Source organism: Engystomops pustulosus, chromosome 4, assembly GCF_040894005.1.
Source record: "Engystomops pustulosus chromosome 4, aEngPut4.maternal, whole genome shotgun sequence".
Taxonomy (NCBI): Eukaryota; Metazoa; Chordata; class Amphibia; order Anura; family Leptodactylidae; genus Engystomops; species Engystomops pustulosus.
Window position 1 is genome coordinate 197370845 of NC_092414.1, and position 72089 is coordinate 197442933.

General features: G+C 43.4%; 1 protein-coding gene across 1 annotated transcript; it reads left to right on the top strand.

Moving 5' to 3' along the window:
- Positions 1-18030: 18030 nt before the first annotated feature.
- GFRA2 (GDNF family receptor alpha 2) lies at positions 18031-51977 on the top strand. Its single transcript, XM_072149379.1, has 9 exons — positions 18031-18369; positions 42805-43098; positions 45557-45640; positions 45736-46075; positions 46450-46559; positions 46634-46774; positions 49700-49875; positions 49996-50043; positions 51346-51977. Exons 1-9 carry the CDS (start codon positions 18327-18329, stop codon positions 51466-51468), a joined length of 1359 nt encoding a protein of 452 aa, XP_072005480.1. The 5' UTR covers positions 18031-18326; the 3' UTR covers positions 51469-51977.
- Positions 51978-72089: the final 20112 nt, after the last annotated feature.

Consider the following 72089-nt stretch of genomic DNA (forward strand, 5'->3'; position numbering starts at 1 on the left):
AATGGACCGGGTAAGTAAATCTGCCCCATTGTATTATGGAGGGGGGTATCCATTTGTAACCCTCTCATAACTCAGAAGAGTCTCTCTTCCTTTGGTGGAACCTGCATTACACATTGATTGATTAACATTACAAATGTATATTAGGGCACCTACTAGGTGTCAAAGTTGTGTGTGACTTGCTGAAGAGAATTCCTGAGGAGAGGATGAGGGAGCTGATTTTTCTTCAGCGGGTCCCACACAGCACACGTCTCTCTCATTCCTGAGGGAGAGGTGTATGAGGTAGTAGAGCCTTGTTGACTCCTTTGTCAGGAGTCATGAAGCTGGAGGGGTAGCTGAGCTAGAAGAATATGAATATGGTTGATAGATGGCGAGTCAACCTTATGAACAGACCGTGGAACCTTACAGGTATGGGGAGGAACAATATAGGGATAGTTGTACTGCTGGATAATAGCAGTTTTCAATGATATGTTTAGTTACTGTAGGTTAGTTTAATGCACAGGGTTCCTTTAAGCAGCTCCTCTGACCAATATCATACTGATAGCAGCTATAATATTTCTCATGGCGGCCGCTGTGATAATATGATGATCATATCCACATGTTGTTCGAGATTCATAACAGATGCACCGCAGATACAAACAGATAGCAGAAAGTTCAAGCTTGTGTTTTATAGAGAGCTGTCAACAAGGTGTGAGATGTAATCTTCAATCGCCTCTATTGTAACATCGCGGGGCGGCACCGCGCTAAGGATGTATTGGGGTATTGTGCATCTGTTATCTCCAATACAGATTTTATATTGGGGCCAAGGAACTTTAAAGGGGTTGGTCACTAATACAACCCTTTACCGGGGTAAATATAAGGCCCTAATAGGGTCACCCATATTATACTTATCCCGATAATATTTCCACATGACGGCAGTAAGATTTCCTATGACGTACAATGTCCTGGTGGCTCCTGGATGAATTACTATATACACACCCCCTCCATGATAACCACTCCCGTATCAATGATTGGAGGGTCGTACAGAGCTCCTTCCGCCACCCCTCCAATCACCGATATGGTGGTTATCATTGAGTGGGTGTGCATATAGTAATAACTGCACTACCATCTCCATCCACCGGAAGCCTGCAGGACACAGGATATCACCGGAAGTCCTGAGTCCTGCTACCAGCGAGTCATGTGACCCACAGCTAGCCACAAACTTTATTAGAGTAAGTATAATATGGGTCGGTCTATTAGGGTCTTATACTCCTTACTAGGGTAAAGTCTTGTCTTAGTGGCCCTTTATGTCACACCCATGATTACAGTAATGGATTATAATAAAGGCAGTTTGGGCGGTAGTCGCAGACCCAACCTTCTGGGGGTCCCATGGCCACCCAAACCACCCACCATATAATGATAAGGACCTTTGCCCATCATATCCTCCTATATCTGATCCCGCTCTCAAATGAAGAATCCAAGGAAGCAGCGCTCCAATGAAGTATAAATGGTTTATTATTAACAAAAGAGAGAAACATACAACGTTTCAGCCCCTCCATGGAGCCATTTTTTGCATGTTTCTCACTGTTGGTGAATAAAACATTTATAATACATTGGGATTCTTCATTGGTGACTTACACACACCTGGGTGCCAGGTTCGTTTGAGGCGTGCGCACTATATCTGGACAAAGATCCATTGTCACAGTGCTGCTCTTTTCCTAAAATTGTTCCTGCTCTCAAAGTCCTCCAAAGGTCCTGAAACAGCAGATTGAAAGCAGGTAGAAGGGATGCTTCCTTCATTCCCTAATAGGCTTGATTCTAGTACCACATGTAGGAAGTGACTCCAGACTTTTAGGGGCTATAATATTCATACAGCCCAGGACCCATGGCAGTCATAATCCAATCCTGAAAGATTATAAGGCAAGAACCATCTCATGGTTGTATAACAACAGCAGCCATTATTTTATTCAAGATACGAATTTGCTCAAATAGTTTAGGGACAGGACCTTCACTTAATAATAATAATAATTCCTTTATTTATAAAGCGCACACAGATTATGCAGCGCTGCACAAAGCTTGTCAGATCAGTCCCTGTCCCCAATGGGGCTCATGATCTAATCAACCTACCAGTATGTTTTGGAGTGTGGGAGGAAACCGGAGGACCCAGAGGAAACCCACGCAAACACAGAGAGAACATACAAAACTTAATCAAAAAATGCCAAAAAAGACATAACAACCCCCCCAGAAATTCTAATCATTAAACCACCACATGTGTAAAAATCGCAAAAAATGTCTTTTAGGAACACTTGGGATGTTAGGACATTAAAATAAGAGATGGATCTACCCTTATGGTGATGCCACACATGACATTTTGTTCCCGTTTTTGGTCCGTTTTTACGCAGTCCATTTTTTGAAAATGCATCAGTTTTTGACCAGTTTTACCAATTATCTTAATTAAAACTGGTCAAAAACGGATGCGTTTTCAAAAAACGGACTGCGTAAAAACGGACCAAAAACTGATTCAAAATGTCACGTGTGGCATCACCCTTAGGCACATGCTATCGGCTACATTAATATTGAGATCTTCAACTAAACATTTAACAAACTTGGAGTGAGCCTTTTAATCCAATACATATGTTCACAATCGCTCCCATTGTTATAGTTGCCCCGACACCCGCGTTTCAGATCGGTATCTATGTTACGATGGCTGCAGTGGTATAACAAGCCCTCGGAGAGGTAATCATTTACATGTCTCTACCCATCATCCCTTGCTGCTGCCGTGCGGATGGACTGATCTTGGCGCACATGATCGTCCGTAAACAAAACTGTAATTATTTATAAAAAACGCAGAATTTGGCAACCAAAGAAATTGACATCCAGTTATTGTAGAATATAACGAAGTCTGTGGGTGGGAAGTTATAAATGGGGGAATTGTACTGTCCGGGATGTAACACGGAAATTATACTGCAAATTAAAGCCAAAGATGGTCTATGGGAGAACGTCTCACATGGAGAGTGTCTCATGGGTGTTATTATATTGGTGAAACGTCTCGGTCTGGTGATACTGTGGAACATATTGAAATGTACTTTTGGTTCTGTAGGTTAAAGAGACTGTGGGAGACATAGAAGTAAGGAACATGACTCAATAATCAGACTACACAAGGTCTGTGTGTAGTCTGTAACCATGGAGACAACAGAACACTTTCTAATCATACTACATTTGCCACGGCTATCTCTAGTTTTTGGAGTCAGTCAGAAAGAAGAGGTTGGACCAAGACTGGAACTTGGGGAAGGCCGACATGACACAGCCTGGGAGGGAACAAGTAGTCAATGGGCACAGCAACGTAAGAGTGGGAGTAGCTAAGGCCGTATTCACACGACTGTAGGGGGACGTACTTAAGACCATAGACCGGCAATGGCCGCACAGAGCAATGCCGCACCGTACACAGGAAAAAGATAGGACATGCACTATCTTTCCCCATGTTATGGGCCGTGCTCTCTGGATGGCTATAGAGAGGGCATACGAGGGCATCACGGCTGATGTATATGCCCACTGGGCCGTAGCCGAGCGGACATACGGTAGTGTGAATGTAGCCTTAGAAATAGTAGCTAGCTACTAAGCCAGTGGCATTGCGATCATTTGCCCTTTTACGCCACCTCCACGCCACGTGGGCGTGAAAGGGGCCATCCACCTGCGCCCCTGCTATATGTTAAATATAATGCCAAATGATACATTTCCCCCAATAACTGGGACAAACATTTCAGAAGTTGCTGCAGAATTTTCCATTATGGATATTCCAAAATAGAATTGGTTGTAGAATTACAAAGATTGAATCCAGCACAAGAATATTCAGAACTGAATACTCCTTCTTCTCATCTGTTATCCTACTACCTTCAATCAATTCCAAGTCCCGAGTCCCCAGCCGAAACTTTATTTTTTTTTAAAAAACCAAGTGGCCAAAAAATAGCTACAACTTGATCAGAGCCCAAAGCTATAACAAGTGTCAGGACTGACGGGTATAAAGGTAAAGGTCCTCACAGAGACACTAGGGCTGTGCCGAAATATTAATGACAGAGGTATGCCGTGTTACACAAAGAAAAACATCACTAAAAAGCCCAAAATAAAAATGAAATAAAAAAATACACTTCACTTTACAACAATAATCATTTGGGGTAAATTTAATTTTTTACACGCCACTTTAGAAATAATGAAAATAGCAAAACGACTTAAAATGAGAGAAAAGTTCTGGAATATTGTAAAAGAAATCAAGAAAAAAAATTGAGACATTAGAGAGGACCTGTTAGGTCGTTTTTGGACACTTAAGCAACTATAGGTTGTTATAAAACTGCGGTTTAAGGTTTTCAATTGGGGTGTGTGAGGGCTTTATGTGGTGGAAACAGACAAAAACTAAGGCCCCTTCCACACTAGCGTTTTTCACGCGCGAGTTCTGCGCGTGCTCTACTTTTGCGTTTCACGCGCGTTTTTCCCGCCCCATTCAAGTCTATGGAGACGCATCAAAAATGCATTGCATTCGCAAGCATTGCAAGTGCAATGCGAGTGCAATGCGTTTTAAATGGATGGGTTGCTAGGTGACATGAATAATTTCCCTGCTCGAGATCGAGCATTTAATTAAAAAAACACAGTGAAGAACAGTGAAGAATACAATAAAAACAGTGAACACAGGATCATTTAAGTGAAAAACACAGTAAAGAACACAGTGAAGAATAGATTACAGATGTTCGGCACATCTGCTTACTTGTCGGGAGATACGCGCGGAACGGTGCGAACAAAATAGCATGTGAAGAACAATATATATGTGTGAAGAAGACATTGCAGATGTATGGAAACATCTGCAATTTGTTCTTCACACACATATATTTTGTTCTTCACATACTATTTTGTTCGCACCGTTCCGCGCGTATCTCCCGACAAGTAAGCAGATGTGCCGAACATCTGCAATCTATTCTTCACTGTGTTTTTTACTCCGTTTTTCACTTAAATGATCCTGTGTTCACTGTTTTTATTCTATTCTTCACTGTTCTTCACATCTGCTAACTTGTCGGGACATAATATACACGGGGAACAGTGAAGAATAGATTGCAGATGTTTGCATACATCTGCTAACTTATCAGAAGACGTTCTTTTTCAATTAAATAACACATTTTATTCCCGAACCATGGTCCCTTTGAAAAATGCTCCCATTGACTTAAAAAACGCGCGTGAAAAACGCACCGAAAACGCAAAAAACGCGAACAACACGTGCGTGAAAAACGCTAGTGTGGAAGGGGCCTAACTTTTACACTTACCAAGAGGTGAGTTTGATGAGACAGATCAGACTCACATCTCAAGATCCCAGGCCGGCGCCTCCTCTTGCCGTGAGGCAAGTGAAACACGGATTGTATCCAAACTTCACTGCGCATGCGCTGTACCTCTGGTGATTGCTATGTGAGGCCAGGTTGTACCACACGGGTTACACCAGCTGCAACGCACAGGTGCTGAACGAACAAGGAAGGAGGTGAGTATAAAATATGGTTTATTTTAGACAAACACAAAATCATGCAAGGCAATTTGGAACACTAAACCACTGATTAAGTGTCCTAAATTACCCTGACAAGTTCCCTTTCCTGGAAATTATGGAAGTAAAATCAGGTCATACTATCACCACCACCTGCTTCATATCCAGGAGCTGGAGTCCTCCGGGGTCCAGGGATGTGTATATGGTGTTGTTAAGTAGTAATAGTAAATGTCATCATAAGTTTCATGGGTTACACAACATGAATCATGTGCCACGTTCTACTGTCCTACATGTAAGTAATAGCGCATGTGTCTATGTATAGGTAGAGCCACATGCATTATATATCCGTACAGAGGGAACGGGGGAGCGGACTATGCAGAAATCCGGATGTTACACGGAGACATAAAATATTTATTACTCAGAAACAAACAGTTCAATAGACAGATGAATATTGTACATTATCCTCCGGGGAGGCAGCGAGGGTAGAGATGAAGGCAATGCCCGGCAGCGGTGTGGTGGGGGCACTATATAACAGGTTGCCACACTGGAGGAATTATTCAGCATTGACCTCTCCCATAATCCCTCACCTGTCAGATAGCGAGTACTGAGCAGCGACTTCATCTCTGCAGCACATCGCTCTAGTCAGGAGGAACTGTGGAAATGTGGAAAGATATGTAAAAATTGGCGGTTCTTAAAATTCCCATTTTGCATGGTTTGCACAAGCTTAGTTTCATTTTGGGCAGGGAGAAGATACATTTGCTTGGAGTTTTACTGAGAATTCTGGAACTGTTGGTAAAAAAGACAACTGCCCGCTGGCCAAAGGATCGACCATAGTGCAGAGGACAGGACTCCGTGCATCATAGAAATATTCAGTTTGGCACTGCTGTTCTGCAGGTAAGCAGGGACTCCTTGTATCATATATCACCTTTGCAGTGTCCTCGTTCCTGTGGTCAATTCATAAAATTGGTAGATGCTACTGCTGGCGATGAGCGGACCCATCAGTAATCCGAACACCCTACCAAGTACCATTGGCGAGTGTTAACACTTTAAATTGGTCTACTCACCCACTGGTAACACCTGAGAGCGGTCTTAGCACCCATCGCAGGTGTTATTCTTTACATGCCAAGAGCATTCCTAGTGGTGGAGTGGCACCACAGTGCAATTCTGTGTAGCACTATTCAACGGTGCGTCCATCCGCTGGCTGTCCATGTCTATCCTTTCCTTGTCCATCTTATTGTCCATTCTTAAACAGCATCAATTTTACATGTTATGTGTCTTACAGCTGGATCTATCATATCATTCCCTTTATAGGTTCTATCATAGAGCTCCCTGTATTGGTTCTCCCATAGTGTTCCCTCTATATGACCTCCCATAGCATTCCCTGTATTAGGAATATATATATATGGAAATACTTTCCCCCTCATTCCTCTGTACTCTGCCTTTGGACCTGAAGAAGGTAGTGATCTGCCCCAGCAATGCATTGTCCACTAATAAAGAAAAGTTTAATTCCAATATCTTGGATGTTGGATGTTCTTTGGCAGCGAATCAAAACTCAAAACCTGTGATTTTTCTCCAAAAACTTTCTTTGATCTGAGGCATCACTAGAGGGGATTTTCTTTCAGTGTCTAATAATTGAGTTCAATGGGAGGACATTTATCAAACCAAATCTGGTTTCAGGCCACGGGTATCCAGGAGGTCCCGGGCACTAGCCGTATTTATCATGTGTTATGTCAGAAGGTGACCATAATCGGCGCTGTCCCCTCTGCTGCCGTAGAAGGTCTTAGACCCGCTGAGACCCTGCAAGTCATCAAATTTGCAAATGTTGAGGTTGTGCCAGTACTGGAAGTGTCAAGGCCACCAACAAAATGTTCAAAAACTTTGTTGCTTATTCTATGATTTTCCAAAATGAAGGTACCTGGCATAATGGGGGACTCTGTGCCGGCAAAGTGTGGGCCCGTGGAGATCAAGGTGGCCCCATAAAGTTATGTCACAAAGTTCCTTCTGGATATATAATAAAAAAAAAGTTGGTATGGAAAACTGGGAGGAGCTTGTTTTATACTGTATCAGCATCTTTAGGACCTCACCGCACCGACCATCAGGAACTGGATGGACGTGACATAGGACTGCCCAGCGGTACAACCCCCACTAGAGGCCGAAGTCTACTGATAGATCCGGTGGGTGCCAGGGGGTGGGGATCATATGTTGGCACACCATGCCCCCATTATTCTTCAAAAATATGTTGTTGATTTCCCATAGATATATTTTGTTCTGGTTTTTATGACTTTTTTGTCCCCCATATACAATAACATTGCCTACAAATGGTGGGGGATGGAGTAGTTTTGCAGTATTCTTTTTCTACTTTTTAGGCACAAAACTTTACATCTGGAGCCAAACACTTGACAGAAATTAGGAGCAAATCTGGTTTTCCAATGAATCTAACCACTTCTACATTCGTAGGAAAAAGTCACAAAAAATCCCCCCCCCCATTTTATTACCAAACCAAGGTCTGATTTTTACCATAGCAAAAGACAAACTAAATCTATGTTGTTTAATCTTGGAGTCATATAATCTTCTAGGACAGTGGTGGCGAACCTATGGCACGGGTGCCAGAGGTGGCACTCGGAGCCCTTTCTGTGGGCACCCAGCACAGAATTTACTAGATAGGACTCAAAGCTTCCTCCTGCAGTCCAAGACAGCCCAGGGCACGCCACACTCAGTGCCAGGACTCTAGGAGGAGCGAGAAGGTGTGGACAGAGATGGATTGTCATTGGAGCTCCTGCTCTGGGTCCCTTGATTCTTCCTCTTCAGGGGGCCCTGGAGGGAAGCTACAATCCAAATGTCTCCTGGTTTCTATTGTATTGGTGTCCTCAGGATACCAATATGATTGAAACTTGTGATACAGCAGAGATCAATAAGTTACTGCTTAAATTGTCATGTTGGCACTTTGCGACATATACGTGGGTTTTGGTTGTATTTTGGGCACTCTGTATCTGAAAGGTTCACCATCGCTGATCGAGGATAAAATCTAAGATAGATGGAATTGGGAATGACTTCTGGATCAGACTACAGGTGTTTTTTTTGTTGTCTGTTACTATGGAGACACATAGATCTGCATAGGAGCTGCATACAGAAGTGAATAGGAAATTGAAAATAAATCCCCTGCAGAATGGCAGTCCACCAGCGTGGCAATACCCACGTAGCTCAGTGAAACCTGTGCTTCATTGTAGGATTTTTTTTTAACTTTTCCACAAGACTAGAGCTTCCTATACTTGTCCAAACTAATATTACCCACCCCTGTCATCTTTTTGATGGAGAGCTGAGTACCCTCCTTTCCTGGCACCATATAGACCATTTAACATACATTTTTCCCAGACTCCCAGAGGTGTCTGTCTGGTTCCTATATACATCTGACATGGCAGCAGTGTATAGGATGGGGGGATTTTAGTGCTCTGTGGTGTTTGTGGTCTTGTGTTATAACTTAATATGTGTTTCTGGATGACTGCCAAGAGGAACGCTCGGATAAAAACCAAAGCGCCGGAGCTTACTTATCTTATAACGAGTTTCCATAATTTATTTATTTTAAGCCGGTGTTAAGCCATGAGTCTTCCTAGCTGTGATCTGCCACATTCAGACCTAGTTCACACATGTCATTGGTAACGCGGCTCATCAGACAATTAATCCTGGGAATTTTGAGACAGAGGACCTATCATCACCTACTGTAGCTCTTTGCTTCCTTTAATAGTCATCACTGTCTCCATAAATTTGGCGCAGTTGGAATTTTTTCTCTAGGGAACGGGGGTGAACCGATGGTAGACAGAGCCCTCTATGTTGGCACACCTGGCGCCCCAACCTCTGAGCTCCTTCTCCAGGCTTCAAAACCTATAAGGGGGGCAAATCATATGTAGGGGTAGAAAAATATGAGATGATCACAAAACATATGAGAGGGCACTGAAACTGGGGGTGACATTCGGAGGAATGACAGAACCTGGGGGTGGAGCAAGATGTACTTCAGATGGGGCAAAGTTGGTCTCTGGATATTCTGTCAGATGGGCAGAAATCTTAATTGTCACATTGGGTGCCAAAAATAATAGCATATGAAATGAAAGAATTGCAGTTCATGGTGAAAGGTCCTTTTTAAAGGGGTTTTCCCAAGAATAAAACGAGGGCAAAAGTGTGTTGGTAGGAAAAACCCCTTTAAAATATTCTTATCTTCACAACCTCATGTTTTTATAATATTTACTATGGAGTATGAATAAAGTTATTTACAAATGAAAAGACTCAAACTATACATGTGTTTACAGCTGAAACCTACCAAACAAGAACCACACCATAACGGGAGTATCATAGGGACTACAAAATGGATCTCCGTGTGATGAGCAGCACCTGGTTTTCTCCACCGCTTAGAATTAACTCCAAAAAGTAAAATCTTGGTCTCATCAGACCAGAAAATCTTATTTCTCATAGTCTGGGATCCTTCATGTGTTTTGCACACTGTATGCGGCTTTCATATGTCTTACACTGAGGAGAGGCTGTTATCAGCAGAGTCTGCCAAAAACCCCTGACTGCTGGAGGCCGTTGTGGAACTTTCTCCCATCTCCCTATTGCATCTCTAGAGCTCTGCCACAGTGATCTTGGGGTTCTTCCTTTCCTCTCTCACTAAGGCTCCTCTCTCATGATTACTTACTTTGGCTGGACAGCCAGGTCGAGGAATAGTTGTGGTCGTCCCAAACTTCTTCCATTTAAGGCTTATGGAGGTCCCTCTGTTCTTAGGAACCTTGAGTGCTGCAGAAATTCTTTTGTAGCCTTGGCCAGATCTGTGTCGTGCCACAATTCTGTGTCTGAACTCCTTGGGCAGTTCCTTAGACCTCATGATTCTTATGTGCTCTGACATGCACTGTGAGCTGTGAGGTCATATATAGACAGGTGTGAGCCTTTCCATACAGGTGTGAGCTTAAACATTAAACACTTAAACATTAAAGCTTGACTCCAATGAACGAGTAGAACCATCTCAAAGAGGATCAGAAGGAAATGGACAGCACATAAGTTAAGTTAAATATGACTGTCAAATCAAAGGTTCTGAATACTTATGACCATGTGATATTTCAGTTTTTCTTGTTTAATACATTAGCAAAAATATCTACATTTCAGTTTTTTCTGTCTGGATGGGGGCAGAGTGCACATTAATGAGTGAAAAAAAGAAATTTTTTGATGTTACCAATTGGCTGCAATGAAACAAAGAGTGAAAATTTTAAGGGATCTGAATACTTTTTGTATGTCATGAAACCACCATCCTTCTATCCCACCAGTGCTGTGGAGCATTGTGGCCAGTTAGCGGCACCACATAACTCAAAGATAAAAGGAGACTAAAACTATTCAAAGAAAGCATAACAACAAAATTTCCAAGCTCTTAATCTCCCTCATTTGGATGATTACCAATATACGCTGATATAGAGTGTGGTACAGATTGTGGTCGGTGTTGGGCGAGTGTCAATACCACGATGAGTTGGCACGGGGTTCATTCCTTTAGTAATTAGAGGTCGTTAACTTTTGGGGATTGAGCAGTAACAGGACCACATGTGGAGTCCTGAACTTCTTGGCTTCCGACAGAATAATCCAAAAAGCCTCAAGGCAAAGCTGTAGTTCTCTGATAAAAACCAAAGTGTCAGGTGAAAGGTCAAGATGTAGGACACTTTGGATACTCTTAAAGGGGCAATCCAGTAAAATTTGATTTATGGCAAATGAGGTCCCGAGGCAACGAGCGAAGGATGTAGTGTGGTCTCCAATGTGCCGGGATTGCTCCGGTCAAAAAAATGTACAAATTTCATCATGGAGATTCAGAAGGAAGTTTTGTTATTCTCATTCCTATAACTTGGGACTGTTCCTTTAAATCTGGGGTCGTAAATGGATATAATAAAGTCAACGTATAGAATGGAAGGAGGGATCCGACATTGACTGAAGTGCTAAGCTTATTATGAAATGGCCGTTTTATGTGAGTAATTGCTTTCTCTCATTCATTAGAGTCACCGGCAGGTTCGCAGAAATTCCGCACACTAAGTGACTAAATAAATCTGCTATATCTGTGTTAATTAAGGTCCCCGTGTGAGTCACAATAAGACACACGGAGGTCAATTTCATGTATGGAAGGAAAACAAACCTTCAGTAACCTTTGGAGAGATAGAAAACATTTAAGCATAAAATTATGAAAAGAAAAATTCCAATGTGTATCAAACAGATGACCGGCAGACCCTTTAATATTAAAATCTATGTTCAACTGTGCATATAACATTTTACTGGTTGAAGCAACTTTTCAAATTATTTTCATAAAAAAAATGTCCTACCGTTTTGTGTCTACAGCTTCTATTGGTTTGAGCTTCTATGTAGAGCTGTGTATCTCCTTGGTAACGGACTACAAACAAACCATGCGTAGTCTGATCCTGCAGTCATACTGGGGGAGATTTATCAAACACTGGCGCATTGTGTGCTAGCGGTTTATATTCCTCCTGCTCCTTTGGTACTGCCGGCTCTGGCACTTGATATATCCAATACCCAACTACTTGGCGGGACAATTCTAAACCAAGTCCTGTCTGACAAGTTATAGATACTGGGCCTTCGTGTATCATCTCCGTCCAACATCGACCCCTCCGTGGCCCGGCCTTGCCCAACTCAACATCCCGCCACACCAAGTTGGCAGGTTCTGGCCCTGTATCCGGCACCCGAATGTCTGGTTGGGAAATTCTACACCAGGCCCTGTCTGGCATAGTACTGCCGTAGCCTACACCGGGTGTGGGTGCAGGTTATACCAAGTGTTATAACATGCTGGCTGTCCAGGTCTGTCCCACTCAACAACCCTCCATCCCCATATGGGTGTAAATGGCTTAAAGGGTGAAATCCCCCTCCCCCACTGTGTTTGTAGTCTGTTGTCATGGGGATGCATTGGTTTGTACAGGAGCTGTGGACACAACATGTAATGGTATATCTAGTAAAGCTCTTTCATGGATTATCTTGGATGTGCTATAGAGGAAATGGTACCATTTTAAGATGCAGAGCTGTGGCCCTCGGAGCTATGGACAGATGAGAACCATATTATACATAGTTTTTGCTAAAATATATGGTATTTTATATAAAATGGGACAAATTCATATAAAAACATACCCCAATCCTTGTTGACTATGATAATGTGAGGAGCAGGTGACACGTCCACTTAGTGGTGGAGAATAGGTCACCGACTGACACTTGTAGGGTGACAAAAGGTCAGGCCTAGACACAGAGCGGTGACACAGGTCTTACTCAGACAGAAGAAGCCGTGTTTGTCTGCAGATCATTCCTCCTCCTTCTTCTTCCATCTCACAGGAAGATGCGGATCAGTCAAACCACAGAGTACCATGGAGCCGGCTGTGATTCACTATGGGATGTCAATGAGCCCTTTGTGTCACTTGTCCCCAGAGAGGCGGCTATCCTGCTATCTTGGACACAATTCACTTCCCCCGGCATGTCAGATTCTTTCAAACACAATACATACCCACAACCCAGATACACGTCTCAACTGATGTGTTGGATCCCAACTTTAATATAGTCATACAATGACACAGACTGTGATGAAGTCTATTAAAGGGAACCTGTCACCAGCTTTTACCCCATTAGCCTACTAGTCCCCTCAGGTAGGGGATGAAATGTACTTCCTAGAATTACCACTTTTATATACAAATTTCTCAGAGAAGAGTTATATTTTACCTTATTTTACCTCAGATGAGTCAAGTTTAGATACTGCAGGGCGAGTGTCCATTCAGACGCCTCTATCTTCAGTTCTATAGTATCTAGATACATGTTCATGGTGTCATATTGAAAATAAGAATCTCATCTTTCACATCACGTAAGGTTTTCGGTTCTGGGATTTGCAGAACCGGAGATACAGACAGTTAAAAAAAAGGCGGGAATTGGATTTTGCTCTGTGGTTCACACTCCCATCTACAGGCAGTCCAAGATGTACAAGATAGGGTCCATAGGTTTGTTCGTAAGTTCAATTTGTATGTAAGTCGAAACTGTATATTTTGTAATTGTAGTTTTTTTTTTTTGTCCCAGTGATAATTGGAGTTTCTAAATTGTTTGCTGTAATGGGACCAAGGATTATCAATAAAGCTTCATTACAGACACCTTACAGCTGATCATTGCAGTCTGGGACTATAGTAAAGCATCCTGAGAGCTTCACCAGAGGTCACAGTGGGCAGAGGGGTCCGTCTGTAACTAGGGGCCGTCTGTAAGTCGGGTGTCCTTAAGTAGGGGACCACCTTTTAACAGTTTCTCATTGACCAAACTAATAATTGACTCAGTAGCGGTGTCACTGACTTCATTATTTACTATGGGCCCGACAGATTTCTAACTTGCATCTTGTAATAATTGTGTAACATTGTTGCCCAAATTTCTCCACTCCAAGTGTTTGAACTTTTTCATTTATTTTCTGCAAAATTCAGTGGGGAACATGTATCAGGTCCGTTGTGATAACAGCACAAAACTTTCCTCTACCCCAACCAAAAAGAAAAAGGCAGGGAACCTGTCAACAGCATTTTCAGTAGTAAGCTAACAGCACCTTCAAGTGCAGGAGGGAATAACATATGTACAATACAATACAATACAATACAAAACTAATTATTACCTAAACAATGTCCTCAACCAATTAGATACAGGCAGTCCCCGGGTTACGAACAAGATAGGTTCTGTAGGTTTGTTCTTAAGTTGAATTTGTAAGTCGATACTGTATAGTTTATCATTGTAACCCCAGCCAAATGTTTTGTCTCTGCGACAATTTAAAAAATGTTGGGTTGTCATAAGAAAATTAACAATAAAGATGAATTACAGACACCTTTTATAACTCATACAGCTGATTATTGTAGCCTGGGGCTAAAGTACAGTTTTAACTAAGAGTCGTCTGTAAGTCCGGTGTTCTTAAGTAAGGAACCGTCTGTATATTAAATGAATGTGGTATTTGTATTGCCTTCACACTGAATTACTATATACCGAGCTTTCACCATATTAATATTAGCATGTAGACCCTGTCTGTACCGAAAATATGTACAGTGAGTGACTTCAATGAATCAATTATAATTGCTTAGTACATAAATACAGCAACAGAACCAAGCTTAATATATAGTTACAGTACCAGACCCAAGCTCCGTATCTAAATACAGTGCTAGAACCCAGCTCAGATTTAGAAAAAAGCAACAGAACCAGGCTCTGTATAGAAATCAGGCACCAGAACAATGCACAATACACATGTATACAATGTGCATATACAAATAAATTTACATATACACACTGCCCCACATATAGAGTGTCTCAATGGAATTTATCATGTCAACAGTGCTACTTTCATATGTATATTTGTATTACATGTGTACAGTATACACAGTGCCCCCATGATTTTTTTGTAATAACAGTGCCCCTCCTCTCTATAAGGAGCTGACATTTATGCAGTGCCCAACCTCCATAGTTAATTGCCATACATAAAGTACCCCCTCTGTAGTAGAATAAAACCACTTGGGACCTGTGCTCCCATGGCATCCTCCTGCTGCTGTCATTTTAAAGATGAGAATCTCAACTTTAAAAGGACACCAGAACCACAGCCTTCTGTGATGAAGAACTACATGTGTGACTGTCTTTATCTCTTATTTTACAGAACAGCAATACTATAAATGCTGGTGGCAGGTTCCCTTTAAGTTTTTAACTCCCTGATGAGGCCCCCCATGCAAATTAGTGTGAGGATTACTGAAGTCTTGCAATGCCTATTTGAGGTTGACAGCCAAAGGGCTCTGTCATGTTGTAGGGCAGTGATGGCAAACCTTTTAGCGACCGAATGCCCAAACTGCAACCCCAAACCCCCCTTATTTATCATGAGGTACCAACCAAAAATGAAAGCAGTAACTTATTGCTCCCCGTTCTTCAACAACATTCAATCATACTGGCCTCCTGAGGACACCAACACAGTAGATAGGAGGAAAAAATTGCATCATTGTAACTAATTCCAGTGTCCCTCTGTACACAGAGAATCGTGGGGCAGGCAGGAGGTCCTCCAAAGATAATTAGGGCCCTGCCTACATATTCCCCTCTTCCTACAGTCCCATGTAGCCAAGCAAGTATCACTGAAAGCAGCATCTTTTAAGTTGCTTGGAACTGCAGGAAGATTCTTCGAGTCCTGTCTGGTGAGCTTCATGCTGGGGCGATGGCCCGGGTGCCCACACAAAGGGCACGGAGTGCCGTCTCTGGCACCCGTGCCATAGGTTCGCCACCACTGTTGTAGGGGATACCGTCAAACATTTCTAGTTCACTTTCATGGAACAGCTTCATGCCCTGCATGATCCATGTATATAATATGCCCCCTATAGGGTTAAATGTCACATTACTTATGTTTGTGCATTGCCTACACTAACCACTAGGAACAGATCCCTGAATGTGACGTTACATATGAATGTATGCTGCTAGTGCTCCCCCTAGTGGAGGCTGGAGATGAAAACTATTTTATCACATGTCCTATAAAATAACATGTATCACTTATCCAGGTGCTCCATTCATGATAACTGAGGGTCCGACCACTGGGAGCAGAAGTCCTGTGTTACCTGGTTCCATCAAGTCCATAGACTTTGCATGTACCGGCAGCACATGTGTGACCCAATATAACTGAGCCAACCACAGAAGCAGAAGATCCTCCAGTGGCCCCAGGCAATATCCCAATACTGGGTCTCAGAGATACAGCAGAAGACAACTCAATTTTGGAGGCTACCAAAATCTAAAGGAGATTGCGGATGGATCCCAGAATCATTTTTTTCTCTCGATACAAGCACTTAAAGACAACAGTGCAACCACTGAGCCACCATTAGCCATGACCTCAGAGATGCAGACCGACTGGGGTAGTCACTGAGCCACCATGGGATTCAGCAACGAAAGGCACTAAGCATTAGAACAGCTCTAGCCACTGAGCCACTAAGGTTTAGGACACCAGGGAAGCAAGGCAAAAGTACTAAACACTGAGCCACAAAGATGACAGACCTGAGGGCTGCAAGACCACAGTCCTAACCACTGAACCACTAATACTCAGGACCCCAGAAATAGACTCAGACCTCTGGGTCCCAGATAACAATGCTAACCAGAAGCCACCAAGCACTATTACAAGACAGCCATGCTAACCACTGAGCCAGTACAACCAATGACCCCAGAGTTGCAAGACAACCATGCTAACCATTGATCCACCAAAACCCGTGACTCTAGGGCTGCAGGATAACCGTGCTAACTCCTGAACCACTAAGACTCTAGACCCTAGAGCTATAAGACAACAGTGCTAACCACTGGACCACCATGACTCAGGACCACAGGGCTACAAGACAGCTGTGGTCGCCACTGAACCACCATGACTCAGGACCACAGGGCTGCAGAACAGCAGTGCTAACCACTGAACCACCATGACTGAGGACCACGGGGCTGCAGGACAGCAGTGCTAACCACTGAACCACCATGACTCAGGACCACAGGGCTGCAGGACAGCAGTGCTAACCACTGAACCACCGTGACTCAGGACCACAGGGCTGCAGAACAGCAGTGCTAACCACTGAACCACCATGACTGAGGACCACGGGGCTGCAGGACAGCAGTGCTAACCACTGAACCACCATGACTCAGGACCACAGGGCTTCAGGACAGCAGTGCTAACCACTGAACCACCGTGACTCAGGACCACAGGGCTGCAGAACAGCAGTGCTAACCACTGAGCCACCATGACTCAGGACCAAAGGGCTGCAGGACAGCAGTGCTAACCACTGAACCACCGTGACTCAGGAACACAGGGCTGCAGAACAGCAGTGCTAACCACTGAACCACCATGACTCAGGACCACAGGGCTGCAGGACTGCAGTGCTAACCACCGAACCACTGTGACTCAGGACCACAGGGCTGCAGGACAGCAGTGCTAACCACTCAATCACCATGACTCAGGACCACAGGGCTGCAGGACTGCAGTGCTAACCACTGAACCACCATGACTCAGGACCACAGCGCTGCAGGACAGCAGTGCTAACCACTGAGCCAGCATATTTATGAAACATCCTCAATTATTTGACCATAAAAATTGAAAAATTTTCAGATGTAGCTGTACTCAGCCTGTTGTTGGCATATTTGGGACTGCGCTGTCTGTCTATTATAATAACTTTCAAGAAGCTTGTACAATATAACCCTCTGTAAATCAATAATGGGCGAATTTTAACCTTTGTCATATGTATAAGTGCTGAGTGTGTCTTTCTAAGGGGATTTCCATCAAAATTAAAATTCTTTTAAAAATATCTGGGCCAAACCCTATCACAGAACCCCATCTGTACCCCACAGATCCCCATTATAACTTAGGATCCCAGCAGTTGTTCCCCCAGTGATCAGACCCCTATCCCATATCCTATGCAGTTGCATCATTATAAGAAGTGAGTATCAGTAACCTTACACAAAGCCATAGTGATAGGACATGGCACATGACATACTCAGCTCTGCTGCACTGTAGCCTGTGCTCTGTGTATGGGGTCTCCTCTGCCTTTTATAACCTCTTCCCTCCTCTGCCTCCCCTCTTTCCCCACCTCTTGGACTCCCCCCATCACACAAACTCTTCCCCTGTTCCTCTCCTTCTTCTTTCAGGAGCTAAATCCCTGCACTCAGCATCTCTCCCTCTCCTGGATTTCCTGCCATCAGCTTTTTTACCCTGTAAAGGATGTCAGGAGCAGGATCCAGCACATAGAAGGGGCTCTGCAGAGGAGCTGGAGGAGCACTGGGATTAGGGAGATCAGGGTCCCCTCTCTAGGGTCTGCTGAAGATGCTGCTCAACACTCACCTCCCATATGGTCTCCTCTTCCTGGGTGAGTGACTACAGGATATGGAAGTTTAGGATGGATATCATATGGAACTTAGATGGGACTTCTCTATCTATCTATCTATCTATCTATCTATCTATCTATCTCATATCTATCTATCTATCTATCTATCTATCTCATATCTATCTATCTATCTCATATCTATCTATCTATCTATCTCATATCTATCTATCTCATATCTATCTATCTATCTCATATCTATCTATCTCATATCTATCTATCTATCTATCTCATATCTATCTATCTCATATCTATCTATCTATCTATCTCATATCTATCTATCTATCTATCTATCTCATATCTATCTATCTATCTCCTATCTATCTATCTATCTATCTATCTATCTATCTATCTCATATCTATCTATCTATCTATCTATCTATCTCATATCTATCTATCTATCTATCAATCTACCTCATATCTATCTCATATCTATCTATCATATATCTCTCATGTATATCATACATCTTTCTCTCTCTCAGCCATATCAATAGTAAATTACTTCTATCTACCTATTTCATATCAATCGCTCTATTTTATATTATGATGTATTTATTTATTACTATGTATCTGTCTTCTTGTTATGTATCTTTAACGTTTATACCTGTCTAATCTACTACCCTCACGATAGTGAACAATTGTATCTATCTATCTATCTATCTATCTATCTATCTATCTATCTATCTATCTATCTATCATCTATCTATCTATCTATCTATCTATCTATCTATCTATCTATCATATCCATCTACCTCCCTATACCCTATCCATCTGTTATCTATCTCTCTACAATCTATCTGTTTCATATCTATCTATCTATCTATCTATCTATCTATCTATCTGTCTAATATCTGGTTATGCATCTATACATGTCATATCTATCTACTGTATATCTAATCTACGTAATGGAATTAATTTGTGACTGATAGCAAGTAATTCTATCTATATCTATAAATCATCAGTCATCTCTGTCAATCTATCCATCACATCTATCTATCTATCTATCTATCTATCTCATATCTATCTATCTATCTATCTATCTATCTATCTATCTATCTACCTATCTCTTTATTATCTTTAGTAAAATAGAGGCACTTTTAGGCTCTTCGCACTGAGCCTTCTTTGATCATATCTAGCAATAACCATCAGTGATATGTGTATCCATGTAATCCTCTAGAACTTATATATGGAGCATGTAGAACTTTACACTTGGGGTGTAGATCATACTGTATTATTGTACCCCACAGTGTGTCCTTTGTACAATTGTGAGAGAGCCAACAACTTCAGCACTTATCCCCAGGGAGGATGATAGGACTAGTCTGGGAGGGGGCCGCCGAATGTACAGGATGCTATACTCCAATAGATCTAGATAGAATTTGGGAGAAATAAAATTCTCATTGTAACCAGTCCATTATCATGTGTGATTAGTGTAAACTATTACCAACTGTCTCCTGAGGCTGCGGTGTATGAGGTGTAGTACTTAGGTAGGTGTGTGTATTACATCTCTGTGTGATGAACCTACATAGTTATATATTACTTCATCATCTATTTTTGAAAATAATAGTTAGAATAGTTAATCTACTCAGCTAAACAAATTCTATCATATATTACCTACCTAACTTTCCATTATCTCTATCTATGTGTTATCTATTTCTCTAGGATTTATCTACTTATCTATATATCTTCTATTTATTATCTCTTATCTATCTAATTAGCTATATATTATCTTCTATTTATTATATATGTATCTACTTACTGTTATTATACATCTGTTTCTCTATCATCTATCTATTTATCTATTATTTATCTACTTATTATCTATCTTCTCTCTATTATCTATATAATATATCTATCTGTATCTATCTATCTCATATCCACCTATTACTTATCTATCTTTCTATCTATCTATCATCTATGTACTCTCTATTTTATATATATATTTCTCTCTAATCTATCATCTATGTATCCATCTATTTTTAATTTCTATCTATTAAAATAAAAAAGCAGTAGCGGAAAGAAAAGAAATAGAAAAAACTGAAAGAAATAAAAATTGGCGGTTTCTAAAGGAAATGTTTTTTTATTCTTATTTATTTGTGTATTGATTTAAAGTTGACCCATAGCCTTGGCTCTGAGAATTACACCTTCTGATTTGGCTGGTTTATCCTAATCGGGGTAATGCTCTATCTATTTATCTATCTTTCTATCTCATATCTATCTATCTCATATCTATCTATCTATCTATCTATCTCATATCTATCTATCTATCTATCTCATATCTATCTATCTCCTATCTATCTATCTATCTATCTATCTCATATCTATCTATCTCCTATCTATCTATCTATCTATCTAATATCTAATATCTATCTATCTATCTATCTATCTAATATCTATCTATCTATCTATCTATCTATCTATCTATCGCTATCTCATATCTATCTATCTAGCTATCTATCTCCTATCTATCTATCTATCTATCTATCTAACTCATATCTATCTCATATCTATCTATCTAGCTATCTATCTCCTATCTATCTATCTATCTATCTATCTATCTCTATCTCATATCTATCTATCTAGCTATCTATCTCCTATCTATCTATCTATCTATCTATCTATCTATCTATCTATCTAGCTAGCTACCTATCTTATATCTATCTATCTATCTATCTCATATCTATCTATCTACCTCATATCTATCTATCTATCTATCTATCTATCTACCTATCTCATATCTATCTATCTATCTATCTATCTATCTATCTATCTATCTATCTCATATCTATCTATCTACCTCATATCTATTTATCTATCTATCTCTTATCTATCTTCTATCCATCTATCTATTAAGCTGTATACTACTATAATCTATCTCTATCATCTATCTTTTTCTATAAGCTATCTCTCATATCATAACTATCTATCTATTGATTTGTCAATCTACATCTCAAATTATCTCATAAAATCAGAGGTGTGTAATCCTGGACCTCTAATCCTCACCATCCCATAGGCAGTGATGTTTCCTTGGCTCATGATGTAATATTTCCCACGGTGTTGTCCATTGGTGTAAGGTGTAATGTATTCATCCCCGCTAGAGTCCAGGGATAAATTATTCATCTCTGTGCTGATTTTATGTCTTTTTATGAGCGGTGTACTGTATATATGATTGTAATATCCTTTCTGTAGGTCTGCGGTGGATGTAATCTCTGCTCCCTGTATAATATAGGGTCTCTTACTTCTTCTATTATTCCATCCTGGGAGGCCCATTTTACTTGATAATGCGTCTCTATCGTGTATTGTGGTTAAAGTGCCTCTCTGCTTTGCTTTTGGTTTATTATTATGTTCTAATTTTAATATAACTTTAAAGTAACTTTTACACAACTCCAAATCCCTTGCATACATAAAGAATTTAAAAAATTATGTTGTGACTACCTTTAGCCACCACCAGATGGAGATAAGGAGTGGACTGCATACTGTTCATGTTTATACACAGTTCTTCAGCTCCCTCTAGTGGTGGCTGCAGGCAGATTTTCATTCAATTAAAGGACATCTACCAGGATGAAGGATTGTAAACCAAGAACACTTACATTCTGGTCTATGTCCCCTCTGACAGGATCTGCTTTTCTTTCAGCTTCTATTGCTATTGTTTTTGCAAAATAAGGCTTTAAAAAATTATGCAAATAAGCCTAAGGTGCTCCTGGCTACATAGCTGCCCCTCAGGCTCATTTGCATAATTGTTAAAGCCTTATTTTTAAAAAACAATGATATTAGAAGCTAAAAGAAAAGCTGATCCTGCCAGAGGGAGCACACACCAGCATGTAAGTGTACTTGATTTACAATTGATGATTCTGGTGGTAGATTTCCTTTGAGATCCTTTGGCTTCAAAATCTGCAAAAAAATCCTTACCATGTGTGTACTAATCTTAAAGATCTTTCTTAGATCATTTATTTAAGCACCCTAAGACATACTATAGGCCATTGTAGTCCAATTGGTGGTGCTCTGACTACATGGCCAATGTTTCAGGACACTTTAGAAGGGAGATACAAAAAGACTGAGGTTAGCGAACTAAGGTAATTGCTCCTATCTGCAAAGTTTGGAATTTTTTAACTCAATATTTTCCAGAGCACACAGCGGACAAGGTTAATTGTGGTATCTAGATCCACCGCTATTACTACATTGTCCTGATTGGCTTGCAGCTCAGAGGTCAGACCCCTGGCTATCCAACAGTGATTACCTATCCAGATTTTGGGAACCTCTTTAGGTCAGTGGGTCAATTAACCCCTCTACTTATTTAGTTGCTTATTTAGTCGCAATTCCCAGCACAGAGCAGGGAATTATGACTTCTCTGTCCTATACACTGGCTATTGGGGGAGGGAGTCATGATGGGACGTGCAGTGGGCCAAAGTGGGGTGTTCATGCCCTGGGGTGGGGTGTTCATGCCCTGCACAGGTGTTCATGCCCTGGGGTGGGGTGTTCATGACTTGCACCTTTTCAAGCTAGAGCACAATTCTATGCCAGGTCAGCGTATCACGGCTGCCAACCCGCATTTACCAGGAGGCCACAGCCTCCTGATAGATCCGCTGTGTGCCAGGGGGCCGGGTACTACAAGCGTATAATAAATGCGCCCCTAAAAGTATGGCAGCACCCTTCAAATATATACTTTCTACTATAAATGTATGGTTTTGGAGAATATTATATGCAATGCATTCTGGGAAACAGTATGCAAATTTACTGTCAAACAAATTTACTGTCAAACAACCCCTGCAGGCTCTAGAGATTTCGAGAAGCTCCGACCTCATGATAGATTTGGTGTACGACTGTGCTGCCAGGCAATTCTACAGCACGTCTGGCCTGGCATCGGCTATAACTACTGTACAGAAACGCCCTTGACCCACCCCAGTCCGCGGCTGGCCCACTACACACCCCATCACTCCCACTTGGCGTGGAGGTGTCCAAGGGGGAAATACTGGCGAACTTTTACCTCAGAAAACTGGTGTACAAGCGCAGATTAATCCCCCATAAGTAGGTAGAAGTAGGGGGATGTGGAGAAAGCTACCCAGAAAAGCCTAAGATGGTCCGTAAGGTATCTCTTCCCTATATGAAGAGACAAGGATTATAAATAATACAGTATAGTATGGTACAGATTTTGAATTGAGTGACAGCTGTGGTCAATGTCCGACCCATTGAAAAGCCTTGAAATTTGACGTGAAGAGATTACATTGGAGTATTTATGTCTTCCCTGTATATGGCGGCCTAGACACTGGAGACTGAATTTCCCTATATCTTTCACACTGTATTATCAGAAAGCCCCCAGTAATAAAGTGATAAAGTTATCAGACAATTGTAAGATGTCAGTCCTATAGATTGTATGGAAATCCAAGTAATTAAATGAAGAATCTGAATTGCACAGTATATGGAGTATTCACTGAATCCGCTATGGCTCTAACCTCACTAATGGCTCTGACCCTGTGACCTGTTATTTGTCTACATAAAGCTAATAATGAGCCTAATGTGGACCCTAAAGAACGGGGGGGACAAAGACAAGAGCTGTCTGTGAGATGAGGAGAGGAGAATAAAAGCCCTGAGAGAAATGGACTTGTCTGTAGACACTGGCATAATATATGACGGGTCGTGTATGTTGTGTTAGGGGCCATTAGACTGGATGACTAAGTATGTAGACATGATTATCGTGCTTATGATAATAAAGATAATACATTCAAGGGGTTTTCCTGACTGTAGGATGGGTCATACTGTACTGTAACTACCATATTAGTGGGAGACACACTTCTAGTCCGACCAAGTACTAACATGATAGGTCCATTGTCAGACCCGTCACATGTGATATTGATGACCTATCTTATGAATGTGAAATTAGTATCTATAAGGTGGGAAATCCCTGATAAGAAAAATGAAAGAGAGCATCACTGTGTCTTGCACCGCCCCCTTAAAGGGGTTTTCCAGAGACAACAAGTTAACCGATCGGTGGAGGTCTCATTGATGGATGGATAGTTAGTTGTACCCCTGTTGTACCCCAGATGAACAGAGCAGCCAGTCACGCATGCGCCTTACTACTCCATTCATTTTTTTAGCCCTCTTGGCTATCTGTGTCAGTTTCATAGACAGTGAATTGACTGGAGGCTTCTACAAGGGTACAATGGACCCCCATTCTTGTGATCCATGAGGGTCCCATCAAGGAGACCAGGGGCGGATTAAGGGTGGTGGAGGTCCGCACAATTTTTTTCAATAAAGTAAATCTTGCTAGTATTGAATATATACAGCCCCCCAGTAATACATATATACAGCCTCCAGTAAAATAACAAAATAATAAAATGTCTGGCGCAGGTGTCGTAGTATGTAACGTCATTCAGCTGCCTGCCTCAAGAGACTGATGTCCCATGCGCTCCTCAGTCTGTGGCAGAACAGGGAGCGTATTGTTCACTTGCTCTACCATAGACAAAGATATGGGAGGGGAGGAAACCGGGTCTGCCTTAGGCTACCGCCCAGTTCATGAAATTCTTAAATATACTGAGGATAACAAAATAACTCATTCTATAATTCAATGTTATTAACAAAAATACAGCATTTCACAGATATAATTCCAACTGGTCTCTATCAGTCCTGGTGTACACAATTTTGGCTGCCCAGGGATCCGACCGTTATTCTTCTGACTTTAGGGTCGGGAAGACATATTGTTCTCCTGTCTAAAGTTGCACTGAGCTCCTCTCTGCCTCCAGCCCCCACCCTTGCATTCTATGAGGAGCACACACACAGACTTCCTACCGGCAAACAACACATCAACACATCATGAGGAGAGTAAAGCTACAAGTTACAGAAAGATCAGGACTTTATCCAAGGGATGGAGGCAGAACAAAGGTGACAGTGTATGTAGCAGAGCTGGCCAATGTAATTGTGTGTTATATCCATCTAATGGATCTCATCATCTCTCATTTCTGATCTGTCTCGTCTCTCTTTCTATGTGTCAGATACTAGTGAATGTTCAGAAGCTAAATTAAAGTGTAGATAAACCTGGACCCTGATAATCTAAGCATATTGTCATCACACAGCATCTCACAGCACTAGAGGAATCATGAGATGAAATTTGAGAATTTTCTTTCATGGGCAAACCATTTAATCCCATTGTAAGGCAACAATGAGGGGCTGTATTTTAGGATCATAAAATTGTATCACAAAAGATGTGAGACGGAACCCAAATGTAGCAGTAAGAGAGCCACTGAAGACTCTACAACCTGTACATATAGAATTGCTGTTGACCTGAAGAGGACGCTGCACACAAGGCATCCCAGAAATATTAATAAACTGAAACAGGTCTGCAGGAAGCAACGGTGCTAATTTTTCTCCTCGCCGTTGTGCAAATCTAATATTCAGCTAATGAAATGTTTGGTGACACCAGTAGATCTCCAGGTTGTGAGATTCAATGGGTTTACTCCATTAGACATGGGCGTGACACAAGTGATCAGTGCAGAAATCCAAGTCATTACAAAGGGTTCACTTATTTTTTTCTTAGGATTGTATAACACAAAGGATCAGCTTTGCCTGGAGTATTTCTGTAGTTTAATCTTGCAGCTGGAGCATGGAATACCACATACAGTTTTCTTGGCAGATTTTATGCATTTCTTGAGCCAAAGCAGAAGTGGATTCAAATAAAAAGGGGATATAAAGATAGAATTTATACTTCTCTTTCCTGTTGGATCTACTTTTTGCTTGGTCTTAAAAAATAGAATATAAAACTATCTTTTCAGCCTTAAAGGGGTTATCTCACGGATATTAATCACATGTCCACAGAAGAGAAGATCAATGTCCGGTAACTAGGATTCACCTTCTGGAATCTCAAAACTCTATTTATACTCACTACATGGAACGGTGGCGAACTCTACCACTTTGTTTAGCGTCCATCAGGTTAATTTGAGCAGCCAAATAATATTTTTTGCCATTTTTGTCTGTATTATACTTGTTGAATGTAGCAGAAGAGATGATTCTTGACAGATACTCCATTTAGACTCCTCCTCCTGTAGTCATGTAGTCAGGACGGCCCCTCAGTACTCCCATTCTAGCGATTGCTGAGGCCTCCTGTGATCAGCCATATATCACTATGTTGATAAATGTCTTTTATGGGAAAGCGACCCCCTACTGCAGGATCACCGTTGTATGAAACCTGCGCCCTATTACGGGCTCCCATTGATGTGAAGAATTTGTCTGGAGCAGGTGAACCCCATGTAATGGCTTATCTGAACTATGACCTTATTGTAGACTGTAGTACAGTATTCATAGTGTCTTAAGTATTTAGAATATCATCCCCAATCATCCGCTCATCAGCAATAAGCATAATGTACTAATTATCAATAACCTAAATCTTTTAGCTAGACTCCATCCTAATGTGTCTAAATCCCATAGAGCTCCCTTTTCCGTGCTAATTGAACCAGATTAGTTACAAGTTTCTTCTTAAATATTAGTCTATAAGAGGTTTATTATATATTGTATAATGCCCCAAGAATTTTATGTAAGGTAGAATGGAAATAAGGGGTCCAAAACCCTGTTAGCTGTGGTCGAGGGGTGAAATCTAACCTGAAGAAGGTGCCTTAGAGATTACAACTATCTCATCTAGTCCTAACATGGTTGATCGGAAAATGGTGACTGGACATGAGATCTAGTGATGAGTTTTCACCTACTATAATAAGTTGGTGAATGGGGGCCAAGATGATCCCATTTGCCAGGGGAAGAGAAGATGGTGACTAGAAAACAGAATTCACCCAAAATGATAAAATGGGTTAGGCAAAGGAAGGTTTATGCAGGGTACAAGCCGATATCCTCTACCAGGGATAGGAAATTTTTAACATGGAACCAAGATGGTTTAATCTAACAGTGAGAGGAACAAGGTAACCAGGTGCCAAGATGTGTCCATCTGTTGAGCAGAGGTAGTGTAACTACTCTCCAAGTTTTCATTTTGGCTCAAGAAGGGAGCGTCGACCAGTTACCACCTATCGTGTAGGTCAGCAAGTAGGTAGGGACAGCTCGATTGGTCTAGCTTAGGATTGTCCTTCCCTTTTCCATATTTTTGTCCCTTTCCAAACAGCAGCATTACAAGTAGATGATGACCCCAGCACTTGTCAGTCCCATCTACTTAGGAAAAAGAATATTCTGTACAAAGACAATTCTAGTACCATTTGTCAAGGAGAGGGAAATCAGGGTGAATAGGGACCAAGATGTGTCCATCTGTTATAAAGAAGAAGATGTTGCCCCGGAAACAAGTCATTCTTATTTCCTGAGACAAAGAAAGATTCTGTACAGGGACCTAGCTGTTTCCATTTGCCAGGGGGAGTGAAACGGTGAACAGGGACTAAGAAATTCTCACTTTCCAGTTGCAAAAAAATGGTGAATGTTTTCTCCAGGTTCAACATTAATGGCGTAAATCATGTCCCACCAGTACTTATGGGATCATCTACTACAGGAAAGTCAAACTAAACTCGAATGAGGGCAGTCCAGAAGTTGCCATTACACGTGATGTTTCCTTTAAACTATTCTACTCTCTTCAAGGACCTTCACCCAACCCATCTGGAGATGTTAGAACATCACGTGACGTTTGTGTGCTATGGCCATTGCAGGTCCTCAAGCTGGAGCTCCAATGAAAATCCAGTCATGGCTGATGTGGTACTAAATTTAAAGCTGAAGCAGGTTTTCACCCCTGCTGGCCTAGAGGACCACATGAAGATGGTTCCATATGACAGGGAAAGCAAAATGTGGACCAAGGAGCAAATACAGTCCCATCTGATGGAAGAAAGGAAGAGTTTGTAGCCAAGGGACAGGGACCAAGTTAAGGGCATCTGTTAATGAAACAAAGATAAGGACAGGGAGCAAGATGGCGCCAAAAGAATTAGATGGTCCCATCGTCTGGGAAGAAGGAGACTTTATATAGAGACCTAGCTCGTCCCACAAGGGAATGGAAGATGCTAACCCAAGACCAATCAGAAGACGGTGGTGATGAAAGATCCAGGTAGTACTTTACTCTAGTAACAAGCCAAATCCCTAATAATATTGCTACCTACCTACTAAGCAGAAAGATCAGTCCTCAAATAGGAGTACTTGCTGTTTTTTACATGTTGGTCAGAGGCTCGGTCTCTGCTCATCTGTCGTTAAAATGTCTGAAAAGAGCTTGTAATTAAGTCCAATCTCTCAGTAAGTGAAGGATTAATATAAGGATTAGGCCTATAGGGAATACAGAGCAGTCACACTGGGACTCTTGTGCCTTGGAGGGTCAGATGTCCCTCTGCACCTTATGAAAATATCAATAATATAATGTCACTAGGGCCCTGGTGCTTGAAGTTAGGAGTCTGGATATGAAATGAAATTTATATAGTGTATTATTCATACAAGTGGCTACCAAAGTGCGATCAGACCGGTTGTTTTCTTTTGTTGGGCCATTGTCAGCTGCGGTATAAGACATTGGGGGTCATTTACTAAGGGCCCGAATCGGGTTTTTTCCGTCAGGTTTCCCAAATTTTTCTGTTTTGCACCGATTTTCCAGAATTGCCCCGGGATTTTGGTGCACGAGATCGGATTGTGGCGCATCGGCGCCAGCATGCACGCAACGGAAATCGGGGTCGTGGCCGTCGGAAAACCCGACGGATTCGGAAAAACCACGGAATTTTTAAAAAATTCCGCGCTTACCTGCACCCAGCAACGGATGGTGAACTCCAGTGAACTCCAACGGACTTCAGCGTAGCAGCGACACCTGGTGGACATCGGGCGCACTACCTTAGTGAATCGCCGGAAGACCCGAATCCTCGGATCGCGCCAGGACCGGGTAAGTAAATGTGCCCCATTGAATTCAAGTAATCATCACTCCCTGGTCGGGAGTTTCATCTGACATGTTGATTGGGTATGGGGGGTCCATAATACAAGAAATTGTACGGATGATGATAAATCTGTAAAATACTTATAAGGCTACATTCACACGACCACATGGGGAACGTACATACGGCCGAAGTATATACGCCATATATACCTTCACCATAGACAGCAATGGGCGCAAGGAGCTGTACGGTGCAGCACATGTGGGTCCTATCTTTCCCCGTAATACGGCGCCGTGCACCATACACCGCACCGTGCACCTCCTCTCCCGGGCACCGACGTGTGCCCACCGAGCTACAGTACGGCAGGGACACTGTTGTGTGAATGCAGCCTAAGATATATTACAAATGTATATTTGTAAGTGAAAAAGTGTGTCCACCTGTCAGGCTCTTTTAAACCTTCCTCTCACTGAAACTAATATTGATGCCTTTGCTGAATCTGTCTCGGTCTCCCAAGACAAACTGCGAGCTCACTGAAATATCAGATGCTCACATAGTAGTCTATGAAAAAGGGAGGGGGACGAGGAACCAAATGAGAGAGAAGCAAAGACCCTAACTAAGACTGCTGCTGATCAAAGTAAGTGTTCTTTCCAATTTACATCAATACAGCTCAGTACTATAATGTTCTATATAGTGCTGCTTTGCATTGTAGGATAAAGAGAACTATGAAGCAGATTTGTCCTCTACCTTCTGTGCATTGAGTGTGTTCTAGCAGCTTGTCTCTAGCCACCAACTTTGAGACAACACAGAATAAGAAATAGGGCCTACAAAGTGAGCTCCACACACACACACGCGGCAACTTTTTTTGGATCCTTTCTTGCCATTGGTGAATTCAGGCGCCCCAGAGATATAGAAAGTTCTCAGGTCTCGAGTACTGATCTAGTAATACCATGAAAATCCATCTACTTATCATCTCCGTAGGACTATACTTAATTGTATACATTATACTAAATGTATTTACCCCTTCTTGGAATTTTGCCATAGACTGAATATTCTAAGCAGCGGCTTCATATTCACAATGCTGCCCCTGGGAAGACTTGTCCCTGTCTATATCTTTACTTACTATTCATTAAGGATAAATATGAACAGTGGCATAGCTCCAAGGGCTGCAGAGGTTACAATTACCACCGGGCCCCGGTGCCTGGGGGAGCCCATAGGCCCTTCTGTAACATGAAAGATCAGCAGAGCTATGAATAGTAATTAACTGTTTGGGGTCTTGGGTGTTTGGCAAGTCCCAGGAGCTTTACCTTAAAATCACAGACACACACAAAAATAGAAACTCAACTTTTTGTTTCAATTTACATAAAATAGCTGCTATATAGAATTCACTGTCAGATCCCAACCAATCTCATATACTATAGATGGGTCATCAATATCTAAAAGGTGAAAATAGTAGCTCATAGATAGAAAGATGGACACGTCCTTAGTCTCGTAGAGGTCCCAAGCTTACCAGCTGCTACCATTCATATTATAGGATATGCAGTGGCGTAACTAGAAGCTGATGGGCCCCAGTGCAAAGTCTGTGCCAGGCCCCCGACTATAATGTATGGTATATAGTAATAGTCTTCTCATATGGGAAAGTGACACCATAAGGGCCCCCTAAACCTCTTGGGCCCGGGTGCAACCGCAACCTCTGCACCCCCTCAAGTTACGCCCCTGAGGATATGTGACCAAAGGCATTAAATCCAGACATGAGAGATTATTGGCATATGATATGGGAATTGTACGGTTCTCGAGCTGACACAAGGGATAAACTTGTTGACTTGCAAATCACTACACATCCACCAAAATCCACCCGAATCCTTGCGCCTGGCAGAGGCCCGAGTACACGATATCGGCTGAGTAGTAAACTTCATTTTATTAGATTAACCCCTAGGGATAGTTCACATTGCTCCCAAATTTTAGGATGTTGTAAGAGGGACATAATAGTCCCATCCCTAATGTTCTCACAATGTATAATACCCTCACTTAGGCTCCTACACTATACAATATCCCCTTAATGTCCCCACATAGTATAATGCACCCTTCATGTAGCCCCCTACTTATAATACACTCATGTCTCTGGCCCCCTCACAAACAAATCCCCTCTCCCCTTTCCGTATCCCCTATCATCTCCTGGTTGGCAGGCGCCCCCTATGTTTTGAGTTTATGCCTGAACCCACCGGAAGGTCTTCTAACTCTTAGATTGGCCAATCTGACACCAAGTAATTTTGGACAAAAGCATAGGGAATGCCTGTAAAAAGTCTGACCTGTAAATTATTCCCCTCTTTTTATAATTTTCCACATAATATTATAATAAATATGATAATAATAAATTATACAGATAAACAAAGTTGGTGATATCAGAGTAAGGTTCTTGAATTACCAATAAATCTACAACCAAATTTTCAAAGAAAACCCAGCCAACATCTAGCGTAGCTCAAGGAACAGTGAATTGATCAGTGCCAGCCTGAACTGATTCTACAGTAGATCTGTCATTACTTACGTGGTCTTTCTTTTAGAAACAGTGCCCCCTTCTCCTTTCCCACTGCTCAACATGTTGGGGCTTATTTACTAAGGGGCCAAATCGCACACTTTTGCAGGGTTTCCCCACGATTTCCGGTATGCGCCAAAATGCCCCGGGATTTTGGCGCACGGGATGGGATTTTGACGTATCAGAGCTGGCTTTCACGGGACAGAAATGGGGGGGGGGGGGGGCGTGGCCGCCGGACAACCCGACGGATTCGGAGAAAACGCGGAATTTAAAAAAGAATTTGTGTCGCAAGATCAGCACTCACATGCACCGGGACAAAGAAGGTGAACTCCGGCGGACCTCGGCGCAGCAGCGACACCTGGTGGATATCGGGCGCATGGACAGTGGTGAATGCCTGCAAACCTCGTCAGACAACGCGCTGCAGCATTGCTACTGGACCGGGTAAGTAAATGTGCCCCGTTATGTCCGGTATCACAGTTCAGCAAGAAAATGTTCTAGAACTGCAATATCAGACTGTCGACATGTGTGGTGCTGTTCCTAGTGGTTCTATCCTAACAATTTTCACTGTATTATTTGTGATTACTGGAATACCCCTTTAGCCTTACCATGTTCCCACTCTGTGATGTACAGCACTATGCTACCTACATCAGCTCACCTATGTGGTAGGGTGCTGGGAAAGGGTTGGGCACAGCACCCCTACAGATACAGCATTTTGCTGTGAGCTCCATCTAGGGGCAGCTACGTATAAGCAGAATTTTATAATTCAGTTTCAACCCATAAGAAGATTTCACCATTTCTCGTATTAAAAAACGATGTATTGCAGCTCAGCTCCATTGAACTTTAAGGGATATTCCAGGGTACTTTTCTGCCATAGCCCGGGACACCACCGCTACTCTGGTTACTCCCTGCCCAGCAGGAAATATCTTTTAATGATACTGAACTTCAAAGTCCTGTCCAACTGTTCTGTGTACTAATGAGAAATCTATTTTTCCAATATCGTGGACTCCATCCAGGCTGTCACTGTAACGTCTGCTTTGCATTCATATACGCTGCAGATTTTGGCCAGGTTTTCTGAATATCTTCCAAAATTCGGTTGTTTATTTATTAGTCAGACAATTTATTAGCAATTACATCCTATCCACAGTATAGTGACTGGTGCCAAGGGAACAGCTGAACAGTACGAGGAACATATACTGAGATAGGTCATTTATCAATGTTAAAAATGAATGGGAGTGGCCGGAAAACCCCTTTAATAACCTAATCTAAGGATTCATCAACAAAAGTTTTGTCCTGGAAAACCCCTTCAAAAACATGGGTTCTCAAAATATAAACCTTTCCAATATAACCTTTTATATCCTTACTGTTTCATATTTGATTTAGATATGAAGGCTCTGTCCGTGTGTACATTTTATAGTTCCTCAGAGAAACCTGTTTCTGGATTATCAACAAATATGGCTGCCAATACCATCCATCCTCAGGGTGTTGGTAGGGGGCGCTGGTGAGGTTCCTAGTGATACCCTCACTTAGTTTTCTAGACTATTAAAAGTGTGGAAATATCTACGATGTGGGGAATGGATTGTATATATAAAACAATTTTACAGGAACTGTGGTGGCGGCCATATTGGTTTTCAACCAGTTTTATTAGCAGAAAAGTTTGTGACGTAGGTTGTTTCAAAGACCCTTTGTATATATATTTGTCTAGATGTAGATGTAGCAGTGCTGAAATTGTCCTTCAATTGTGCATCTCTCTAAGTAAAGAGGAGCAATAAATCCTGAGCTGTCTCCTGCGTGTGGCAGACGAGATTTCGGTCCAGGCGATAGTTAGTGAAAGTCACCTCTAAAGTCTGATCGTCTCTTCCCCATCCAATCCCATGGACTGTCCCACATCTGTCCAGACACTGCCCTCATTCTCTCTATCAGAGCTTCCAGCCCCCATAGGACTTCATTAGAGGCAGCGCAGAGCACAGGGGCCACGCTCTGCGTAGCATTAATGAGAGGATTGTGTGCTCTGCAGGGAGGTGCAATGTTCTGCAAGAGCGAGAAGGGGATAAACAATGACTGACAAAATTCATGGAAATGAGCCACAATAGTCTGCTGACCAGTGAAGGGTAGACAGAGGAGACACGTCTACAAAATTTAACCTTCTCCCAACACGTCTCCCAATTTAACACATCTCCCAATTGCTTCCCTGGTCACAGACCGGGGCCATGACTACAATTCAAAGGGGCCCAAATCCAAGTCTGATACACATAGGTCCCTACAACCTATTGGATAGATATGGGCCCCTACAACCTATGTGATACACATAGGTCCCTACAACCCATTAGATAGATATGGGTCCCTACAACCAATTCAATAAATATGGGACCCTTACAACCTATGTGTTAGATAGGGGACCCCTACAAACTATGTGATAGATATGGGCCCCTACAACCTATTTGTTAGATATGGGCCCCTACAACCTACCGTATCTTTCGGACTATAAGGCGCACCGGATTGTAAGACGCACCATCAATAAATGCCTGCTAAAACGTCTAGGTTCATATATAAGGTGCACTGCACTATAAGGCGCACCTTTGATTTCTGAGAAAATCAAAGGATTTTTTGTGTGCCTTATAGTCCGAAAAATATGGCATGTGTTAGATATTGGCCCCTACAACCTTTTCAATAGATATGGGACCTTAAAACCCCTTCAATGGATATGAGCCCCTATAGACTATTTGATAGATACGGACCACTACAAGCTACCATATTTTTCGGACTATAAGGCACACCGGATTGTAAGGGCCCTACAGGCTATAACATGAGAAAATGGATGCAGAAGGCATCTACCAGGCTCTGAAGATGTGTAGACTCATTTTGGACTACAAATTGTTTTCCTTTTTTGTGGTAGCTTCAAAACAGAAAAGTAATTCCAAAATCCAATATAAAATCTGCTTTTTATTAGAGTTATTATTTTTTTATTAGAGTAATTCTTTTAGATTTATTTGCTGTATTATTTAGTGGTTGCAGGTTAAGATGAGAGAATATGATGTCTGGGTTTGGCGTTAGGGTTCGGAGTATAAGCCAACTCAAGTATAAGCCAAGACCCCTAATTTTGCCACCAAAAACTGGGAAAACCTATTGATTTGAGTATAAGCCGAGGGTGGGAAATGCATTGGTCACAGCCTCCCAGTATATAGCCAGCAACTCCCCTGTATAGCCAGCCCCCAGTAGTATATTGCCAGACAGCCCCCAGTAGTATATTGTCAGACAGCCCCCAGTAGTATATAGCCCGCCCCCAGTAGTATGTAGCCAGCCAGCCCCCAGTAGTATGTTGCCAGCCCCCGTAGTATATAGCCATCCACCCCCCATTAGTATATAGCCAGCCCCCAGTAGTATATAGCCATCCAGCCCCCATTAGTATATAGCCAGCCCCCAGTAGTATACAGCCAGCCAGTCCCCAGTGGTATACAGCCAGCCCCCATGTAGTATACAGCTAGCCCTCAGTAGTATACAGCCAGCCTGCCCCATGTAGTATACAGCCAGCAATCAGTAGTATACAGCCAGCCAGCCTGCACATAAAAAAAAACAAAGTTACATACTCACCTTCGGTCCCAATGCCCTGCGCAGCTCCCCGATGTTCCGGTCCCCGCGGCTCCTCTTCCTTCTTCTCCTTGCTGAATTAGCCGGCAGAGACGTGTCCACGTGATCTGCTGGCCGGTGAACACTATGACGTCATCAGCCACGACACTGCTGCATCACAGTGTGCGCCAGAAGGCAGGTCGAGTGGACGAGTCTTTGCCAGCTTGTAAAGCAAGGAGAAGAAAGAAAAGGAGCCGCGCCAAGCATCGGGGACGCCGGAGGGTGAGTATGTAAGTTTATTTTTTATAATTGCCCCGTTTATAGGCCAAGGTCAGGTTTTCCAGCACATTTTCTGAGCTGAAAAACTCGGCTTATACACAAGTATAAATGGTACTTAATGGCATTTACTTTCTTCATATGGTACTAACATCAGGCAACGTTCAGTTCTGCAGTTTTAAGGACCTTTGGGGGGAGGACCCTTATATGCCTATGTGTTGAGGGCTTGAGGATTTCATGGCTGGAAGTCTTTCTCCTTATTATCTTATGTTTGACAGTATCAAATTTAATGATTGGTTCAGGTGGTCATGGGCCCTCTAGAAGCCTTGGGCCCCAAACCGACTATATTATAATCCACTACTCATTGGTTGTGTTGTTAGGGAATTAGATTTTCATGTTTTAGTAATTAGTAGGGTCCTAGTTCCCCTCATTTCTATATTAATTTATGAATACATGATTAAGGGAGAAATATCAGAAGTGTCTCAGTTAAAATTGTCCTAGTTGCCCCTGGAAACCAATCAGAGCTCAGCTTTCATTTTATAAACAGCTGTGGAAAAATTAAAGCTGAACTCTTGCCACGGGCAAGTAGAACAGTTTTGCTCTCAGACACTTGTGATAAAACTCCCCCATGGTCTATATTGTAGCCCTGGGTTAGGAGAACCCTGGTGACCATCACTTCTGGGAGAAGGAAGGGAAGTGACAACCGCTTGAAGCCCACTTCTTGCTCAGAGCTATGGTTGTCATTTCCAGGTCATCACCCCGAGGTCCTGCCCTACAGTTCACAATCCTGTATCCTCCAGGCCTTAACCAGCTTGTCTACGAGCGTGAAAATCAAAGTCACATCCCCACGCGTTTCATAGACTCTGATATTTCCCAACGTGAGCGCGTTCCCCCCTCTCCTCCCTCCTACTATCTGATGCTGCACAACTCTACCTCTCCATGGGACGCTTCCCCCCTCCCTGGGTAACTGATAAAGCACTTTCTTAAATGCTGGATTAGCAAAGTTATCAAATTGAATTTTGTCCCTTCGGTGACTAAGTAGCGAAAAAACGCCACCTCCACCAGGGGAAATCTACAAAAGGCGGAAAGTCGCAGGCATTAAGGAAAGGAAAACTGCAACAAAGGAGAAAGGGAATAGAGGGAAAGATTAAAGGATGACGATGGGCAGGGAAGAGGGAATTCTGATCCGTACTGGAAGGTGCAGCAATTACCTTGTATCTGTCTGCTGAGGAGCCGGCCATAGACGCAAATACAATCATCAACAACCCATGCGTAAACAATAATCCGTAATGATGATAATTACGTCCGTGGCTTCACTACCATTGGTTCCCACTGATGGAACAAGGAGCCGACCTACTTCAAAATGTTACTAATTAACCCCTTAATGGCCAACAAATGCACATTTGTCTTTGTAAGGATTTTATCCCGCAGTGCCGTAAAAACAATGGTGCAGAATAGCGTCCGCATACAGGGTCATCCCACCGCAGAAGGAGATACTAATAGTGTAGAAAATGAATCCAAATGAAGTTATAGTATGGAGAGTACACAGTATATACACAATACTGAATGTCAATGTAATTCTGAAAAAAGGTTTCTCACACCAAGAGCATGAAAGGATGGCAGGAGAGGAGCCGAGATCTGCAATATATAGCTGTGTGTGATTTGGAAGAGGAAAAGCAATAAATTCTGACTGGACTCCTAGAAGAGTCACTGAGTGGAGGCGGAGTAAACAGGACTCTCACTGTCAATCACTGTGACTCCTGTTTACCCCGCCCACACACAGTGATTGGCAGTGAGAGGCCTGATTACCCCACCCACACACAGTGATTGGCAGTGAGAGCCCTGATTACCCCACCCACACACAGTGATTGGCAGTGAGTGCCCTGATTACCCCGCCCACACACAGTGATTGGCAGTGAGAGTCCTGATTACTCCACCCACACACAGTGATTGGCAGTGAGTGCCCTGATTACACCGCCCACACACAGTGATTGGTAGTGAGAGTCCTGATTACTCCACCCACACACAGTGATTGACAGTGCGAGTCCTGATTACCCCCCTCCCCACACACACAGTGATTGGCAGTGAGAGTCCTGATTACTCCACCCACACACAGTGATTGACAGTGAGAGTCCTGATTACCCCGCCCACACACAGTGATTGACAGTGAGAGTCCTGATTACTCCACCCACACACAGTGATTGACAGTGAGAGTCCTGATTACCCCACCCACACACAGTGATTGGCAGTGAGAGTCCTGATTACTCCACCCACACACAGTGATTGGCAGTGAGTGCCCTGATTACCCCGCCCACACACAGTGATTGGCAGTGAGAGTCCTGATTACTCCACCCACACACAGTGATTGGCAGTGAGTGCCCTGATTACACCGCCCACACACAGTGATTGGTAGTGAGAGTCCTGATTACTCCACCCACACACAGTGATTGACAGTGCGAGTCCTGATTACCCCCCTCCCCACACACACAGTGATTGGCAGTGAGAGTCCTGATTACTCCACCCACACACAGTGATTGACAGTGAGAGTCCTGATTACCCCGCCCACACACAGTGATTGACAGTGAGAGTCCTGATTACTCCACCCACACACAGTGATTGACAGTGAGAGTCCTGATTACCCCGCCCACACACAGTGATTGGCAGTGAGAGTCCTGATTACCCCGCCCACACACAGTGATTGACAGTGAGAGTCCTAATTACCCCGCCCACACACAGTGATTGGCAGTGAGAGTCCTGATTACCCCGCCCACACACAGTGATTGACAGTGAGAGTCCTGATTACTCCGCCCACACACAGTGATTGACAGTGAGAGTCCTGATTACCCCGCCCACACACAGTGATTGACAGTGAGAGTCCTGATTACCCCGCCCACACATAGTGATTGACAGTGAGAGTCCTGATTACTCCGCCCACACACAGTGATTGACAGTGAGAGTCCTGATTACCCCGCCCACACACAGTGATTGACAGTGAGAGTCCTGATTACTCCGCCCTTTATACTCAGAAATTAACATTTATATTTTTTACATTTTGCAACAAAACCCACAGATAAAAAAAAACTCAATAATTTTAGTTGTAGATACTTAATTAGCACAGATGAAAAATTGTAAGTAATGTGGTATGAATGGGTCTGTCATCTGGTGGATGTGGTAGTGCATAAACATACGATACTACAGTGGAAACAATTGTACCCACGGAAAATCCTCTCCATCATCCTCTCCACCGCTGACAGTATGTTCCTTTAATGGGGTTGTTTGGTTTAGAAAAACCCATTCTCAAATTCCCTATTAGGATAAGTTAATAGAGAGTAGGGGATTGTGCGGCTCAGGATCCTCATCTATTATCCAGATACTTAGAGGGTCTCTGTCTCTGATGGACTCAGCATTCAGCATTACACAGACAGATCATTGATTGATTGTAATGGTAACAGTGTAATGTTTCCTATTACCAGAGGTGGCGCTAAAGGGGGATTAAACACTAACTGGCAGGATCATCTTTAGACTCCGGATTGATAATGGACTCCGTTTATTCCCTGAGAAAAGAGGATTTCCAAAGCTAAAATCCCCTTTAAACCACATCAGTCAAAGTATGGGGGAACTCTTAAAGGGTATTTTTCAAGATTTTAGATATTGCTGATCTATCCTTAGGATAAGTCATGGATATCAATTTGTTGCCACTTATCACCTGCACTGTTCAGCCCCTCGCAATAAGAAACCTGAAAGACACTACTGTTTAATTTCCCTACAGTGCCCCCACAGGTGCATTTAGGTATTACACAGTTCCTATTGAAATCTCAACACCCAGACCGACATCTCTGACATGACACTATCCGGTCGGAAATTTAAATTAAAATAAAATGTATACCCTTAAATGGGAATTCGTGTTAAACTAACCCCTCAAGTAGGGTATGAAATGTTTATACATATAAAATCTCCAACAAAGTTTTGTGATTTGTAAAGCACTACAGAATATGAGGGTGCTATATAAACAAAGATTATTATTATTGTTATTATGTGAAAAGGAACAGAGAAGAGTCATATTTTAACGGAGAGGAGTCACTTTAAGAGGCTGCATGGGGGGTGTCACTTCAGACAAACCTATCATCTGTTCTATAATACCTTTTTGTGCCTTTTTGTGTCATATTAAAGATAAGAATCTCATCTTTTAGATTGCTTCAGGTTCAGGGTTCTGTGATTTACAGAACGGGAGACACAGACCTAGCCGGACATGTGAGCTGAAGATAAAAATTGAGTTCCCGTCTATATCTTTATGTGTCTGTATCTCCAATTCTGAAAGATCTTTAATATGACACCATTATCATGTTTCTAGGTCCTACAGAACCAAAGATAGGGGCGTCTGAAGTGACACTACCATTGCAGCCTCTAAAAGTGACCCATCTCAGGCAAAATATGACTTTTCTCAACTCATTTTCAGATGACATTGGAAGACATTTTCTATAGGTCAACGTTCAAGATTTCACTTGAAAGAGGGAATTCTAGAAAGGACATCTTCCCCCACTAGCTGAGAGGTTGTTAGTGGGGTAAAATGTGCTGACAGGTTCCCTATAACTCCATGTCCTTACAGTATGAAATGGGATTTATTTCCAGATGTCCCCCATAACTCCAGCAATGAAACCCCCAAGGTTATGAGTTGTATTGAAGTGGAAATTCTGCAACTGAATGTAGTCCTAGCAAATAACCATTAATATTAATATAAGGAACCGGACAGAAATATACTGCATCAGTTCCCATGGATAGTGGAAAATAAAGTGGATTGTGTAAGAAAACTAAGGAGAATAATATTCTTCAAAATATCTCATAAATCATCTCCATAATCCAGGCCTCCTGTGCTCGTATCCATGTCGTCTTATCTTTGATATTGGATTATTGGGTCGAATCATCCTGGGATAAGCTGTGGATGTGTGATGGACTATAACATCCATATGTATCCACAGCTGACCTGCACATCAGGGCTGCTTACACGTGATTGCCATGCAGATAGATGGCATTTTAATAGTTAAACTAGTCATGGGGACAGTGTCTGACAGGCCCACCGGAGAAGCAGAGGATCCTCTGGTGGGTTCTCAACTCAATACTGGACTCCATAGATACAGTGGAAGACAACTTGATTTGGAGGTGTGTAGGGTCTTTTGCCTGATGAAGGGTGGGCCCCCAAAATAATTTTAGCGGGTGGCTGAAGGAACACCATTCTCACACTGCAGAGTGGATTAACCTGTCCAACCCAATCATGGTAGCTTTAAAGGGAACCTGTCAGCAGAATACCATTTTCCAGATCATGCTTCATTCAAGGACCAGAGGGGTGACATTATACAGAAAATCAACTTTGATGTGAGATGTAAACTAGTGGTATAAAGTCATGAAGGAGCGGAGTTGAGCACTGAAGTCAAGCTCTCCCCCCTCGTTGCCACTGTTTTGATTTACGTAATAGACAAGAAAACAGGAGATCCTGTTATTGATGTCCATGGACGCAGGGATGTCAATTACAGCGGAGGGGGCTTTTTTTAGGCGAGGAGAGCTTGACTTCAGTGCTAAACTCTCCACCTCTATGATCTTATACAACCAATTTACACCTCACTTCAAAGTTGATTGTCTGGTTGATGCCTCCACCCTGGGCCATGAAGGGACATAAACTGGAAGGTGTTTACCCGTTTTTACAAAATACTGGTCATGGTTTATTAGGTAAATTGCTGACAGGTTCCCTTTAAAGGAACTCGACTCTAGGGTTGGGGCCATTCAACAAACAGGAATAGGATGGCATTTGAAACCTGCCCATATAAAAACCATAAATATGCAATAAATTAACATAAAACTCGGCCAGGACTCATCTTGAGGGAACTGAGGCGCATGCGCATTACGCAGAGGATTCCAGAATATGAGAACTTCCTTTACTACCCATGTACTACACACCGGACCTACATGCCATACAGTGAGGTGTAGGAAGGTACCAGATGTGTGGTACATAATAATATTAATAATCTTTATTTACATAGAGCCATCATATTCCCTACATGCACAGTAAATGGAATGTACCATCATTGGCATCATCTGGGCACCCCGCATGTGCGCAGTGTTATCAAGGATGCTCTATACATTGCAGACAAGCATTGACAATGAGTTTTGGGTGGTTGTCTATTTTTTTTTAAGCATTTTTTCCATACCTACCTAAAAGTCTTTTGGTTTGGTGGCCCCAAAGCTAGTCAAAGTTCCCCTTTAAAGGTGCTGTCCCATAAACCTAGCTTACCCCCTATCCAAAGGGTTCTAAAATAACTTACAGATCACTTGGGTTCTGACCACAACAGGAAAGAGACGGAACAAAACTCCTAGGTTAAGTACCAGTATGAATGAATGACTCCCAACAATCTCAGAGTCCACAGGACAGACACAGATTTCGTAGTCGTAGTCTGGGAGGTGGGTGACATGTCCCTGAAACAACTCTGACCTTTGTCCTCTTGTGTTGGGTCACATTAGGGGGTATTATATACAGGGCCATATACAGTTTGTTGGTTGGCCTCAAGATAGGAGGCACTATACACTGGGGACCACAGGAAGGTGAGCATTATACAGGGTGAGGGGCATTTTAAAGTGCTGGCGGGTCACAGGATTATCAGAGGTGGAACCTCCCTTAAACATTATATAATTACTTGGTCCAGGTGGATTTTTAAGCCCCAAACCCTTAGACCACCCAACTAGCCCCCACCATGAAACCCACTTTGGGGTGGGACTTCCTTAAACCTGTGACATTTCCCGATTGTCTCCACAAAATTGGGATTCTACAACATTGGTAAATGCTGCACTATACATGGCAATAAGTTTCTTTCCATCAGGACACAGATCTAATGTGAGTCCCTTCTTATAGCGGCTCGTTGACTAATAGGGCAGCCATAAAAGTGGCATTAGATAAGTGGCCTGGGGCTAGGCTGCCATAGGAAGGCACTGAATCGCACATTGCGTGTAGCCCTGTGTGGCCATGACATGATGTCTAGCGAAGGCTGCAGTCAGTATCCGCTGCCGCCGAGCGCCTCACTATGATAGGAGCCGACAGTCGTACAAGTCTATTGGATGTACAATGGTTCTCGAGAAAAAGTCCTCCACAAGTTGTATTATAGACAGTGGTCCTACGCCAACCAATACGGTGGTCCTAAGCCGCCCCATGATACGTGGCATGAGGATAGACTGATATGTTGTCTTCTCTCTCCCCAGCTCACACCAGCCTCACTATCTCCGGCTCTACGATATCCTCCTGGCCCCATACAGACTGCATCCGCGCCAATGAGCAATGCATCGCTGACCAGTCCTGCAGCTCCAGACTCCGCACCCTGCGCCAATGTCTGGCAGGACGAGACCGGGATGTCCTACTATCCAGCCAGGAGTGTAAGACCGCCCTCGAGGTTCTTCAGGAGAGCGCCCTCTATATGTGCCGCTGTCGTAAAGGGATGAAGAAGGAACTTCAATGTCTACAAGTCTACTGGGGCATACATGCCGGCCTGACAGACGGTGAGAATTATCATATCTACAAACATTGCTCTATAACATGCCGGCCTGACAGACGGTGAGAATTATCATATCTACAAACATTGCTCTACATGCCGGCCTGACAGACGGTGAGAATTGTCATATCTACATACATTGCTCTATAACATGCCGGCCTGACAGACGGTGAGAATTGTCATATCTACATACATTGCTCTATAACATGCCGGCCTGGCAGACGGTGAGAATTGTCATATCTACATACATTGCTCTATAACATGCTGCCTGCAGATAGGACACTGTGGGCCACATTTATCACTTGTTTTTTCTGTTGTTTTTGCGCCTTTTCGTTTAGGCGCACCGTTTTTGCGATTAAACGTCAAATTAGCCGCGCAGCTAAAATAACCACCTTTCCCTCATCTATCATTCAATTCCAGATGTTTTGCTGCGCCTAATGATATTCATCACGTGCGACTTTTGCATTTAGGCGCAAAAACGGGCGCAAAAACACTCCAGCCCGAAGGTGGCGTTATCTGAGAAGAAAGCACTGAGCCCCTTTGCAGAAGAGCTCATTTCTAGCAGCAGAGCTCAGCCAGACACTGGAACATATAATAGATACATGAGATACTCTGCAGACACTGGAACATATAATAGATACAATAGATACTCTGCAGACACTGGAACATATAATAGATACAATAGATACTCTGCAGACACTGGAACATATAATAGATACATTAGATACATTACAGACACTGGAACATATGATAGATACATTAGATACATTGCAGACAGGAGCTGCAGACTCTATTTACAGTTCATCACCTTCTATTTACAAAATATTCTGCAAAACGCTGAGCTCACAGCAAGAGCAAGAGAAGTTTGCAGACGTTTGCAGATACTACAAACAAGTGTCCCCCATGTAATTCTGCACAGTGTCTGAGGGGGATACTGTGCAGAATTACAGGGGTGCAGCAGGAGACCAGCACTGGGGGATCCCCTCCAGGAGAAGCCACTGCTGAGGAGGTCACTGGGTGCTGGATGTCACACACCTGGGTGCTGCTGAGGAGGTCACTGGGTGCTGGGTGTCACACACCTGGGTGCTGCTGAGGAGGTCACTGGGTGCAGGGTGTCACACACCTGGGTGCTGCTGTGAGTGTTATCTTCATTCTGAGCTGTGGGAGAAGCAGAGAGGAGCTTGTAGCAGGATGACATGTAAGTGCCCGAATCTAACATTGCGCCTAAACTGCGCCTAAACTGCGCCTAAACTGTGTTAAAGTAAAGTGATTAATAAGAGAAAATATACTTATCACAGATGGTTGTAGCTTGTGATAATTCTAGCAAAACAGTGCGCCCGAATTTAGGCGCAACTACTACACTTAGGCGCACAGAAGTGATAAATGTGGCCCTGTGTATAATCTTCTCAGCTTCTCCTGCTCTATAAAATGCTGCCTGCATATGGACACTATGTACAATATACCCTGGTCCTCCTGCTCTATAACATTCTGCCTGCAGATAGGACGCTATGTACAATCTGCCCAAATCCTCCTGCTTTATAACATGCTGCCTGCAGATAGGGCGCTATGTACAAACTGCTCATCTCCTGCAGCTCTATAACATGCTGCCTGCAGATAGGACACAGGGGCAGATTTACTTACCCGGCCCATTCGCGATCCAGCGGGGCGTTCTATGCGGTGGATTCGGGTCTTCCGGCGATTCACTAAGGCAGTTCCTCCGACGTCCACCAGGTGTCGCTGCTGCGCTGAAGTCCGCCGAGGTCCGCCGGAGTGCACGATCCTATACTTGGTGAAGGTAAGTGCGTGTCCCGCGACACTTTTTTTTAAAAAATGCGGCGGTTTCTCAGAATCCGTCGGGTTTTCGTTCGGCCACGCCCCCCGATTTCCTTCGCGTGCGCCAAAAACCCGGGGCAATACAGGGAAAATCGGAGCAAATCGGAAATATTTGGGTAACACGTCGGGAAAATGCAAATCGGGCCCTTAGTAAATGACCCCCAATATGTACAATCTGCTCAGCTCCTCCTGCTCTATAACATGCTGCCTGCAGATAGGACACTATGTACAATCTGCTCAGCTCCTCCTGCTCTATTACATGCTGCCTGCAGATAGGACACTATGTACAATGTGCTCCGCTCCTCCTGCTATATAACATGCTGCCTGCAGATAGGAGACTATGTACAATCTGCTCAGCACCTCCTGCTCTATAACATGCTGCCTGCAGATAGGACACTATGTACAAACTGCTCAGCTCCTCCTGCTCTATAACATGCCGTCTGCAGATGGGACACAATGTACAATCTGATCGGCTCCTCTTGCTCCATAACATGCTGCTTTAAAATACATTTTCATGGTGTTCCCTTCCCTGGAATATTTGGTAATGTGCAGAGACTGCAGAGATTATGTCACTTATCATACATAGGACTTTCTGAGCTCTTGTAAACAATAATTGGGATCTGTCTCCCCAGGGGACGAGTTTTATGAGTCGTCTCCATATGAACCAGTGACCTCCCGTTTATCGGACATCTTTCGCCTGGCATCTATCAACTCTGGTGAGTGACATTATAGGGGCCACATTATATCTCAAAGGAACAATGACCTTAAAGGGCATGGGATCACATTTATAATAACATATCTTATCCCTCAGGGACGGATGGGACGATCACGAGGCAAAACGCCTGCTTGGACGCGGCAAAGTTCTGCAACGTGAACGACTTGTGCAAGAGATTGCGCTCCGCCTTCATCTCTGTCTGTAACACGGTGGACGGCGTGCCATGCTTACGACGCAAGTGCCACAAGAACCTGCGCAACTTCATAGAGCGCATCCCCTCCAACCTGACCTTCCCTCTTCTCTTCTGTCCCTGTTCGGACAAGCCGTGCGCAGAGAGACGGCGCCAAACTACAGTGCCCAGCTGCTCTTTCAGCCGTCCTGAGGTCCCTAACTGCTTGGAGGTGTGGGCCACCTGTAGGCAGGACCCAATTTGCAGGTATCTTGTTCATGAGTTTGTGTAGAGAGTGTGTGAAGCAACAGGACTGTGTCCTCACACTGCTTTGCTCTGTGTGCTGAGCTTCACAGCTTCTCTGCTCAACGTGAAAGGCCACAGCAATCACTCAGAGCAATGGAGAGGAGCTTTATTGTGGTTTTAAGCAGAGATCTCACCGAAAAGCAGTGTGAGGACATCAGTCCAGCTACAATCCTGGAATATAAATCCATATTTCACAGTACTGCTGCTGCTAGTTTGATTATACATCTCTGCACTGTTATAGAGTACAAGAACCCCACCTACTACAACTTCTCAGAGGTGCGGCTTCTCTCCGAGCCATGGCTCACAGATCTATCCTGTATCCTTGTCATCTGCAGGTCCAGGTTGGCAGATTTCGTGACTAATTGTCAGAGTTCCCCTCAGTCTTCGAGTGGTTGTGTCCGGGATAACTATGCCGCCTGTCTGGGGGCTTACGCCGGGCTCATCGGTAAGTGTCTGTCCTCTGGCTGATGCTCCTGTGGTCTCTGTGATCCATTACTGTCACTGTTCTCTCTCATGTAGGATACGATGTGGCTCTGAATTTCCTGGACTCAGATCCCCATTCGCTTTCCATTGGGCCTTGGTGCTCTTGCAGTGGAAGTGGTGACCAGGAATCTATGTGTGAACTGTACTTAAAGGAATTTACACAGAACCGCTGTCTACGTAAGTGCGAGGGATACACTTAGGGGAGTGGGAGATATGGGAGATAATATTCTGTCTGTTATTACAATTATTGCTTATTTTACTAATGGAGACCCTCAACCTTGAGAGGTCTAAATAGAGATGTCAAAATCAATGTTAAAGAATGTGAAAGAGTTGCGCATGCGCAGTCACCTCTTCATTCACAGTATCTGCACTTTGAGGTAGATGAAAAATCATGCACCACAAACAAACAGATGCCATTGGGATCATTTGGGGAGCTGGACTTTATTTTTCAAGTGAGGTCTGGTAGGTCCAGGTAACAGAGGTGGCAGAGGAGGCTAGATACGAGAAGCATAGCCGACCCCCAGCAAATAGGTCATCAAAAATCAAACATTGTCCAGGAGACCCCTTTAAAGGAGACATTTATGGCATATTTACATGAGTTATAAATGCAGGTCCAACCTCTGCTACCAAAACAGGGATCACAAACTCATCCTTTGGCTGCTGCACATTTCATTCGTTTCTATGAGAGTTTCACAATCAGCCCTGTAAACACACTCAGATATTTTGTATAACTCCCATAGAAGGGAATGGAGACCCCTTATAATTGGATTCTCTCAACAGAATGGAAATTGTTGCGCATGCGCAGTCACATCTCCATACACAGTGGCTGTAATATGAGGTCTTTAGTTAGGTCCAAGTACCAGTGGTGGACCTTGCATCGGTAGATATGAGAACCATAGTCGATCATTGCAGGGTCTGAGTGCCAGACCCCCAGCAAATAGGTCATCAAAAATCAAACATTGCCCAGAAGATCCCTTTAAAGGAACAGTCCCATTTCTGACATTTATGTCATATATACGCAGGATATGCTACTTGTGATATAAGTGGGGATCCCAACTCTATTATCTAACATTTGACAAGGGTGAGAAATCATGTTCATAGAACGCAGGGGCACGCATGCGCAATGTCTTCATTGCTTTCTATGAGATTTTCAGATCAGCCTGTAAAAATCCCTTCCTATATTCACAACTCCAGTATAAGGGAATGGAGATCCCCGTCATTGACTACTCTGAATGGAGAGATGTGAAAACAAATGGAAAGAATGGCGCATGCGCAGTCACATTTCCGTCTACAGTGGCTGTAGTATGAGGTCTGGAGACAGGATCATGTTACCAGAGGTGGACCTGGTATCACTAGTTATGTATATTACATCCTGTGACTGGGATAAAGTGCCAGAGATGTGAACGCCTCTTGTAATCGCAGAATATTCCGGTACACAGCAATCGTTTTGCTCACTACATGTTAGGCTTCACTACACAAACATCTAAATGTATGTCTCAGATGTAAAGCAATTGATCTAAGTGACATTGACCCTCATGATAATTCAATTGTGTGTACGCAGCGGCATTAGAAATGCATGAAAGAGCGCGGCCCGATAAAGTGCGTGCGGGAAGGAATTGTCTGCAGATTCACTTTATGCAGATGATTCATTTACTATAGGGAAAAGATGGATGGATGCGAGGAGGGAGGCAGATCAGGCGGAAAGAGGGATGATGAAACTGCCGAGTGGGGAGGAAAATAGATTGATATGAGATACATAGATAAACAGATAGATAGATATGAGATGGATAGAAATTGATAGATAGATATGAGATACATAGATAAACAGATAGGGGGACATTAATCATAGTCATTTTTTTTGCACAAAAATCTGGCACATCTCGGTAATTTTCTGGGCACGGCATAGTTCGGCACTTAGTGGTTTTGAGTCCCTGCGCCTTATCTGACATAGTGAGTGCCTCCTATACAGATGTTTGCTCGGGATCTATCACTAATATGCGCCTAAAAAGGCGCAAAATAGGCGCAAAAATGCACCTACTCTGAGCAGGTGCACTTAAAACAAAAATCACTTTTCATTACTAAAAACATACATTTTATGCTCCAAAATGAGAAATTTCCTCTATACAACATGGAAAATACTTCGGAGCAGTTTTAAAATGTAAAATTTCTCCAGTAACGACTTCATCATTGTCTATGGGATCATCTCTGGGAGTGATTATTGTCTTATTGTACAGATCTGAGAATATTATCAGACTCCATTTACTGTACATTATAATAAAAAAGGCAAAGACTCATTTCAGCAAGAATTATTTTTCTACATCTCTGTAACTTTTAGTCCCTGCAGTTACATCACAATGATAGTTTTTGTGCAGAGATGACGCCCTGAACGTTCTGTCACATTTTCTCAGTCTCCTTTCATTATTGCTCACAAATGAGATCTAACAATTTGAGACAAATTTGGCGCAAATTTAGGTGCAAATGAATCGGATAGATAGATAGATAGTAATGGATAGATAGATAGATAGTAATGGATAGATAGATAGATAGATAGATAGATAGATACAGAGAAAGATAGATAGAAACATGATGGATGGAGATAGATAGATACATAGAAAGATAGATAGAAACGTGATGGATGGAGATAGATAGATACATAGAAAGATAGATAGAAACGTGATGGATGGAAATAGATATGAGATAGATATGATAGATAGATAGTAATGGATAGATAGATACGTGATGGATGGAGATAGATAGATAGATAGATAGATAGATAGATAGATAGATAGATAGATAGATAGTAATGGATAGATAGTAATGGATAGATAGATAGATAGATAGATAGATAGTAATGGATATATAGATAGATACAGAGAAAGATAGATAGAAACGTGATGGAGATAGATAGATACATAGAAAGATAGAAACGTGATGGATGGAGATAGATAGATAGATACATAGAAAGATAGATAGAAACGTGATGGATGGAGATAGATACGATAGATAGATAGTAATGGATAGATAGATACGTGATGGATGGAGATAGATAGATGATAGATAGACAACAGATAAACATGGTAAAATGTCTCCTTACTACTTTAGGTAATGCCATTCATGCGTTTGGTAATGGCACGGATGTGGTCCACAAGCAGAGCGCCCCCCGCCCTCCGCTCACCACCTTGTCCCCTCGGACAGAGAGGAGACACGTCCTTCCAGACAATCAGAGTGACAGTAACACGCTGTATGAGATGAGCCCGGACATCTGTGACTCAGTCCAGGTAACAGACACCATTTACATTATTTGAATGGTGATTTACTGTATGGAGTCGGTCGCTCTCTAATAGATGATGGGAGACGGCCACTTACCTGCTGGTGATGTGTACAACCTCTTATTACAGGACAAGAAGAATGACAGCTCAACCCATATAAGGATCTGTGTTTCAGAGGTAACGTGTCTTCTAGATTATTTCTAATACTGTTGTCACAAGTTCTTTCTATAACTAAAAAACCTGTTCACTGCTTCCATCATTGTTTCAGGACACTATGTACAATCTGCAGAGCTCCTCCTGCTCTATAACATGCTGCCTGCAGATAGGACACAGTGGACAATCTGCTCAGCACCTCCTGCTTTATAACATGCTACATGCAAATAGGACACTGTGTAGTCTGCTCAGCTCCTCCTGCTCTATAACGTGCTGCCTGCAGCTACGACACTGGGGCAGATTTACTTACCCGATACATTCGCGTTCTGCGTGGAGGATTCGGGTATTCCGGCGATTCACTAAGGTAGTTCCTCCGACGTCCACTAGGTGTCGCTGCTGCACTGAAGTCCATCGGAATGCACTGAAGTTCACCGTCCTACCCTGGGTGCAGGTAAGCGCGTGTCCAGCGACACTTTTTTTTTTTTAATGCGTCGGTATTTCCGAATCCGTTGGGTTTTCATTCGGCCACGCTCTCCGATTTCCGTCACGTACATGCCGGTGCTGATGCGCCACAATCCGATTGCGTGCGTCAAAAACCCGGGGCAATTCAGGGAAAATCGGCGCAAACCGGAAAAATTCTGGTAACCCGCCGTAAAAATGCGATTCGGCCCCTTAGTAAATGACCCCCATTGTGTACAATCTGCTCAGTTCCTCCTGCTGTATAACATGCTGCCTGCAGACAGGACACTGTGTACAATCTGCTCAGTTCCTCCTGCTGTATAACATGCTGCCTGCAGACAGGACACTGTGTACAATCTGCTCAGCTCCTCCTGCTCTATAACATGCTGCCTGCAGACAGGACACTGTGTACAATCTGCTCAGCTCCTCCTGCTCTATAACATGCTGCCAGCAGATAGGACACCATGTACAATCTGCTCAGCTCCCCCTGCTCTATAACATGCTGCCTGCAGTTAGGATACCATGTACAATCTGCTCAGCTCCCCCTGTTCTATAACATGCTGCCTGCAGTTAGGATACCATGTACAATCTGCTCAGCTCCCCCTGCTCTATAACATGCTGCCTGCTGATCACACAACCAATGTGACAGCTTTGTCACTTGGGAATAACTGATGAGCCTCTTGTATGTTCCGCATCCTTGTCATGTCCTGATAATATTCACACTTCAGTCTCCGCTCTTCTGTCACGTTGCTGATACCAGGACATGTGCTGAGTTGTTGTGTGGCAGCTCTGGGCGCTGACGCGGGTTAACCCTTCACCTTCTGAGGTGCTGCCATATTCACGTAATCCATGTGTTCTGTTTTACAGTCGCAGCTGAATGCAGACCTTACCCCCGACTTACGGATAGATGAAGGGCATTCTGGGATATCGCGGTACCACGCCAGCGCCTTGTCCACCATCATCGCTCTATACTCCACCACCCTGTTCTAAGAACGACAGAGACTGGAAACTTGTATATAATGGGCCCGAACCACATTTCCTAAAAGGGGTCAGTGACTACCAGAGACTGAAGAGTCACGCCGGACTGATATGTAGTCACCCGTCTGCTACTCCGACTCTACAGATACCCAAATACTTGGCGGGTGAGACATGACAATGTGAGTTTAATATATGTATAAATAGGAGACGCACGTTGGAGTGATGATCTGCAGGTAGGTGAAGGAGTGATGCTCTGCGGATAATTCCAGACTCTTACAGAGCAGATTTTCTGTCACCTGAAGAAATATTACAGTCGATACGACATGTGCTGACCAAGGGCAAAGACAAAATGAAATAAATAGAATATAAAGGAGGATCCCGCTCCGGAGAACATAATAAAGCCCCCGCTCTGGGGATGGCAGCGGGAAGATCTGGAGCTCCCTGTCTAGAAATATCTTTATACTCCTTCTGCAATTCTGCATTTTTCTTCATTTAACGAATTAAAATGTATTGACCCCAAAGTCTCATTCATTTTATTGAGCTAGAAAGCGGATAGACGTCGCAAAGGGGAGGAGGGTGGCGAGACAAAACCAGACTGCACAGAGACGCGTATCTCCTGATGGAATTAAAGGGGTTGTTCAGCAATCGAAAAACAGAGATGATTTCTGCTGAACATAGCGCCACATCCGTTTTCAGGATGTTGGTGGTACTGCAGCTCAGACGCATTCAGGTGCGGCATCACCTGTAACTGGTGTGGCGCTGTTTTTGGAAGTTGGAAGCCATGTTTTTCCTCAATGAATGGATCTGAGTATTGCGATATGCGGCACTGGTATTAATATCATATATACAGACCGTACAGGGTTATATTTGAACCATATTTGATCCCTTTTGTTGACGTTTTTTCATAATTATGACCTATTTTTATTATATCAGATCAGTGTGGGTCTGACACTTCCATAGCAGAAAGCTCCGGCCCCTGTACAGTGTTAGTACTGAAGTAATGTAGGTCACATTCATTTGGCAGAGCTGCAGTTCCTCAGAATGGCCACTATGCAGTGTGCGTGGCATTCTACTTACAGTTACATCCTATATAACTTCATTTGCTAGAGGAGACCCGGAACAGGTAATTTTATAGGGGGTGAAATGCGTAGGATCCCCAGTCTGATACGGAGGACCTACATCAGGATTAGACATCAGTTGACCAGACCACCCCTTTAACCCTAGAATATGGAGGAAAATGCAAACACAAGACCCTCCCAAAACCTACCACCGTAATGGGAGTCCATTGTAATTTTTGGGGCCCACTCACTTTCTTATGCAGTATACAGTATATTGAAGTGTAGGTAGATGGGATCCTACTACTCTCACATTACCCTGTGTTATTCCCTGACAATCGGCAATCATATTTATCTTACGTTACACATAGGGGGTGGTTTATTAGAACTCGGGCGGCAGTTTTCTGGCGTATAAGCCCTGAAATAGGCGCAATTCCTGTCAAATGGCAATGAATTGGGCCTACTTCACCCCTTAAGCCTCCTCAATGGGAAGTGCGCGTGAAGCGGGGCGCGGACGGTGGCAGAGTAAATCTGTCATGAGGCTCCGGCCTACTTCTCATTCGTTGCTAGTCGCGTTGACATATAGTTCGACATCAGGCCATACCTGGTGTAAAATTGTACCACAACCTGCGAACTTTCAGTCATGAAACTTCGCAGGCTATAGTGTGCAGGTGAGGGGCAGGAACGCCAACTATGCCCCCGTTTGGAGTGAAGATGTTGTAAGTGGGTAAATAATCACAATTACTGGCGGTTTTTCCATAATTATGATTATTTTAGGGCTTGTATGCCAGAAAATGTGAGTATAAATGTGAAAAATTATTTGGATCGTCAGGGGGGTTCTAGAAGTAGGACCCCCGACTGATGATAACATATCCTCCCTATAGTGGAAAACCCCTACAAAATACCACTGCTATTCTCTTGCATTTTTGGAGAAAAGATGCAATTAACTTGCTCCGAATCCTCGTCTATTTTTAATCTTATCTTAATTAAGCGTGGATTCTTATCAGACTTCTACTCATTAGTCATGATAATTGCCTTTCCAGTGCATTATTAGGTCAGATGTTAAAGACATGGGAAATATTTGTGGATAGCTGCGCAGATGACCCTGAGCGTGCAAGGGTTAACCATAGGATGTTGGGGGGGTCTGCTCTCGCCTTCCCCCAAGCTGGTACAGGATATGCAGCACAGCTGGGGGCAATGATCGCCATGGGGGTATCTATCTGCTGCAGGGTGGTCCGCAATGTTCTGTGCCTCGGGGGAGGTTGTATATTAAGATACATTTGCAGATAATGTAGAAACACTCAAAGAAGCCATAAAGTACATAAATATGTAAATTCACTAATAATAGATAGTAAAGTGCATTCCTTCCTATGGATAAAGGTACCATGTAGTGAACACATTAAAGCGCCATATAGTGCCCACATATAAGAGCTTTATACAGCACTTTACATAAAAAGCAGAGCAAAGACAACAGAGAATGGTTTAGGTTTGGTTTCCCAAAAGAGATAATATCAGCCCATATAATATCGCTATACTAAAGAGTCAAAATCATACTGCCACATACAACCAACACCATGCAACTATAGAGTCCCCAAATATCCAATACTTTCCTAAAACTCCATAATAATACTGTCAGAGAATAACCAAATAAAAAAGAAGTTCCAAATAAATATTAACCTAAAGAGCCTAAATTATACCGTCATATGGGTACAAGCAATAACTCACCTTAGGAATCTCCATTATATTACCATAGAGTGGCCAAATAATACCGCTGTGTATAGTAGTTCTAACCAGTATAAACATAAATGCTTCCAAATAACACAACCGTCTAGTAACTCCTGTGGTTCCTGATCTTAGTGAGGAGGGGCACTATACCCAGTTATTAGTAAGGAGGGGCACTATACCCAGTTATTAGTGAGGAGGGGCACCATACCCAGTTATTAGTGTGGAGGGGCACTATACCCAATTATTAGTAACGAGGGCACTATACCCAGTTATTAGTAAGGAGGGCTCTATACCCAGTTAGTAGTAAGGAGGGGGACTATACCCGGTTATCAGTAAGGAGGGCACTATACCCAGTTATTAGTGAGGAGGGGCACCATACCCAGTTATTAGAGTGGAGGGGCACTATAACCAATTATTAGTAACCAGGGCACTATACCCAGTTATTAGTATTGAGGGGCACTATACCCAGTTATTAGTAAGGAGGGGGACTATACCCAGTTTTTAGTAAGGAGGGGCACTATACCCAGTTATTAGTAAGGAGGGGCACTATACCCAGCTATTAGTAAGGAGGGGGACTATACCCAGTTATTAGTAAGGAGGGGCACTATACCCAGTTATTAGTAAGGAGGGGCACTATACCCAGTTATTCGTAAGGAGGGGGGCTATACCCAGTTTTTAGTAAGGAGGGGCACTATACCCAGTTATTAGTAAGGAGGGGCACTATACCCATTTATTAGTAAGGAAAGTCAATATACCCAGTTATTAGTATTGAGGGGCACTATACCCAGTTATTAGTAAGGAGGGGCACTATACCCAGTTATTAGTGAGGAGGGCACTGTGCCCATTTATTAGTAAGGAAAGTCAATATACCCTGTTATTAGTATTGAGGGGCACTATACCCAGTTATTAGTGTGGAGGGGCACTATACCCAGTTATTAGTAAGGAGGGGCACTATTCCCAGTTATTAGTAAGGAGGGGCACTATACCCAGTTATTAGTAAGGAGGGGGACTATACCCAGTTTTTAGTAAGGAGGGGCACTATACCCAGTTATTAGTAAGGAGGGGGACTATACTCAGTTATTAGTAAGGAGGGGGAATATACCCAGTTTTTATTATTTAGGAGCGGCACTATACCCAGTTGTTAGTTAGGAGGGGGATTATATCCATTTATTAGTAAGGAGGGGCACTATAGCCATTTATTAGTAAGGAAAGTCAATATACCCAGTTATTAGTATTGAGGGGCACTATACTCAGTTATTAGTAAGGAGGGGCACTATACCCAGTTATTAGTAAGGAGGGGCACTATTCCCAGTTATTAGTAAGGAGGGCCACTATACCCAGTTATTAGTAAGGAGGGGCACTATACCCAGTTCTCTGTAAAGAGGGGCACTATACCCGGTTCTCAGGAAAGAGGGGCATTATACCCAGTTATTAGCAAGGAGGGGCACTATACCCAGCTATTAGTAAGGAGGGGGACTATACCCAGTTATTAGTAAGGAGGGGCACTATACCCAGTTATTAGTGTGGAGGGGCACTATACCCAGTTATTAGTAAGGAGGGGCACTATACCCAGTTATTCGTAAGGAGGGGGACTGTACCCAGTTTTTAGTAAGGAGGGGCACTATACCCATTTATTAGTAAGGAAAGTCAATATACCCAGTTATTAGTATTGAGGGGCACTATACCCAGTTATTAGTAAGGAGGGGCACTATACCCAGTTATTAGTGAGGAGGGGTACTGTACCCATTTATTAGTAAGGAAAGTCAATATACCCTGTTATTAGTATTGAGGGGCACTATACCCTGTTATTAGTGTGGAGGGGCACTATACCCAGTTATTAGTAAGGAGGGGCACTATACCCAGTTATTAGTAAGGAGGGGCACTATACCCAGTTATTAGTAAGGAGGGGCACTATTCCCAGTTATTAGTAAGGAGGGCCACTATACCCAGTTATTATTAAGTAGGGGCACTATACCCAGTTCTCAGGAAAGAGGGGCACTATACCCAGTTATTAATAAGGAGGGGCACTATACCCAGTTATTAGTAAGAAGGGGCACTATACCCAGTTCTCAGGAAGGAGGGGCACTATGCCCTGTTCTCAGTAAAGGGGGGCACTATGCCCAGTTCTTAGTTAAGAGGGGCACTATACCCAGTTCCTAGTAAAGAGGGGCTCTATGCTCTGTTCTTAGTCAAGAGGGGCACTATGCCCAGTTCCTAGTAAACCATGCCATTTTAGATTATGGTTTGTAGTAAATAAACTCCTTATTTGGTGTTTCTCCTAGACATATTGTTGTTTATTGGATCCCTTTGAACTCGTTGAAGCAATATGTGTGTGTGTGGGGGTTATATAATAAAAACAGAACACTAGAGCAGAGTCTTCTTCTCTTATGAAGGACCTCTCTGGTTTTGCTTAACTTTATGTTTACCATTATTCTGTGTTTCTGATGTTGTATACACTCCTCATTTGTTATGTCTACCGTCGCCAACACAGTAGATAGTGTACACTACACTCCCCTGAGGACTCTATTCTGACTGATAAGTTGTTTTTCGAGGAGAACCTCCCTCGTGATCCAGGCTGAGGGTGGCAGAGCTGTGTATTATCCGTTGTGTACAACTCACAATGTTCTGTCCAGAGCAGAAGAGGATAATGTCCATTAAGAACATCAGCCTGAAGAAGAGCAGAGCAGCTCCATGTAGGCCATGTGTTTTATCTTGGAGGAGCTTTGGCAGGAGCCCAGATAGCCAATGCTACTTATCCCTTTAGTCTATTTCTAGACCCTTGAGGATTAGCCAATCTTCGTCCCCCTTCGGCCACCCTTCTGGAATCTCTCCTGGACCTGGTCCACCTCTATCTTGGAGTGATGCCAGGAGATGGTCTCCACAGATAATACATCACGTTCTCTATTCCTAAGCAGATGTTTCATTTAAAATGCTGCATTATTCAATTAATTTCCGATGCTCCCGTCAGTGACTGCTCTCCGCCGTAGCTAACCAAGCCCTAGACGATAATTACCGAAACAGACGAGTAATGAAGAGTTACAAATTGCCCAGGTGTGAGCCAAGCCAACCTAATGCCATACATATTCAGTCTACTCAAGATCCAGGGGGAGCAATGAGAAGTAGCTGAATATTTGATGGAACACGCACATTAGAGCTATGGATTATATAAACTGTGTCGGATGGTTAGAGTATCTCTGGTCCCATTGTGAGTGGCACCCAGAGCAAAAAATAGACCCCGGCAGAGGCACTTTTTTGAGAATTGTACTATTATAGGTATTCTATGGCCGTATTACTTGTCCTCTGCAGCAGTGAATCCTAACCGGAAGGCCATGGCCAAGTGTGTAAAGCAGGAGGCCGTCGGCTCCATGCTCCATTAATGAGCCTCTTCTCAATGGCCAGCAGACGTGATGTGATGATGTCATCTTTCCTGAAGGCTCTCTTACTGCAGAAATGGGTCGAGAAGACTGCTGCGGGATAGTGGGAAAAGGTGAGTATGGGACTTTTTTTCTCAATAAAAAGTATTGAGGAAGGTGGGTGGTGGGTGTAATATAAAAGCGGCATTATAAGCATGAGGGCTACAAAATTAGGGCATTATAGGTTAAATAGGAAAGGGGGCGCAAGTTAGGGGGGGTCTACAGAAACAAGGGGAATCATAAGTGGGGGGCTAGAAGAAAATATTTGGCATTATAAAAAGGGGGGATCACTTTTCAATAAATCTGCATGTATATGTAGCTGTGTCTTTGCCTACATTAAAGGCCTTTCCCTGTTCTCAGCATACTGCTCTCTGCATACACACCGGTGCCGTCTCCAGGTCGCTGACGTAACCTCCTCTCTATCTCTTTACATCGATCCTCACTGATAGAGACTGGTAGAGGAAGTGGATGGGAGCTGCATGACTCTCCTGCTGCAACTCCATCTATTCAACAGAGCTCAGAGATGTAAAGAAAGAAGCACTGAGTGTCTGCACACAGTACAAAAATAAGTAGCAGGATTGATGGACATTGGGGATTATTTACAAGGCAGTAAAGGCACAAGGGCAATTTACAGTCATGGCCATAAGTTTTGAGAATGATACAAATGTTAATTTTTACAAAGTCTGCGGCATCAGGTTTTACATTGGCAATTTGCATATACTCCAGAATGTTATAAAGAGTGATCAGCTTAACAGCAATTAATTACAAAGTCAATATTTGCCTAGAAAATGAACTTTTTCCCCCAAAACACATTTCAACTTCATTGCAGGCCGGCCTTAAAAGGAGCAGGTAACATGGTGTCAGTGATGGCTCCAGTAACACAGGTGTGGGGGCTGATGAGGACAGGGCTGGAGATCAATCTGTCAGGATTAGGTAAGAATCACACCACTGGACACTTTAAAAGGAGGCTGGTGCTTGGCATCATTGTTTCTCTTCTGTTAACCATGGTTATCTCTAAAGAAACCTGTGCAGTCATCATTGCACTGCACAAAACTGTCCTAACAGGGAAGAGTATCACAGCTAGAAAGATTGCACCTCAGTCACCAATCTATCGCATCATCAAGGAAACTCCCCAGATCTTAATCCCATTGAGAACTTGTGGTCAATCATCAAGAGACGGGTGGACAAACAAACACCAACAAATTGTGACAAAATGCAGCAGTGATTGTGTAAGAACAATCAGACAGGATTTGGTCCAGAAGGTGATTGAGAGCTGCCAGGGAGAATTGCAGAGGTCCTGAAGAAGAAGGGTCAACACTGCAAATATTCACTTGCTGCAATAACTCATTCTAACTGTCAATAAAAGCTTCTGTTCCCCATAATATGATTGCACTTGTATTTCTGTATGTGATAAAAACATCTGACAAACCAGAGGGCAACAGATCATGTGAAAATATAAGATTTGTGTCATTCTCAAAACTTATGGCCATGACTGTATGTACAGGTGTAGATGACCCCTTTAAGTGGGCTCTTTGAGCTGTATGTTGTTGTACTCAATATGAAGTATTATTTAGACATTGTGTGACACAATTATGCTGACATGGAGAGATAGTTTTACCTAGATAAAATCAGCGTAACACTAGTAGCAGTTTGCTGTACTGCTATCTCTATGTTATCTGGTGCCTACCAAGGTCCTAGGAAGGTCTAGATTACCATTTAAAGTGTAACCAAATAATCCCAAAGAATAGAGAGTGATTTAAGGCGGCATCTCACATAACACCCCACGGAGAAGCCTCAAGACAAATCAGTCTAATAACACAGTGGGGGTAATTTACCAAGGGTCGAATCGCTTTTTTTCGCCGGGTTTCCCAAAAATTCCGATTTGCGCCGAATTGCCCTGGGTATTTTGGCGCACGCGATCGGATCGTGGCGTATCGCCAGCATGCACGCGACTGAAATCGGGGTGCGTAGCCATCGGAAAACACGACGGATTCGGAAAAACCGCGGAATTTAAAAAGGAAAATGTGTCGCTTGACACGCACTTACCTGCACCCTCGCTTGCTTGGTGAACTCCAGTGAACTCTGACGGACTTCAGCGCAGCAGCAACACCTAGTGGACATCGGGCGCACTACCTTAGTGAGTCGCCGGAAGACCCGAATCCTCCACAGAGAACGCGTCGCTGGATCGCGAATGGATCGCGTAAGTAAATCTGCCCCAGTGGATCTACTGCGATGTACTGATGCCTGAAATATCCAGTGTCTGATACTGAAAGAAACATATAAAATATAAATATATGACTAAAACTTTTAACATGCAGACAACAAAGTCTGATGCTGCAGCCATATACTGCCTACAATCTGTCTCATACTTATAAAAGATTTTCCACATTCATGTGTTAGATCTGTGTCAGGGTCTTCTGCAGTTAGTTCTATAAGTCTGAGATAACGCTGAATTTCATCTGGTTCTTTTAAGTCGGCAGTCTGAACAGCGCTCTATTGGCTGGACTGTTCCGTGAAACTTTCTTTTCCACATTTATGCAAACTTTGCTCTGAACCAGCAATGGTTAACACTTTACACTCTCAGAGCTCTGTACCTGCCCCCTGGAGTACATCATACTCTGATAGATACCCGGTTTACACTATCCTCTTATCTGGTTAAACTGGTTCTTTGCTAGCTCTATTGTCCGTGCTGCTGTTTTGCTGATTCTGTTTTTCCTGTTTTCGATATTTGGCTCTTGTACATGACTATTCTTTGCATCTGTGATTTTGTGCCTGATTATCTATCTCTGTTGTGACCAGGCTTGTGACCTTATATTATATGTTTGTCGGTCTTGTTGTGTTTCCCTGGTGCAGGATCTTTGTGGTTGTACCTTATGCCCTAAGATATTGTCAGTATTCAGGGGGAGTGGATCCACTGAACCAGCATGGACGATGATGTAAGCCGACACCTGGGAGTGGAGTGTACTTGCTGCAGCTTGGTACCACCAGGTTGCTCCACAGGCAAGACTTTGTCCGCGGTGGTGACCAAGGCGAGATGCAGAATTGTGAGGCAGAGACGGAGTTGAGGATAGGCAGGAGGTCAGGACAGGCAGCACGGGATCAGAGTTGGGGACAAAGCGGAAGGTCAGGACAGGCAGCACAGGAGCGAAGTCAGGAACGGAATCAAGATCACAATGGGAAATCAGTCTAAACGCACAGGGCATGGAACACAGCTTTCTCAATGGCATGGAATCACAAAGATCTGGCGGGGCATGAGGGAAGAGGCTGGCTATTAATAAGGTTGCCAGGTGGCCAGCGGCAATTAGCGGTGCACTGGCCCTTTAAATCTCGAGAGGCCGCTGCACGCGCGCTAGTTGGCGGGGACGCATGCGCCGGATCTCGGAAGACAGCACTGGATCGCGGACAGGTGAGTGAAGCTGCCGCAACGCTGAGGGGGTTTTGGGGTTTACTGTTCTGTCTGTTCTCCCAGTGTTCCCATTACATCATGGTGCTAAGAATTAGAAGAGAATGCGCCTGCGCAGACTACAAAGAGTTAGTTTGTAGTCTGTTACCATGGAGACACATAGAACTGCATAAAAGATGTGGACACAGCAGGAATTATTTGATGTAGATGATTTGCATATTTTTAATTTTATATTAATTTTATTGCTACAGTTTTTTATTTCCAGTAGGATCTATAATAAATGGCGACTTATAGTCATTGAGACTATGATTTTTATTTCACTAACTATTATGATCTTGTTCCTCCAGTTATGAGTGGCGCAGCTCTTCAGGGTGCAATAATTTATCAAATCATCAGCTATTAATTGAGTAATATAACATCATTCCTGCAGCATCTGTTCCTGCATAATCTGTGCAACGACATTGTGTGATCTAATTTCCTCTTCATGTAATTGTCAGCATAGCCAGGTCTAACTTACTGAAAAACTAGGGGTAATTAGAGAAGTAAAAAGCTTTAACACTCCCCCTTTAAGTCATGGTGAGAAAATAAAGGGGGCTCCACTCCCCAGCTGAAAGGGGGTACAATACAGCTCCTGACTATAGGACAAGCTACAGGAGCCGAAAAATGTCTGTATAATGGTTGATTACCTAAAACTGACTTTTTTTTTACTTTCCAAATCTTCTAGAATATTTTCATTCTTGTTTAAGACTCACTTTCATACAGTACAGTAACCTCCACAGAAAGCTCAAACCCAATGCCAACAGTAGACCCTTATATACACAATTTTGTGGTCCACTCGTTTCCTATGGGGTCTCCCAGTATAACTGGAGCATAGCTCACATCTTTTGAAGCAGCGGAGGAGTGACAAAAGCTGCGGCGCGGAACGTGTGCCGTGAAAGGTTTTCTCCCTAAGCCACGCCTTTACTCTACCTCCACACAGTTTAGTGCCGCCCATCTCTCCCCTCTTATTCAGGCCCCCATCATATTATAACTCCCCCAGCAGTGCCTCTTCATACTGTACACCCCAGCAGCTGCCCTCTTAGTGCCCCACTAGCAGCTCGCATCACAGTGCCCCCCAGCAGCAGTTCCCCTCATATTGCCCCCTCAGCAGCTTCCCTCACAGAGTCCCCCAGCAGCTGTGCATCCCCTCACCTCCCCTAACGGTACCTCCCCAGCTCCCCTCACAGTACCCCCCTCACAGTGCCCCTCCAACCAGGCAGCTGGCAGTCCGGAGTGTATCTCTGGACACACCCTTGAGGAGGAGGCGGCAGGGCTGAATCCAGATCTGTGGGAGGAGCTAACAGAAACCTTGTTCCACCTCCTGGTCCATATCACTGCAATTTGAATCCCAGGAGGTGGGACACAAAGCAGAAGAGGTGGCGGAGGAGCTGTGCCCTGCATGTCTCCTCTGTTATCCGCCTCCTGTTCCCGATGAGCGATCCTTCCTGTTCCCGATGAGCGATCCTTGTCTAGATCAGCAACAGAGACTTACGGGACACAGTGGGAAAAGCCGGGACAATCTCCCAACCACCCGGGACAGCCCTGAAAAACCGTGACTGTACCGCCGAATCCAGGACAGTTTGGTGCTCTGGATGACTATCAACCAGCATTATTGTCTGATCCAGATTTACATATTCACTGAAAAGGATCAGGGTAATAAACACCTTTCACCTGCCATCTATCTAAGGTGTAACATAAATGTCTGATACATCCCTTGTTAAAGTCCTACTTACAATACAAGGGGGGTTCTAGGAGAGTGAGTCCGAGCTTAAATTTTAAGCCTATTTTATACAAATGGGTGGTGTGCTCTGACTTCTCCTACTCCCTATTGGTAGACCAGACCTCCTCCGGCCAGACATATCCAATGATTCGCCATTTATATTCGATAGACATATCGAGTGGCTCACTATTTTAGGAGAGGGTCCTGAACAGGGTTCCCCTCGGTGACCCCCATACACATTATTAAATAAGGCTTTTTTTGAACCCATGAAGGTGAACACAGATGAATAGGTGACCGTTCATTGGGTGTCAATATCTGTATAACCGATCTAGGTGAAGGTAACTCCATATATATATATTTGGAAAATTAAGTGAAAAAAGACAATGCTACATATGGATTGCAGTGGAATGGTACATGAGGCACACGCTTTTACGGACGCGCACACTGTGTGAGATACCGCCATACCTCTGCAGTCCCTATATAATTAAACCCCCTCCCTATAACTATATTAGCACTGATCGCCTGTCTGCTCCTCTCCGCTGCTGGGAACTGCTGACACCTGATCTGTGGAGCGTCGCTCTTACTGTCCCCCATGGTTGGCGCACAGCCGCCATGTCAAGGCTAACACCTAGGTATACGGTTATTTCTGGCAATGTTTAGACTCGGCATAACACAGTTACTGACACAGCTCGTATCTGATGACACTAAGAGTGTTTATACCCCCGAGATCTCCAGGATCCCATCATAATTATATGTTTAATGGACAAAGAGTTCAATACCAGGAGCAAAGTCAAACGCTCCTGGAGATTTAGGGAAAGAGCGAACAAGTTATGTGACATTGATAGGGCATTACTACCATTGTGTATGAAGATTGTGTATGAACCTTGGGAGAATAATTAGTTCCTTGTAATCCAAATTGCTTGTATATCAAAGCAAGTTTTCCTATAGAAAATCATTGAAATCCAGACAACTGATTCCACAATGACCGAATACCTTGGATTAAAAGAAGAATTTGTGCTTGTAATCCATATCACTTATATATTAAATCATGTTATCCCATAGGAAATCATTGAATCCCAGACAATTGATTTCACAATGACCGAATACCTTGGATTACAAGCTGAATTTGTGCTTGCAATCCAAATCGCTTGTATATCAAAGCAAGTTTTCCCATAGAAAGTAATTGAAAAGCAGATGATTTGTTCCATACCCCAGCTTGTATAAGGAAATTTGCTTGTAAACCAAGTTCCAATTTTTGTAAAATGGAAGCTTGTTTTTTTAAAACGCTTTCAGGTTTCTTGTAACCCAAGGTTCCACTGTATATCCTTGTATGTGGTCCGCTTCCTCAGGTCCAAGAGCAAAGAAGCTGATCAACAGTGGCGACTACGATGGTACATACCAAGAGGATAATCAACAGCCCTGAATTATACATAATTTCTGTAACAATCCTGGAAATTTGTACCCATCCTGGTCGGAAAAGGGGACATTATGAAGTTTGTTCCAATGGCAGAACCAACAAAAATCATTTATAGGGTTTATAGGATTGAAGAACAGATTACGGGGTCAAAAAAACAAGTTGCCCTGCTCTGAAAATTGGGCAATCCTGGCATTTTGGCATTGGACCTGGCAGGGTCGGCTCCAGGATTCAGTAGGCCCCTGGGCGACAGAGCCTCAGTAGTGAACTCACGTTGCGGCATAAAAAATTAGGAAAAAATTAGGAAACTAAAACATTCTTTTCCTAAAAATATTCCCTAGTTTATCATCCCAAACAGTTCATGGTTATTTTATACACAGCCCCCTCATGGTTATTTTATACACAGCCCCCTCATGGGTATTTTATATACAGCCCCCTCATGGTTATTTTATATACAGCCCCCTCATGGTTATTTTATACACAGCCCCCTCATGGGTATTTTATACACAGCCCCCTCATGGTTATTTTATATACAGCCCCCCTCATGGGTATTTTATACACAGCCCTCTCATGAGTATTTTATATACAGCCCCCTCATGGTTATTTTATATACAGCCCCCTCATGGGTATTTTATACACAGCCCCCTCATGGGTATTTTATATACAGCCCCCTCATGGGTATTTTATATACAGCCCCCTCATGGGTATTTTATATACAGCCCTCTCATGGGTGTTGTATACACAGCCCCCTCATGGGTATTTTATATACAGCCCCCTCATGGTTATATTATATACAGCCCTCTCATGGTTATTTTATATACAGCCCCCTCATGGGTATTTTATATACAGCCCCCTCATGGGTATTTTATATACAGCCCTCTCATGGGTGTTGTATACACAGCCCCCTCATGGGTATTTTATATACAGCCCCCTCATGGGTATTTTATATACAGCCCCCTCATGGGTATTTTATATACAGCCCCATCATGGGTATTTTATATACAGCCCTCTCATGGGTGTTGTATATACAGCCCCCTCATGGTTATTTTATATACAGCCTCCTCATGGGTATTTTATATACAGCCCTCTCATGGGTGTTGTATACACAGCCCCCTCATGGGTATTTTATACACAGCCCCCTCATGGGTATTTTATACACAGCCCCCTCATGGGTATTTTATATACAGCCCCCTCATGGGTATTTTATATACAGCCTCCTCATGGGTATTTTATATACAGCCCCCTCATGGGTGTTGTATACACAGCCCCCTCATGGGTATTTTATATACAGCCCCCTCATGGGTGTTGTATATACAGCCCTCTCATGGATATTTTATATACAGCCCAACACGGTTATATTATATACAGCCCTCTTATGGTTATTTTATATACAGCCCCCTCACCCCCTATGGATACATTAGGTGCAGTCCTCCTCACCCCCATGGATTTCTTATGTACAGCCTTATAAGGGCCCCGCAGCAGCTCTGGGCCCCGGCACTTGCCCGGGTATGCCCTGTGTTGGCGCTGGCCATGGGTCCTGGCATAGGATACTCTAATTTACCACAAACATTTTTTTGGCAGCTATAGTTTACAGGGTCAAATTACAGACATATAGGGGGTCATTTACTAAGGGCCCGATTCGCGTTTTCCCGACGTGTTACCCGAATATTTCCGATTTGCGCCGATTGTACCTGAATTGCCCCGGGATTTTGGCGCACGCGATCGGATTGTGGTGCATCGGCGCCGGCATGAGCGCGACGGAAATCGGGGGGCGTGGCCGAGCGAAAACCCGACAGATTCGGAACAACCGCCGCATTAAAAAAAAAAATTGTGTCGTGAAAATTTCACTCACCTTCATCCAGGATAGGCCGGTGTATTTCGAGGCATTCCAGCGGACTTCAGCGCAGCAGCGCCACCTGGTGGACGGCGGAGGAACTGCCATCATAAATCCCGGCCGGACCCGAATCCAGCGCAGAGAACGCGCCGCTGGATCGCGAATGGGCCGGGTAAGTAAATCTGCCCCATAGCCTATCTTTTGTTGTCTTTTAGTTTAATAGCCTTGTTCCTTCAGAGGAAACCTTAAACTAGCTTTTACCCAAATCCTAGCCCCCTCAGGTAGGGGATGAAATATCCGTTCTAGAATTCAATTTTCTATGTTAAATCTCACCGATTGCCTATATCAGAACGGGCAGAGAAGAGTCACTTTTTAGGCTGCTATAACAGGTTGTTATGATTGATTCTTGGAGAACCGATTGTAGAGAATCATGAGAAGATTGGATGGAATAAAGATGGACAGTGAGATTGCGGTGTCAGGGTTGAGGTATCATCAGAGCCCGGGGGGAGGGGAACATTGACTGACAGGATGACAAGAAATGTGAGGTGAGAGAAAACATTCCCTGCACTGATCACATTAGGTGTAAATCTATGAGAAGTTTCATTAAAGAAATTTACACTTATTAAGGATTTCAGAGCCAGGAGCGGGGGGAGTGTAGCTGTACATGTGTCCTCACCAACATCTGTGAGATCCCTGCACTTTGTATACATATAAACAGGGAATCAGATTTTTGTATTTAACAGTTTTTATTACTTGTTTTTTTTTTTAAATTCATTATATCAGGTGATTTTTTTGGTAAGTGGGTTCTTCATGCAGTGCCTCACACCCATGCTGATATTTGGTGTGACACTAATCAGGTGCTGCTGTGTAGCAGAGTATTACGGCCCTTATGCTACCCTCCACCTTGCTGCAGTTGGTACTGCGTGAGGTATGAGGCTCAACTTGCCTCATAGCTGGTGCACTCCTGCATATATGTTAGAAAGTGAGACCCCGTCACACCCTTATATGTAAATTTCTAGAAGAGGCTACTGTGGAGTAGCTGGAGCTGAAGCTACTCGGAGCAGCTACTCCCTGTGGCCTCTTTTGATCCTCCAATCTCCTGCACTTGTCCGCGCTCTGCATAGACTATCAATGCAGAGCTGGTGGCTGCACGGTCTCAGGTCCGATGCTTATGCGCAGCACTCCGGCTTTGCGTAGCTGTGCACAGAAGATGTCTTGGTAGGAGGCTACTAGGGCGTGGAATAGCTTCAGCTCCGGCTACTCCACGCTCCATTAGCCTTTTTTTGAAATTTTCATATTAGGCTAATAAAAGATTATAACATTTACGGGGGTTTAAAGGATAAGCCCTATAAAGGGCAATCCTACTATACATTAGATGAACCTGCCATCGGATTTACCTTAATAGGTAGATCCGTGATGGTAGGTAGGTTTCCTTGGCATCGCCAAGATGTTTTCACCAATTTTGTGTTGCAGCTGCACTGTGCGGACAGGACAGAAAAAATGTGCACCTAAAGGGGCAAGTCAGTGCTTAGTCGGAGTTTGCAAGACATTTAATACAGCAACTTGACAGAATTGTGTTGCACACTGTGGGGCTCATTTACTAAGGGTCTGCGAACCGCATTTTCATTGGGTTTCCCGACGATTTCCGTGTTGCGCCGCATTTAGATGCAGGACAGATGCAGGATCTCGGGCGCACGATGTTGGTGAATCGGGCTGGACTTCATCTTTGTCGGACCAGCTGGATTGGGGATCGTGACAGTACCGGGTAAGTAAATGTGCCCCTGTATGATAAAGGTGCGTCATACAAAAGATGGTGCACACTTCCGGAGCTGTGCAGGGGACACCAGTATTTAATAATCTGCCGCATCCTGCACACTCGAAAGGCAAACTACACATAGGGGCACATTTACTAAGGAACGTGCGCCAGTGTTCTGTCGGAGTTTGCACGTTCTTTTATTTGCAAACTGCAAAGAAGTGTTGGCACCACATTTGTGTTGTAAGTGAACCTTTTTTTGGTGCAACTGCACTATTCTTCAAGTGATACAAATTTCCTCATTAAAAGGGACATTCCCCTGCACAGTCGGACCGTGCGCCACATTTAACATGCAACAGTCCAACAGAATTCAACGCCCCATGTTAAAGGTGCACCAAAAATGGCTGGTACCCTATGTCGGAGCAGTGCAGTAGGCACCAGATACATGAACGTGCAGCAGAAATCCTGAAACTGGCGCCCCCTGCACACTACACAGGCAACTGCACATAGTACACACTGCACTGTTCTTAGTAAATGTGCCCCATAGTTTTCAAAAGTTCTGCTGCAAAGCAAACCAACATATAGGTGATATGAAATTGGAATGAAAAAATTTTAAGTTGCTCCAAATTTTCCATCCAGGCTCCGTCACTGTGATAAATCTTGCATATGTGTTGCCTGTCTGCTGAAGTTTACACTGTCTACATCTTAAATGAGTAATTAGTAAAATGACACATATGTCACACTCTCTTTATATTTTAGGATGTGTGGGACAACATCACTGCAGAAATGTAGACAAAGAGCGATGCATCACCAGGGATGTTTTATGTACGTGACTCATTCCATGTACTGCACAATTCTTGCTAAGAATTGCTTATTCTCTGTGCTTGCTGAGAGTTGTAGTTCTCTTACTGTTAAGAAGTCACGTACTGGGGCCCATTGAATCAGACAAATGGACTTAAAGAGTAACTGTAAAGGTTTTTTGTTTTCCACAAATCAATAGCTCTTGGGATGTAAAACAACTTTGCCTGTTATCTTTATTACCTATATGTAGTAGTTTCCTTGCCACCCCCCTCAGATTACCTCAGAGATGCAATGGCTGCCTCCTCTCCATGTGCTGATAAGCCCTGGAATCTGACAGAGAAACAAAGTGTAAGCAAACCATGGATTCCTGGGAGGGGAGGAGGCCAGGTGTCAGTGTATGTAGCATAACTGGAAGTGCATGCAGATGTCTCCTGCACAGAATACTGAAGTACGAGATCTCCCAGTGCCCTATCAGTCCCTCCATCCCAGCAGTGTCAGAGAAAATCAATCATGAGGCCCACTGTTCATTATCCCCCAGGAAATATACTATAGCAGCCTTTAAACTATGTTATTTTCTGATGCACCTCTGGGGCTTAGTATTGCGTGGAGCCAGGGACCACCAGAGGATCCTCTGGTACTCTGGTGGGCCAGTCCGACACAGCATCCCAGTCTTTGATTCTACAGAAGTTTCTCTGTCTGTCTCTGCTCTTCTCTCTACTCCCTTCCCTTACCTTGTCATCGTCAGCATCAGCTCTGTCCAGATAACCTATTAAGGTTCCTTACACACTTATATGTATCAGAAGAATTGTTATTTTCTGTTGATGCTTTTTTTTCCCCTTTTTGCTTATTCTCCTGCCAGGTGTACACCACCAAAAGATAGCTGTATTCAGTATAGGGAAGGGGAAAGAGGGGGACAAGGTGGCAGTAAAATATAGCTTTTATTTCATAATTTAAAAGACTTAGTGTCAATATGAAAGTGATTAAAATTAATTTAAGGAAAATTCAAAAAACTATTAGGGAAAGTTCTGGGGATATTCCTCCCCTACATGCAGATAAAGACCCCTGTTATTAATTATGCATGTAGTCCCAAAGATTGAGGGATTAATAAGAGGGTTTAAATATATTTTATATTTATAGTTCTTGCAGTTTTAACTCATAAGCTGTATGGCTCCAGGCTCAGTTATTTTACTGCAGACCATTGCACGCTTGTGTCAGTAGTATCTCCTTATTTTGTTTGGAGATCAATTAAAACTGTAACATGTTCTCAGTGAAACAATGTTGTATCACAGTAAGCCCAATGTATTCGCTAAAGCTGAAGCACACCAGGATGTTTATTTAATTGCCACGATGATGTTGCTTCTTTTAACGGCGATGTATCAGTTACGATGTCTTGTTTATTAAAGCCTTATGCAATAGGTGCCTGTGAAATAGGTTACAATAGTTACTAATGATTGTTATCCCTGCCGCGGGGTTGTATTTTATTTGTCCCGCTGATATGAGTCCATGCGGTCTTTTTCAAATATGTGCCGCTAGACTCTCATGCATAGTCCGCAAGTCGGTAGAACGCCGTGCGCGGACTCGTTGTAAACAGGGAGACACTCACACACTGTATCTGTAGAGTGGAGCGCCGTAAGTTAGACCTCGCTTTTTTCTTTTAGCGGGCTATTCCTAACTTTCTAATGTATTGCCAAAGCCTTGTGATTCTGAGTTATAACTGTCTATCCCTCAATTATATTATGTGGAACTTTCCCTACTGATACCCTACGGCCGTTTCGCCGCCATGATGCGGCTTCATCTAGGGGTCTTTTGAATTTTCCTTAAATTCATTTTAATCACTTTCATATTGACACTAAGGGGGATATTTATCATACGCTGGCGCTCGTGCGCCAGCGTATGATAGCCCCGCCGCTGCAAATTCGCAGCCCGATTCATGATGAGGCTTCTGCCTCTTCATGTATCGGGCTGCCAGCTGCGCAGCGTTTTTCCTACACCAGGCAGGGCCTGGCGTAGAAAAGAACGCAACCGGCGACTTTTCACGTATGAAAAGTCGCCGGCAGCAGCGAGTGCGCAGGCGCGGGGACAGTAACGCCCCGCGCCGGCCCACTCCAGTCCGGCCGTGCCCCCCGCTCGGCCGGCCGCGCCCCCCCTTCACGCCCCTTCACGCCCCACTGGCGTGAAGGTGGCGGATTGGGGAAAATAATCGCAAAAGCTAGCAATAAGCTAGCATTTGCGATTATTTCAGGGCCTCTGCGCCACTGGCGGTGCACAGAGGTCCTGATAAATATGCCCCATAGTCTTTTAAATTATGAAATAAAAGCTATATTTTACTGCCACCTTGTCCCCCTCTTTCCCCTTCCCTATACTGAATACTTACACACTTGCGTTGCAGTTCACGTCAGAGTTTGATCAGGGTGAGCAGTAAGCGTTAGGCCCCTTTCACACTTGCGTTTTTCACGCGCGTTTTCTGCACGTGCTTTTGACGTGCAGAACTTGCATTGCACTCTGACCCATTCTAATCAGTGGGCTTTTTCAGACTTGCATTTTTTTTGCACGTGCACACGCGCGTTTTTTTTAATGCGCGTTTAAATCTTGACATGCTCTACTTTTGCAAGTCACGCGTGTGAAAGACGCACCATACAAGTCTATGGAGATTCACTCTGAGACACTTGCAAGTGCAATGCAAGTGCAATGCGTTTTTCACGCATCAATTGCCATAGAAAAGATAGACCTCAGCATTATCTGCGCGTGAAAAAGGCATTGAAATTGCATTGAAAACGCGCGTGAAAAACTGAGACACTGAACAAACTCTGACTGAATACTGATTGCACTCTGATGCAAAATGTCAGTTTTTCACTGACCAAACCCTGATCGCACCCTGATCAAACTCTGACGTGATCTGCAACGCTAGTGTGGAAGGGGCCTAATTGGTGTACTAATGATTTCTACCACTTATTACATGTTCCCTGCTCCTCCATGTGATGAAAGCTGCCAGGCTGTCACCATATACATCCTGTATGTGCTCTGTGCAGTGGTCAGTGGATTTACTTCTGGGAAACCAAATGGATTTAATGCTAAATTACTTTGGGAGAGAACACAAGGCATCATGGGATCTGTGGGCAAGCTAACTGGACTCAGCTTGAGGGCATAGACTGACATAAATTAGTCTCTGCCCACTTCACCTCTGGTGAGAACGATTTTTGTCAAACACTTTCAGAACAGAAAATGCCATAACTTTGGAAAGAAAAGGGCGATCAGCAAAAAGTAGGCATCGTTTTGTTTGTTTTCAAATGGGGAATTTCACTATAGCTGTACAGTTACGTTTTAAAAGGAAACCTACCATGAGGAATCTACTATCAGTAGTAGATCATCTGATGGTAGATTCCTCCTCCCTGCCTCTGCCCTAATCTGTCATGTAATAATCCTGGAATTAAATGGAGCAGCTACTGGGGTGTGTATTAGCCTGGCCGGGCACTGGG

What these genes read in the sequence shown, in the direction of transcription:
- GFRA2 (XM_072149379.1), top strand. Translation starts at nt 18,327, where the DNA reads ATGCTGCTCAACACTCACCTCCCATATGGTCTCCTCTTCCTGG. An exon ending in GGCTTACGCCGGGCTCATCG is followed by an intron (nt 46,560 to 46,633) that starts GTAAGTGTCTGT and finishes TCTCTCATGTAG; the next exon opens with GATACGATGTGGCTCTGAAT. An exon ending in TAAGGATCTGTGTTTCAGAG is followed by an intron (nt 50,044 to 51,345) that starts GTAACGTGTCTT and finishes TCTGTTTTACAG; the next exon opens with TCGCAGCTGAATGCAGACCT.